General features: G+C 43.7%; 2 protein-coding genes across 4 annotated transcripts; both read left to right on the top strand.

The window, feature by feature from the left end:
• Window positions 1-25520: 25520 nt before the first annotated feature.
• On the top strand, window positions 25521-26716 carry LOC120031423 (RNA-binding protein 42-like). Of its 2 annotated transcripts, none has more exons than XM_038977164.1 (4): window positions 25521-25632; window positions 25896-25956; window positions 26136-26271; window positions 26424-26716. In XM_038977164.1, exons 2-4 carry the CDS (start codon window positions 25901-25903, stop codon window positions 26547-26549), a joined length of 318 nt encoding a protein of 105 aa, XP_038833092.1. In that variant the 5' UTR covers window positions 25521-25632; window positions 25896-25900; the 3' UTR covers window positions 26550-26716. The 2 variants fall into 2 exon arrangements, with proteins under 2 accessions (XP_038833092.1, XP_038833093.1); XM_038977165.1 differs by having other exon boundaries at window positions 25527-25645.
• An 11862-nt stretch (window positions 26717-38578) lies between these two features.
• Window positions 38579-50264, top strand: LOC120031039 (RNA-binding protein 42-like). Of its 2 annotated transcripts, none has more exons than XM_038976578.1 (11): window positions 38579-38690; window positions 38954-39014; window positions 39194-39329; window positions 39482-39551; window positions 41361-41432; window positions 41572-41738; window positions 43323-43502; window positions 43699-43845; window positions 44025-44142; window positions 48960-49154; window positions 49560-50264. In XM_038976578.1, the coding sequence occupies exons 2-11, from the start codon at window positions 38959-38961 to the stop codon at window positions 49670-49672; spliced, it is 1254 nt and encodes a 417-aa protein (XP_038832506.1). In that variant the 5' UTR covers window positions 38579-38690; window positions 38954-38958; the 3' UTR covers window positions 49673-50264. The 2 variants fall into 2 exon arrangements, with proteins under 2 accessions (XP_038832506.1, XP_038832507.1); XM_038976579.1 differs by having other exon boundaries at window positions 38585-38703.
• Window positions 50265-72089: the final 21825 nt, after the last annotated feature.

The raw sequence follows: 72089 nt of genomic DNA, 5'->3' as shown, positions 1-72089 counted from the left end.
TATACACCTCAAGTTTGCTCTTTCAGGCCCACAAAGACAACAAGAAAAATGTTGCCCCATAAATTTCTCCTCTGGGATTTAAACTCTCAAACCCTCCTTTGGAGATCAACCAACATAACCACTACTCTACCAGTCAGACAGATTTAACTTAGAGAATTTGGATGTATTGAGACTCCTTCCCCTTTTCACACGCTATTACCTTACAGCCTTATTCTAAAATAGATTACATTTTAATTTTCCCTCAATCTACACACAATACCCCATAATGACAAAGCGGAAATCAGGTTTATACATTTTAGCTAATTCATTACAAATAAAAACAGAAATACCTAATTTACGTAATGATTCATACCCTTTGCTATGAGACTCAAATTGAGCTCAGGTGCATCCTGTTTCCATTGATCATCCTAGAGATGTTTCTACAACTTGATTGGAGTACAGCTGTGGTAAATTCAATTGATTTGACATGATTTGGAAAGGCACACACCTGTCTATATAAGGCTCCACAGTTGACAGTGCACCCCACAGCAAAAACCAAGCCAAATCAAACAACATTTTATTTGTCACATGCGCTGAATACAACAGCTGTGGACCTTACCGTGAAGTGCTTACTTACAAGCCCCTTAACCAACAATGCAGGTCAAGAAATAGAGTTAAGAAAATATTTCCTAAATAGTCTAAAGTTAAAAAAAAAAAAAGTAAATTCATAAGTAACACAAGAAAATGATGTAACAATAACGAGGCTATACACATGGGGTACCGGTACTGAGTCAATGTGTGGGGGTACAGGTTAGTTGAGGTCATTTGTAAAGTGACTATGCATAGATATTGTCAATAGTGTGGGTTGCCATTTGATTAATTGTTCAGCAGTCTTATGGCTTGGCGGTAGAAGCTGTTAAGGAGCCTTTTGGTCCTAGACTTGGCGCTCCCGTACCACTTGCCGTGCGGTAGCAGAGAGAACAGTCTATGACTTGGGTGACTGGAGTCTTTCCTCTGACACCGCCTATTATAGAGGTCCTGGATGGCAGGAAGCTTGGCCCCAGTGATGTACTGGGCCGTAGGCACTACCCTCTGTAGCGCCTTATGGTCAGATGCCAAGCAGTTGCCATACCAGGCAGTGATACAACCTCTCAGGATGCTCTCGATGGTGCAGCTGTAGAAGCTTTTGAGGATCTGGGGACCCATGCTAAATATTGTCAGTCTCCTGGAGGGCAAAAGATTTTGTCGTGCCCTCTTCAACTGTGTTGGTGTGTTTTGACCATAATAGTTCGTTGGTGATGAGGACACCAAGGAACTTGAAACTCTCGATTTGCTCCACTTCAGCCCCGTTGATGTTAATGGTGGCCTGTTTGGCCCTCCTTTTCTTATAGTCCATGATCACATTTCGTTGTTTGATCTAGTGTGTGTGACTGACTATTTTTTCCCCCAGCACTTGTCCCATGTTGGCTGGCCTTCTATGCAGTTAAATGGAAAGGTGCTACATGACTTAGACATGACATGTGATTTGGGATGAGGGGAAATGTCAATCAATGACAATTGAAATTGCTAATTTATTCTGCACATCGATATATTTGTTCATGTAGACACTTTGAATATGTTTAATATGTGGGTGAAGCATTTCCTTTGTAGTCTTTCTTAATTTGTCGTTTTGAGTGGCCTGCAAATATTTTAACATCATTTGGTGGGATGTCTGTAAGAAATCACTTATGATGATCATTATTTCAATTTAGTGTAATGACATCACTCACTTCTCCTGAAGGGCGCACATATGATTCACTATTCGCCACGAATGTAAAAGCATTAGATTGGCGTATGCATGGGCCAAAAGGAGTTTCCACCATACTTCCTGTTCATGCAGAGAATTGAAAGGGGGCACTTTGGAAGAACTGAGATGTTTGGTACAAATTACTGCACAACTCCTTCCTCCCTTCTTGACGTAAAACCAAGGCCTCAACCACATGGCTTTAACCCGTCTAATCAGTGATTACTTCTAGGGAGGAAGAAAGGAGGGAAAGATGTAAAAGATTGAGCAAGCCACTATTGTCAGCTGCACAACCCAATCCTGTTATTTGCATGTAATATACTTTTGACTTCTGACCTGTATACTGTCTGTAACCATTCCACAGATATCTCGTACAGTGGAAACACTTGAGCCTCTGCCTCGTCCACGTCAGCAATAACTCATCACTCCTACTCCAGGTAAATTCATTAGCATGAAGTTTGATACCCATATAACCCCACTCAACCCCAGGGGCCAAGTGTCAACATTCAATCTAACCTGGGGCCTTACATATCAAGTGTCTCCGAGTAGGAGTGTTCCTCTCGGATCAGTTTTGCAGTTTACAACAAGAACAAGATTAGACACATCCTAGATCAGCACTGACTCTGAGATGATTTGTGGTTGAAGTCCCAGGTCCCCCTCTGTCCATGTTATGTTGTTCATTTGGATCTTAACATGCCTTTTGGGGGCCCTAACCGATATTTGGTTTGGGGGCTCCCCATGTCGCTGGCAAAACATTGTAGTGTAACATTGGAGCTAGAAACCAACATTTTGCTGCCCCTGCGATAACATATGTGTATGTGACAAACTTTTATTTGCTAACCAACTGCTGATGCACAACCAAATCTCTAAATTTCACCTTGTGTATTTTACTATTGTAACACAACAGTAACTGACCGTTGTTAAAAATTAAATAAAAATTATAGTAATGGTCAGCGGCCACCTAGCTACTGCCTATGTGGATTATGCCTGCAGCCCGCTGTGGTTGTGTCATAGCGCAATTCCATCCTCCCTGGAAGTAATCATTGCTTAGACATGATTGGGCAAGTCATGTATTTAGAAATTATCATTGATTACAGGGGGATATGTTTTTTTTTACTAATGTAATTCACTTTCAATCCATGTTCTTTACATTCAATGTCAAATTCTGCACACTGATTATTTCCATTCAAAATTAAGTAACTGATGTAGAATGTAACAGGTCTAATTTAATTCTGAATGGACCCCAATCTGGCTTGGTAAACTATTTGAAGCACTAGGGGACATTTTTCAATGTACTGTAACATTCCATATAGTTAGTCTGGAAAACTTGTCCTCTCCATACTTATCCCAATGTAATTTCCCTTATCAGAATGCCAAAAAGGAAGAGGGCCCCAGCTGTTGATGACATTGCCTCAGTTGTTAAAAGGCTAGGCCTCTCACCAGACGAAGTTACAGCAGCGGGCTACCATCAAGAACATTTATTATTTTCTGTGCTGGTCATTGAACTGGAAAGGTCGAACACCCTCAGCTATTGTCGTCAACTCTACGACGTGTGGAGTAAGGGAAGGGTAGCCAATGCACAACCCCCCCTCCGTCTCCCAGATTGCCACATCTCTACCCCAGGTCCCCCAATCAATACCCCAGCAAGTATACACCACACGCCTGCTGCCTTTAACACCAGCACAAGCAGCTGAAATGTTTGAAACGGTTGATCCTGCTAACGTATCCCACCTTCCACCACTCCACCCCAAGCCTGGAGACATTTTTATGTTTGCGGGTAGTTCCTCGTCATGTGAGTACCGGAAGGCGGACCAAAAGCGATGGATTCAGAAGGGATCCCAAAACCTTCCTCGCCGTTCACCAAAACTAAGGGTGCGGTACTATGCAGGGAAGGAAGCACCAGGGCTTCATAAAGGGAGTACGAGTTGCTGCATCAGTCTCATACTGTGCTCATTCACTACTTTGGTGAGGAGGCACACTCTGCTGTCCCCCACCGCAACAGCCAACAGCAGCAAGCAAGGGATTTCATCTGATCGGCTCCCTCAATTATGAAATGTCCAGGCGAAAGACAGAAACACCTGGCAAAGTACACTCAGACATGACCAATAACCCACCACCACCCCCAAATGCATCATTCATGCCAGAGTACCAACCTCACAACTTGGCACAATTGAAGAACACAATTCGTCGTGCAAGGGACGTCACTGTTTTGGACCGAGGTGAGTTGGTGTCAACACATATGATGGGTGACATTCTCCTCGGATTTGTCACACATATGGAGACTCGACCCGCAACCCTTCTGGTGGTGGCAGCACCAGAAATGGTTGAAGAGGCCAAGGCAGTCATTAAAAGCAAACACCAAGGAGCACACATTTTTCACTATGACACCACATTTTACCTGGGCAATTTATGATTCACCCCTTGTTTTCCATGTACCATTTCAAGAGACACCTGTCCTTCCCCTGGCCTTCCTCATTCACACCACCCGGCACATGGAAAACAACGAACAGTTCTTTCGCACCATCCTTTCACTCCTTCCCCAACTATCAACAGCAAACTTCTGCACAGACCGTGAGGTGGCTAGTAAGGGAGCAATCCAGTCTGTGATGCCGCAAGCCAGGATTGTCAATTGCTGGAACCACATCTCAAACAATGTGAAGCACAAGATGGGGTCAGAGGGTGCCCAAGCTGTGGCCGATTACCAGCAGGCCATCAAAGATCTTGGCCTCGAAATCAATGAGTGACTACAAATGCACACTGGAGAGTGTGTCCACTGGAGCCCTGATCTCAGGGCTTATTTCCATCAGTCGCTGTCTGACGCCTTGGACAAGAGCGCACAATATGTGCTAAACAGCTTGGGCATCCAGTCAGACGGAATTACAAACAACTGCTCAGAGTTAATGCTGTTCTCAAGGCAAAGGTTGGATGGTAAATTGGTTTATCTACTCTACCAACTCCAAACCAATGCCTTGAGGGAGGTTCTGCAGGGCTACTGTAACCTAGGAATTTCCACCTGACCTCTGAGTACCATGAACAATTTTCCAGATGAATGCCCACCACCAGTTTCCCCTACCACATGTCGGAGGACGACATGGTGTCCTTTGCTGAAGGCATCCAGTCCTGTGTGGCACAGGAAGAGTATGACGTGGCAGAAACTGGAGCGGAGGCCTTGGCCAGGATGATTGTGGCAAAGGGACGACTCCTCCTGGTGCCAAGCACCCAATCATTCCTCTACCAGGGCTTCTCAGACAAGCAGCACGGCGTTACTCTGTTACCAATGGAGACGAGCTCCTGCTCTGCATCGGATAGTGCTCAGAGGTGTGTCCACCGACTGGCAGCTGTACTGGCCATTGGCGGAAGTGTGGACAGTCCTATGCCAATAAAGCTAAGGACAAGGCATATGAGCGCAAAACGCTCTGGCCAGCAGTGTGCCACCAAGGAGCATGTTGGCCGTCTAACGCCAGGAAGAACAATCAACAGTTGATCAACAGGTCGGTCTTACTTGTTCCTAGATTTAGTCTTATTTGGGTACGTCGCAAAATGTTGACCATTTTACTAAGCCATGTGGGCCTCATGGGTTTTATGTATATCCATGAACACAAAATGCAGGCTTGTCCCAAACTGAACTGTCACCATTATTCAATAGGGTGACCAATTCCAACAGTCTCTGAAACACCCCAGCAGGGATGACGAATTGGAGAATAGAGTAAGTGGAATGTGACTGTTTTGGTTACATTCTGCATGTTTTCCTATTGCATGTTGATTGCATCTGTACAGTCAGGCAGTTTGGACACCATTTTTATGACCATATTCTGTTTGCCCACAGTTTCTTCACATATACAATGTCGTCGGATGGCGTGGACAGGGCAACCGCAAGGATTTTGTTGGAGGGATCCATTGCATTCCTGCACATCCATGACTTCCTTACGTTGAAGCCCAATGAGTGGCTTAGTGGGGAGGTATGTTCAGGTTTCCCACATGTTATGGTTGAATTGTATGACATTTCCATGGGTGCAGTTGGTATAAAGTACAATTAGACTGTATTGCCTGGGAATCATGTCAACTTTGACCAACCATATGCCATTCTGCTTTAGGTCATTGACTTCTACCCCCAACTGAAGAGGATTGACTTTCAAGTGGAGAGGGATGTTTTTATTGTGGATCACCTTCTGGCAGGGAATATCCTGCATGAGAATAAGGTGGTGATGCGCAAGAACACCTTGTCAAAGGTAAATGCATGTCCGCAGAGTTACTTTTGTGTCATGGTTCTAAATAAGAGGCTAGAGGGGTCAATGTGTGGAGAGGTGCCACCTTCCTGACAAAAAATGGCCTGCCACACCATATAACTGCATCTTCATTCCTCTTCCTGTAGACCAGTCTGGAGCAGCACAGTTGCTTGATTGGAGCTTGCAACGTGGCAAACTACCACTGGATACTCTTGGTAAGCTGCACATGATGGACCATCTACTGTACTGTGAGAGATTGGACAGTACTATACTTGAATATGTTATGATTGAGGCCATTTTGATATACTGACTTGGTATTACTGCTTGCGCTTAGTATGTCAATCACAAGGACCCACTCTGCCATTGTCCTGGACCCTATTGGTTCCCCTAACGCAGAGCGCCATATGAGCGAGAACCTGGTCAAGCACATCAGGTTTGGTAAATCCAGTTGTGTAAAAATACTTGAAAGTAGTTTTTTGGAGTATTTGTACTTTACTTTACTATTTATATTTTTGACTACTTTTACTACATTCCTAAAGAAAATAATGCCGTTTTTACTCCATACATTTTCCTTGACACCCAAAAGTAGTGGTTACACTTTGAATGCTTAGCAGGACAGGAAAATGTTAGCATTCATGCACTTATCAAGAGAATATCCCTGGTCATCGCTACTGCCTCTGACCTGGGGGACTCACTACACACATTGTTTGTAAATCATGTCTGAGTGTTTGAATGTGCTTCTGGCTATCTGTAAATTAAAAAAATAAATAATAATCTTTCCTTCTGGTTTGCTTAATCTAAAGAATTTGAAATTATTTATCCTTTAACTTTTACATTTGTTACTTAAGTATATTTTACCAATTACATTTGCTTTTGATACTTAAGTATATTTAAAACGTTAGACTTTTAATCAAGTAGTATTTTATGCATATTAATGCCTCAATTAGCCTGTGTATTCATGTTAGGAATGTTGTAGGCTATGAAGAGATAATTATGAAGCATTATTGATTTCCGTTCAAGCATGCTGTCTCAATCCTGGGCAGCCATTCATGTGTTATGCGACTCTATGCAGGTGTATGAATGTTGGAACTGTAACAGTGAGAAGAGAATGTCATAGCCTATGTATAAACAAATCATGTTTTCCTCCCCAAACAGATACTGGTTTGACGAATTAACCCACAGAACCGGCACACAATCTGTGTTCAGCAGTGTTCCCTTGCAGGCAACAACAATACCACACACCAAGCAAAGAGACAACTACTTTGTGCTGCTGGTGAGTTCATATGCTTATTAGTTCCAAGGATAATTCAGTAGGCAAATGTGTTATGTTAGAAATCTGTGGGTAACCTTTAAGGGTAGGCCACCCAAAGTGGGTCAAAAGCAAATGCACCCAATGTTCATATGCATAGATCTTTCTGAGGGTTTAGCCAAAGTCATTCCATTGAAAGGATTAGATTAGCATAACAAATTAGTCAAAATTTCACACCTGTCATGTGCACACCTAAGAAAATGGTCTGAAATGGGAAGGGACCCATGTGCACGTGTTCAAGGAGAAAAAAGTAATTATGTTGGTAACCGATGTGCTATGGTGTGCACTAAATAATTTGACCCAGGTCAATGGAGAACCTGGTTGCTATGTGACACTATATGAAATGTTGGTGTAATATCGTCAAATCAGTGGAGCTTCAATATCACCAGTGTGCTGGCTTGTTTTCATGATTACAGCCAGGCAAAAAAGGTTTTCCAAAGTGTTAGACTACCACAATGAATCAGCTGATTACTATTGTTAAGATGACAAGGCAGTTGGAGGCCTTTCACATTATATTATATTTCCCAATGGCTCTATAGATGGTAGACATTATTTATCCCATTGTCTGTTTATGTACTACCTAGATAGCCAGAGTTAATGCAGAGGGAGAAGGCACTAAATGACCCAACTGTCCCAATGCATGTTAACATCGGTGTGGCCAGAATGGAGGTGGCGAAAGAGATCCTGGACAAAGGTGAGATTGTCTATCACTTAAAAAATCTGACAATGTAAAGTTGAAGGATTGTAGCCTAGTCTACATCATACACTGCTCCTTGTGTCATTACCATGGGATATAAGGTGCTACAGCGCAGCAGTCAAGCCCAAGTCACCGCTGGCTTATCTCATTTACTGTTGCTACATTGGCCCCACTTTAATAGACGATTAATAGTGTTCGATAGCACTATTGTTTTACCTACCATTTTTGAGGTTGGCAACGTTTTGTAATTTTAGCCTACATGGAGGTGAAAGTAGCTGACAGACTACATTATAAATCCTAAGTGGCCTATAACCAACATAACATCCCCCATGTTTGATTGTAGGGAGGTTGTTATTTTGTTAGAATTATTCATTTTGTTGTTGGGAAACATAGAAAGACCCCACTGCTGAAAGAGACACAAAGCCCAACTGAACTTCCTACACCCACCTAAACATTTTGAGAAGAAATGGGGAATAATTTTTAAAAAATTGTAAGGGTGATCATATTTGGCCAGAACTGTATATAGTATATCATCCTAAGGCATGAGGTGATATAGCTGACATGTTTCCTTTTTTCTTTCAGAAATTGACCGGAAACTCTACTGCAGATTCTGTGCAACAGATGAGGGGGGAGACTGGGTGAGTATTATTTTACACATTGATGTAAGCTAGGCAAAAGCAAGCCTTAGTGCCCGTCAGTTAGCATGCCAACTTGTCACACAGTTGACATGACAATTCCATAAGAACTTTGACCTTTCAATGTTTGAATGTTCAAACCTTTCAATGCTCTATGAACAATGGCCGGAAGGTAGGCAATTGCTGTTGTCTGTCTATTACTGTGGTCTGATGGGTGTTGAGTTATGTAGTAATTATATGTTTATAACCTTAAAGGGATGGCTCAGTAATATCACTCGTTTAAATATTTTCTTACATTTAAAGCAGGTAGTGACTTCAATCTATAGGTTTTTTTAACTAGCCACTGCCAACAAATGCTAATTGTAATTTCTTCACCAAACTGTCAATCTCCCCTCTTTGCCACATTCATGGCCAAATCATCTCTTGTGTGGATTGTTGGTCAATGATTTCACCTATAATTTAATGGCAATGGCCGTTAAACAAAACTCAATCGTGGATTGTTGCGCTATCCTTTTAACTGTGACATCATATAATGGAATCAGTGGCGTAATTGACAATTACTTTCACAGATGGAGTGCTCCACATGCTCCAGTTGGTATCACACCTCCTGTGCTAGGTTATCATCACCATTTACCATCAACACAGAGATAATCCTGCCTTACAATGGATGTGCCCACCCTGCCACCACTGGAGACCTGCACACCAAGGCTACTATTGCGTTGATACTGTGTCGAATCGTCCGCGGGTATCGTCGGACTGGGCCACAGTGTCTCCCGAACCCTCGTTTCTCAGCCTCCAGTATTTATGCTGCAATAGTTTGTGTCGGGGGGCTAGGGTCAGTCTGTTATATCTGGAGTATTTCTCCTGTCCTATCCGGTGTCCTGTGTGACTAAGTATGCTCCCTCTAATTCTCTCTCTCTCTCCCTCCCCTCCCAGAGGACCTGAGCCCTGGGACCATGCCTCAGGACTACCTGGCCGATGACTCTATGCTGTCCCCAGTCCACCTGGTTGTGCTGCTGCTCCAGCTTCAACTGTTCTGCCTGTGCCTATGGAACCCTGACGTGTTCACCTGTAATGGGTGTGTGTCGGTGGCATGAAGTCAGGCGCAGGAAAACGAACTTGGTATAAACAGAGTCGTTTAATAAGTGCGCATAAAACTCCAAAAACCAAAATATACAAAAAATATTATAAACACCGACACATGACTTGCACATAACATACAATAAAACAATCTCCAACAAGGACATGAGGGGAAACAGAGGGTTAAATACACAACATGTAATTGATGGGATTGGAACCAGGTGTGAAAGAAGACAAGTCAAAAACAATGGAAAATGAAAAATGGATCAGTGATGGCTAGAAGGTCGGTGAAGTCGACCGCCGAACACCGCCCGAACCAGGAGAGGGACTGACTTCGGGGGAAGTCGTGACATCACCGGACGTTCTACCTTGTCCCGGACCTGCTGTTTTTGACTATCTCTCTCTCTAACGCACCTGCTGACTTTAACTCTGAATGCTTGGCTATAAAAGCCGACCTACATTTACTTCTGTGGTGTTGAGCTGTTACACTCTCTACAATCACTGTGATTATTATTTGACCCTGCTGGTCATCTATGAACGTTTGAACATCTTGGCCATGTACTGTTATAATCTTCACCTGGCACAGCCAGAAGAGGACTGGCCACCCCTCAGAGCCTGGTCCTCTCTAGGTTTCTGCCTTTCTAGGGAGTTTTTCCTAGTCACCGTGCTGCTACATCTGCATTGCTTGCTGTTTTGGGTTTTAGGTTGGGTTTCTGTATAGCTCTTTGTGACATTGGCTGATGTAAAAATGGCTTTATAAATACATTTGATTGATGTTTTAGGGCTGTCAACGACAGAAAAAAATCTTTGTCGACTGAGTCCTGTTCTTTTGACCAATCGATTGGTCAAATGTATTTAAATACGCCCTATGTGTTTAAAGAAACCCACTACATATGCTTTGAGCTTGTCTGATGCTTAAGCACACTGTTTGATTAAATAATTTGGCTGTTGCATGAGGCTTGGCGCTCACAGAATCAGTAGGCTATTAAACACTCAGGAGCCGCCCGCCAGTCCGGAGCCGCCCGCCAGTCCGGAGGCGCCCCTCAGTCCAGTGGGGCCCTGTATTAGGGTTCCCAGTCCAAGGTCGGCGGCGAGGGTCGCCGCTCCAAAGAGGTCACTGAAGCGGGCAATGACTATGGTGGAGTGGGGTCCACCATGGACAGATGCCACCGTGGACAGATGCCCACCCAGGCCCTCCCCTATAGGTTTAGGTTTTGCCGCCTGAGTCCGCACCTTGGGGGGGGGGGGGGAACTGTCACGCCCTGACCATAGTTTGCTTTGTATGTTTCTATGTTTTGTTTGGTCAGGGTGTGATCTGAGTGGGCATTCTATGTTGTATGTCTAGTTTGTCTATTTCTATGTGTTTGGCATGATATGATTGAGAACCAGAGGCAGGTGTCAGTTGTTGTCTCTGATTGGGAGCCATATTTAGGTAGCCTGTTTTGTATTGTGGGTGATTGTTCCTGTGTTTTGTGTTCACGTTATGGGACTGTTTTGTCGTCGTTTATTGTTTTGGTTCTTGTTCAAGTATTCTAATTAAAATGAATACTCACCACGCTGCATCTTGGTCCTCCTCTCTTTCTCCTAACAACGGACATTACACCATGTTTGATTTTAAAAAGTAACTATTTTTACTCAGTACTTTGGAAATTAGATACTTGTTGTTTTTTACTACAGTAAAATGTAAATAAAGTAACAGTACAGATAATGTCATATTGCAATACTCCACTGTATAGATGGTTTATGGTTGAGCTGGCCTAAGCGAATGATTTTGGATTTGGTAGTTTATATATGCTTGTTTAATTTGGATTTTAAAAAACTACACTACCGTTCAAAAGTTAGGGGTCACTTAGAAATGTCCTTGTTTTTTAAATATATATATTTTTTCCATTACAATAACATCATTGATCAGAAATACAGTGTAGACATTGTTAATGTTGTAAATGACTATTGTAGCTGGAAACGGCAGATTGTTAATGGAATATCTACATAGGCGGACAGAGGCCCATTATCAGCAACCATCAATCCTGTGTTCCAATGGCACGTTGTGTTAGCTAATCCAAGTTTATCATTTTAAAAGGCTAATTTATCATTAGAAACCCTTTTTGCAATTGTTAGCACAGCTGAGAACTGTTGTCCTGATTAAAGAAGCAATAAAACTGGCCTTTAGACTAGTTGAGTATCTTGAGCATTAGCATTTGTGGTTTCGATTACAGGCTCAAAATGGCCAGAAGCAAAGCACTTTCTTCTGAAATTTGTCAGTCTATACTTGTTCTGAGAAATGAAGGCTATTCCATGTGAGAAATTGCCAAGAAACTGAAGATCTCGTACAATGATGTGTACAGAACAGTGCAAACTGTCTCTAGACAGAATAGAAAGGAGTGGGAGGCCCCGGTGCACAACTGAGCAAGAGGACAAGTACATTAGAGTGTCTAGTTTGAGAAACGGACACCTCAAGTCCTCAACTGGCAGCTTCATTAAATAGTACCCGGAAAACACCAGTCTCAATGTCAACAGTGAAGAGGCGACTCAGGGATGCTGGCCTTCTAGGCAGAGTTGCAAAGAAAAAGCCATATCTCAGACTGGCCAATAAAAATAAAATATTTAGATTGGCAAAAGAACAGACACTTGACAGAGGAAGATTGGGAAAAAGAAAAAAAAACGTTTGAGGTGTTCGGATATGTCTGTTGCCCAAAATAAATTCAATTCAATCACAAAGAAGAACTTTCGTGAGACGCAGAAAAAATGTAAAGATGCTGGAGGAGTGCTTGATGCCATCTGTCAAACATGATGGAGGCAATGTGATGGTAAAGTGGGACATTTGTACAGGCTAAAAGGGATCTTGAAGAAGGAAGGCTATCACTCCATTTTGCAAAGCCATGCCATACCCTGTGGACGGTGCTTAATTGGAGCCAATTTCCTCCTACAACAGGACAATGACCCAAAGCACAGCTCCAAACTATTCAAGAACTATTTAGGGAAGAAGCAGTCAGCTGGTATTCTGTCTATAATGGAGTGGCCAGCACAGTCACCGGATCTCAAACCTATTGAGCTGTGTGGGAGCAGCTTGACCGTACGGTACGTAAGAAGTGCCCATCAAGTCAATCCAACTTGTGATGGGTGCTTCAGGAAGCATTGGGTGAAATTTCTTAAGATTACCTCAACAAATTGACAACTAGAATGCTAAAGGTCTGCAAAGTTGTAATTGCTGCAAATGGAGGATTCTTTGACAAAAGCATAGTTTGAAGGAAACAATTATTATTTCAATTAAAAAACATTATTTAGAACCTTGTCAACATCTTGACTATATTTCCTATCATTTTGCAACTAATTTCATGTATGTTTTCATGGAAAACAAGGACATTTCTAAGTGACCTCAAACTTTTGAACGGAAGTGTACGTATTCTGTTTTTTTCTTTTGAGTGACAATAGATAGCCTGCGTAGCTACAGTAGATATTTTAGTTTCTGCAACTTCTACAGAGAATGTTAACCATTATATTGATGAAAAAGGAATTTGGACACAAAGTTGGTGTTTATCGGTGGCATTAAAAAGCCTTACTTTTCCTGATGGGTAATGGCAGTTTCAATTACCATAATGGTATAAAGTCAATGACTCTTGATTAATCTAATGTATTGGAACAATTTCCTAAATGTCTTAAGTCTTAGGTATGATAGAATATGTTATACTATCCTGACTGTATTAGTCTCAATTTACCATTCCAGAATGGGGAGTTTCTCCCATTCTTCTCTGTCGATCCTCTCAAGCTCTGTCAAGTTCTATGGGGAGTGTGGCTGCACAGCTATTTTCAGGTCTCTCCAGAGATATTTGATCGGCTTCAAGTCCGGGTTCTGGCTGGGACCAGGGGCGGAGCCTGAGGGGTGTCCGGGGTGGCACTGAACACCCCTGACATCTGATTGGCCACCTCGGGTGCCACCCCAAAATTTCATTCACTACTGGCAGTTTGATGCTGATTGACATCTCATTTCACCTCTTTTTGAAAGAAGCATTTATTTTGACCTTCGGCGGCGCATTTTTCAAATTGAGGACGAGGAAGAGAGAATATTAACATTGGAGCTCCACAAGCTCTTTTCGCGATTGGCGAAATCATCATATTTCAAGTAAGTTTTAAGGTAGTATCAGGTTTAGGTTTCCTGAACAACTTTTACGAAAGTTGAGTTGCTGTGTAAGTTAATGTTAGACCTTTGGCTCCATTAACAGACAGTTAATCAGATAAGAGAAATCGGTTCCCAATTTACCCTCACATTATGTTTACATCTGTCCTAGTAATACACGAATATACAGTGCAGTGTCGTAAGTTACAGTATATGAATGTTTAGCTAATGTAGGGTAACTAGTAGGCTACAGCTGTCAGTGTTCAGCAAGTTAACATTCAGAAATTTGAAATCCATTAACTCAGTTAGATTTTCGTACTTGAACTCAAAACGAACAATTGTTATTATCAATCTGTTAATGTTACTCAAAAGATTAACCACAATTTGCAGATAGTCTGTTTGCTATCGTAAAGGTGTAAGAAATAATAGCTAGCTAAGTTACTTACTGCAGAGTAGGGCTAGCCATGATTTAACTAGTAACTTAGGCTGGTAGTTGATTTTAAGGTACAGTTATGATAATGGGGATTTGTAATTAAGATTGAGATTGGACTAAAATGAGGGTAATTGGATGCATAGACTGTCTTATTTTTGCATAGGGTCAATTAAACATGAAAAGAAAGGGAGAGATATCAGACTGCATCACCACCGGACTCCAGAGCAGCTCCCTACATGAGGCTAGTCAGAGTCAGTGTGGTCAGACTTCATGTAACGGATGTGAAATGGCTAGCTAGTTAGCGGTGGTCCGCGCTAATAGCGTTTCAATTGGTTACGTCACTCGCTTTGAGACCTTGAAGTAGTGGTTCCCCTTGCTCTGCAAGGGCCGCGGCTTTTGTGGAGCGATGGGTAACAATGCTTCGTGGGTGACTGTTGTTGATGTGTGCAGAGGGTCCCTGGTTCGCGCCCGGGTCGGGGCGAGGGGACGCAATAAAGTTAAACTGTTACATTGGTGCCGTGACCCGGATCACTGGTTGCTGCGGAAAAGGAGGAGGTCGAAAGGGGGGTGAGTGTAACAGATGTGAAATGGCTAGCTAGTTAGCGGTGGTCCGCGCTAATAGCGTTTCAATCGGTTACGTCACTCGCTTTGAGACCTTGAAGTAGTGGTTCCCCTTGCTCTGCAAGGACTGCGGCTTTTGTGGAGCGATGGGTAACGATGCTTCGTGGGTGACTGTTGTTGATGTGTGCAGAGGGTCCCTGGTTCGCGCCCGGGTCGGGGCGAGGGGACGCAATAAAGTTAAACTGTTACATTCACAAGGACCTAGTCTACCACCATCAGGTCAGAGCATCTATCAGGCAGTCAGTCACATGCCCAGTTCAGAATTTAAGTTTAGCTTCAGCTTGTAATAGATGATTTGTCAGATTAAGCCTCACTTTAAATTGATGAAACCAATGTCTTTAGTTAAGAGGTACTATTACAACGGGGACCTCCACAAAAGCTTTTCCACTTTCAGTCAGCTGGAGCTTAGATGCAGCAGGTCTCACAAAAATTATAATTGATTGCCTTGAAAAACATGGTCTGGACTACAGAAAGAATCTTGTGGGGCAAGGCTATGACGGTGCATCTGTCATGAGTGGAAAGCATTCTGGTGTGTGTGCGCGGATTAAAAGCAATGCAAGATTTGCATTTTATGTGCACAGTAATGCACATTGTTTGAATTTGGTTCTTGTCGATGCTGTAAGTACGTTCATCTCAAGTAGCTTGCAGTTCAGAAAGAGCTGTATCAACAGCAGCAGCTCAGGGAACAACAGAGACTTACGGATGTAAGGTGGGCATGCAGATACAGTTGAAGTCGGAAGTTTACATACACCTTAGCCAAAAACATTTAAACTCAGTTTTTCACAATTCCTGACATTTAATCCTTGTAAAAATTCCCTGTCTTACGTCAGTTAGGATCACCACTTTATTTTAAGAATGTGAAATGTCAGAATAATAGGAGAGAGAATGATTTATATCAGCTTTTATTTCTTTCATCACATTCCCAGTGGATCAGAAGTTTACATACACTCAATTAGTATTTGGTAGCATTGCCTTTAAATTGTTTAACTTGGGTCAAACATTTCTGGTAGCCTTCCACAAGCTTCCCACAATAAGTTGGTTAATTTTGGCCCATTCCTCCAAACAGAGCTGGTGTAACTGAGTCAGATTTGTAGGCCTCCTTGCTCGCACACACTTTTTCAGGTCTACCCACAAATTTTCTATAAGATTTAGGTCAGGGCTTTGTGATGGCCACTCCAGTACCTTGACTTTGTTGTCCTTAAGCCATTTTACCACAACTTTGGAAGTATGCTTGGGGTCATTGTCCATTTGGAAGACCCATTTGCGACCAAGCTTTAACTTCCTGACTTATGTCTTGAGATGTTGCTTCAATATATCCGCATAATTTTCCTGCCTCATGATGTCATCTATTTTGTGAAGTGCACCAGTCCCTCCTGCAGCAAAGCACCCCCACAACATGATGCTGCCACCCCGGTGCTTCACAGTTGGGATGGTGTTCTTCGACTTGCAAGCCTCCCCCTGTCACGCCCTGGCCTTAGTATTCTTTGTTTTCTTTATTATTTTAGTTAGGTCAGGGTGTGACATGGGGAATGTATGTGTTTTTGTATTGTCTAGGGGTTTTGTAGGGTAAATGGGTCAGTGTCTTATCTAGGTGTTTGTATGTCTATGGCTGCCTAGATTGGTTCTCAATTAGAGGCAGCTGTGGTTCATTGTCTCTAGTTGAGAGCCATATTTAAGGCAGTCATAGGCATTGGGGTTTTGTGGGTAATTGTCTATGTTGAACGTTTGTTGCTTGTAATTGCACTTACGTCGTTAGCTTCACGGTCGTTTGTTGTTTTGTTTAGTTTGTATTCAGTGTTCGTTTCGTGTGTTTTCCCTTCTCTGAATAAAAGAGAATGTATTTTGCACACACTGCGCCTTGGTCCTCTCTCTCACCCATAGACGATCGTGACACCCCCTTTTTTGTCCAATCATAACGTTGGTCGTTATGGCCAAACAGTTCTATTTTTGTTTCATCAGACCAGAGGACATTTCTCCAAAAAGTAGGATATTTGTCCCCATGTGCAGTTGCAAGCCGTAGTCTGGCTTTTTTATGGCGGTTTTGGAGCCGTGGCTTCTTCCTTGCTGAGCGGCCTTTCAGGTTATGTTGATATAGGACTCATTTTACTGTGGATATAGATACTTTTGTACCGGTTTCGTCTAGTATCTTCACAAGGTCCTTTGCTGTTGTTCTGGGATTGATTTGCACTTTTTGCACCAAAGTACGTTCATCTTTAGGAGACAGAACGCGTCTCCTTCCTGAACGGTATGACGGCTGCGTGGTCCTATTGTCACGATCGTCGTATTGTGGAAGAGAGGAGGACCAAGGCGCAGCGTGATAACAATACATCTTCTTTTATTGAAGACGAAAACGAAACGAAGAACACTATACAAACTATACAAAACAATAAAACGACGAACGTGACGCTATAGAACAAATAGTGCTGACACTAAACACTACACATAGACAATCACCCACGAACTACCTAATGAATATGGCTGCCTAAATATGGTTCCCAATCAGAGACAACGATAGACAGCAGTCTCTAATTGAGAACCAATCTAGGCAACCATAGACATACATACACCTAGACTAGACACTTTAACCAACTAAACCACAGCACCCATAAACATACAAAAAACCCTAGACAATACAAAACACATACATCCCCCATGTCACACCCTGACCTAACTAAAATAATAAAGAAAACAAAGATAACTAAGGCCAGGGCGTGACACTCATGATGTTTATACTTGCGTACTATTGTTTGTACAGATGAACGTGGTACCTTCAGGTGTTTGGAAATTGCTCCCAAGGATGAACCAGACTTGTGGAGGTCTACCATTTTTTTTCAGAGGTCTTGGCTGATTTCTTTAGATTTTCCCATGATGTCAAGCAAAGAGGCACTGCGTTTAAAGGTAAGCCTTGAAATACATCCACAGGTACAACTCCAATTGACTCAAATTAATTAGCCTAACAGAAGCTTCTAAAGCCATGACATCATTTTCTGGAATTTTCCAAGCTGTTTAAAGGCACAGTCAACATAGTGTATGTAAACTTCTGACCCACTGGAATTGTGATACAGTGAAATAATCTGTCTGTAAACAATTGTTGGAAAAATTGCTTGTGTCATGCACAAAGTAGATGTCCTAACCGACTTGCCAAAACTATAGTTTGTTAACAAGAAATGTGTGGAGTGTTTGAAAACTAGTTTAAATGACTCCAACCTCAGTGTATGTAAACTTCCGACTTCAACTGTACTTGGCATGCTGTAATCTGAAGGACAGGCTTCCAGCAGTTCTGAGAGGGCTACAGGATATCACACTTGAAAATAGTGGTGATATATCAGTGGAGGCAAGGGGCCTTCTTTCTCAGATAGATTTACATTTCCTAGGGCTTTTGGTTACCTTTTGTAAAGTGCTTGGTGATGCCAAATGTCTTTCTGACATGCTCCAATCAAGCTTTCTTGACCTAGCAAGGGCTGTGGACCTAGTAGGTGCCCTTTCAGACACATTACAGGACTACAGAAGAGAGGGTTACTTTGGAGAACTATGGAAAGAGATTGCAGAGCACTGCAAAATAAGTGTACAAACAGTGTGTAAAATAGCCTAAAACAAGCTTAAGATTTCACGACTCATTGATGATGAGCAACGTAGGACAGAAAAATAGTGACCAAAGTGGTAGTGAGAGCTTCCAAAGAGCTATCTTTTATCAGGTGCTTCATGCTTGACAGTCTCACAGCTGAGCTGCAGAGGCGTTTTTCAAAGAAGAATTGTGAGATAATGCAAGGGGTCCAGTCTCTCAACCCAAAGAGTACAACATTCTTGAATGAGGAGCCTCTGTTTGCCTTTGCTCAGACCTTTGAGTTAGATTTAGAGGACCTCAAACATGAGGTTCATCAAACCACGCGGCTTCTTAAAACTTCTTAGGGCTGCAATCCCGGTAACGGGATCGATATGACAACAGCCAGTGAAAGTGCAGGGCGCCAAATTCAAAAAACAGAAATCTCATAATTAAAATTCCTCAGACATACATGTCTTATACCATTTTAAAGGTAATCTTGTTGTTAATCCCACCAAAGTGTCCGATTTCAAATATGCTTTTCAGCGAAAGCACCACAAACGATTATGTTAGGTCACACCAAACCACAATAAGCACAGCCATTTTTCCAGCCAAAGATAGGAGTCACAAAAAGCACGAATAGAGATAAAATTAATCACTAACCTTTGATGATCTTCATCAGATGACACTCATAGGACTTCATGTTACACAATACATGTATGTTTTGTTTGATCAAGTTCATATTTATAGAAAGAAATCTGAGTTTACATTGGCGCGTTACATTCACTGGTTCCAAAAACATCCAGGGATTTTGCATAGCCACATCGTTTCAACAGAAATACTCATCATAAATGTAGATGATAATACACATGATAATACACATAAATGTAGATGATATACACATGGAATTATAGATATACAGTACCTCTCCTTAATGCAACCGCTGTGTCAGATTTCAAAAAAACTTTACGGAAAAAGCAAACCATGCAATAAGTTCTACAGACTGTTGACATCTAGTGGAAGCCGTAGGAAGTGAAAACTCATTCATATCTCGCTGTAATTTCAATGGGATCTTGGTTGAAAATCGACCAGCCTAATAATTTCCACTTCCTGTTTGGATTTTTTCTCAGGTTTTTGCCTGCCATATGAGTTCTGTTATACTCAAAGACATAATTCAAACAGTTTTAGAAACTTCAGAGTGTTTTCTAACCAATACTAATCATAATATGCATATATTAGCAACTATGACTGAGGAGCAGGCCGTTTACTCTGGGCACCTCTGTGCACCTTTCATCCAAGCTACTCAATACTACCCCTGCAGCCACAATAAGTTAATAGGATAGAGAAAAGTGGAAGGGACAGACCGTCTACTCTTCTTGACTTTGTTGTGTTTCTAGAACCTTATAAAGAGGTCTTCCATGAACTATTTCGACTTTGTAAGATTTCTGTAGTTACACCAGTCAGCAGTGCTTCTTGCAAGAGAAGATTCTCAGCTTTAAAACGGATTAAAACCAATTTTTAAACCAATTCCAAAACGTTTCTTTGCTATTAGTTAACATAATAATAAGTCAATTTCTGCTTGATACCTGGTATGTCAAATTGCAGTGTGTTTTTTTTGTAAATGTACTTTTTGGTAAATAAACTATGCAATTTATGTAACACACAAATGCTATCTCATTTCCTTGGTGCTTTAGCTTTATTTTCTGAAAATATTTTGATGTTCAACACTTATAGACCCAGATTATATATTCATGAAAACAAAGTGACCAAAGTCTCTCCAGTGTGTGTGTGTGTGTGTGTGTGTGAGAAAGAAATTGAGCTGCAGTTTCGAGGTAGAGACACTGACTATTCAAAGTATGTTAAAGAATTCTAGTGAAGTAACCCTTTAGGACCAGACTATCTGCCACATTGAAGAACTCCGGGTTAAGTGAATTATCACTTCTGCCTCTAATCAGCAATCATAGGATTCATTCATGCTACTTAGATGCCAGGTTAGGGTTACACACACATTTTCTGTCATGGTCTATGGACCCCCTGAAGTAGCCTTGGCCACCCCCTGGCCACCCCATGTATAAAACTCTAGTTCCTCCACTGTCTGGGACACTCAAGGACATTCAGAAACTTGTCCCGAAGCCACTCCTGCGTTGTCTTGGCTGTGTGCTTAGGGTTATTGTCCTGTTGGAAGGTGAACCTTCGACCCAGTCTGAGGTCCTGAGCGCTCTGGAGCAGATTTTCATCATAAATCTCTGTGTACTTTGCTCCGTTCATCAAATCAAATCAAATTTATTTATATAGCCCTTCTTACATCAGCTGATATCTCAAAGTGCTGTACAGAAACCCAGCCTAAAACCCCAAACAGCAAGCAATGCAGGTGTAAAGGCACGTGTTTCCCTCAATCCTGATTAGTCTCCCAGTCCCTGCTGTTGAAAATCATCCCCACATCATGATGCTGCCACCACCATGCTTCATCGTACGGATGGTGCCAGGTGTCCTCCAGACGTGACGCTTGCCATTCAGGCCAAAGAGTTCAATCTTGGTTTAATCATGTAAATGAGGTATTTCTGTTTTTATTTGTAATGAATTAGCTAAAATGTATAAACCTGATTTTCGCTTTGTCATTATAGGGTATTGTGTGTAGATTGAGGGAAAATGAAAATGTAATCTATTTTAGAATAAGGCTGTAAGGTAATAGCGTGTGAAAAAAAGGGAAGGAGTCTCAATACATCCAAATTCTCTAAGTTAAATCTGTCTGACTGTAACGACTTTCCTCCTCCTCTTCATCCGAAGAGGAGGAGCAGGGATTGAACCAAAATGCAGCGTTTCGATTTGACATAATATTTATTTACAAAACGGAAAAACACGACAACACTTTAAACAACCTACAAAACAATAAACGACGTAGACAGACCTGGACGACGAACTTACATGAAACACGAAGAACGCAATAACAGGAAAACTGACTACATAAAACGAACGAACAAACAAAACCGAAAACAGTCCCGTGTGGCGTAACATACAGACACTGACACAGGAGACAACCACCCACCACAAACAGTGTGAAAACACCTACCTTAATATGACTCTCAATCAGAGGAAATGAAAACCACCTGCCTCTAATTGAGAGCCATATCAGGTCACCCTTTAAACCAACATAGAAACAGAAAACATAGACTGCCCACCCAAACTCACGTCCTGACCAACTAACACATACAAAAACTAACAGAAAACAGGTCAGGAACGTGACACTGAGTGGTAGAGTAGTGGTTATGTTGGTTGATCTCCAAAGGAGGGTTTGAGAGTTTAAATCCCAGAGGAGCAATTTATGGGGCAACATTTTTCTTGTTGTCTTTGTGGGCCTGAAAGAGCAAACTTGAGGTGTATAGGGGGACAGGGGCTAGTTCCCATCAAATAGCACAAATGACGTGACACCTTGTACAGCGTATAACCAGCCAGCTGTATGTTGATAGTGTCGTCGTTCAGCCATGAATCCGTGAAGCTTAATATATTTGTTTTAATATTCTGCGTAAATTAGTTTAATCTTCTGCGTAAAAAAATAAATAATAATTCTCCAAAGATTACAGGTTTGCTAGCAGAATGGAAGGAAGTGGGGGTTTATTCGATCGCCAATGAATTCTCAGAAGGCAGCCCGCCCTTCGGCCCCTTTTTCTCAGGCGCCTCTTCACGCAAATCAAGGGGATCTGGGCCTGTTCCCGAGAAAGCAGTATATCCTTGGCGTCTTGCTCGTCGGACTCGTGAAAGGAAAAAAAGGATTCTACTAGTCTGTGGTGAGTAATCGCAGTCCTGATGTCCAGAAATTATTTTCAGTTATAAGAGACGGTAGCGGCAACATTATGTACAAAATAAGTAAAAACATAAGTTGCAAACAACGCAAATAAATGAACAAAAAACACAATTGGTTTTGCGGGTACTATTTAATGAAGCTGCCAGTTGAGGACTTGTGAGGTATCTGTTTCTCAAACTAGACACTCTAATGTACTTGTCCTCTTGCTCAGTTGTGCACCAGGGCCTCCCACTCCTCTTTCTATTCTGGTTAGAGCCAGTTTCTGCTGTTCTGTGAAGGGAGTAGTACACAGCACTGTTCGAGATCTTCAGTTTCTTGGCAATTTCTCGCATGAAATAGCCTTCATTTCTCAGAACAAGAATAGACTGACAAGTTTCAGAAGAAAGTTATTTAATCTGTAATTGAACCCACAAATGCTGATTCTCCAGATACTCAACTAGTCTAAAGAAGGCCAGTTGTATTGCTTCTTTAATCAGGACAACAGTTTTCAGCTGTGCTAACATAATTGCAAAAGGGTTTTCTAATGATCAATTAGCCTTTTAAAATTATAAACTTGGATTAGCTAACACAACGTGCCATTGAAACACGAGTGATGGTTGCTGATAATGGGCCTCTGTACGTCTATGTAGATATTCCTTTAAAAATCAGCCGTTTCCAGCTACAATAGTCATTTACAACATTAACAATGTCTACACTGTATTTCTGATCAATTTTATGTTATTTTAATGGACAAAAAATGTGCTCTTCTTTCAAAAACAAGGACATTTCTAAGTGACCCCAAACTTTTGAACGGTAGTGTATGTGAAAAATTGGATCAGGTGGTTGGTGCACACCGATTGACCCGCATGGTGGAAGGAGAGAGGAATCCCACTCCATCCATTCTTCCTTCTCACGTGTATTTGGGTTTTATGAGATACCCTGTGAAAGCTTTTGTATCCAAACCCATGCAGTGTGATAAATGCAAAATATTTGTCCATGTGTCAAGTGTATGTAGACAGGAGGACAATCGTATGCCAGCTGAGCCTAAATGCTGCAATTGTGGTGATGATCATGCGCCCAAATTCCTGAAGTACCTTGTTAGTGTGAAGGAGACGGAGGTGGCAAGAATAAGGGCTGTCCAGCATGTCTCCTATCCATAGGCGGTGAGAAAAGTAGAAGAAAGGAGTGCCGTTGAAGAAATAATGGTAGTAGGAGTACTGACACCAGAGAATATTCCTTGTCAATAGAGGGACCCTGACATGTTGCATGTTAAGAAGATGGACGTAGTAACGTTGATTGCATTGGTTATCATCAACTGCACAACTACACAAAGAGAGAGGAAATCTGAGGAAATAGGCATTGTTGTGAGTGTGGCTGAACGTTTTGTGGGACTCAGGGATTTTACAGAAGGAATCGTGGCGATGAATGCTCCATCCTCACAGGCCCCGGAGCCTGTATAGGAATGTATTTAACTTCTGGCTTCCCAAGGACTGTTTTTGTGCAACCCAATACAATAGGGAGCAACCCTAGTGTATGTATACACCCGCAACATTTATTTCAGTTTTATGTTTCATTGATTGCCATGTGGATATCAATACATCTTGAACTTGACAGCTTTCTGTGTGATTATCAGACCCCCTGGAAAAAGTTTTGTCTAGACGTGGACAGCTTGAGGTGGAGTTGGAGCAAGCTAGCTAGTGGACATGCGGCAAGATGGAGGATGGCGAGATGACACGAGGCAGAAAAAATTGCGAGATGACGTGAGGCAGAAAGAAGGGGGCGAGGTTCAAACCCAAGACGACATCTGCTAAATACAAGCCGAGTACTTTCTCCTTTGACTCAAGTACAGGAGAGATAATTACGTTACACTCCTGAAACCGTGAGCAGTCGAATTGAAGAGGAAGAACCTGTACCGTTAGGAGAAGGCTTTTGAGACTCACCCCAATGATCAGGAAAATGCCTAAGATGCTCTGGCCCAGTGGGAGTATGATTCATTTAGAAAGTGGATCTATGCCTTTTGGCCGATCAGTTTGTGGTATCTGGCTCGGTGAAGAAGTCAAAATATCCAGAAGTGGACTTGTGTTGATTTTTTTGTGTGTCTGCTGCCCAGAGGGAGAGGGCGCTGCTCGCTTCGCGACTCGGGATGAGAGCTTTGTCCTGCTTTGCTCTCCGGAACAAAGCACCACTGAAAGGAGCGCTAATAGTGTTTCAATTGGTGACGTCACTCTCTCTGAGACCTTGAAGTAGCAAGGAGGAACAACCCATCGCTTTTGTGGAGCGATGGGTAACGATGCTTCGAGGGTGGCTGTTGTCTATGTGTGCAGAGGATCCCTGGTTTGAGCTCAGGTAGGGGCGAGGAGAGGGATGGAAGCTATACTGTTACATTGGTGCCGGAACCCGGATCACTGGTTGCTGCGGAAAAGGGGGGTGAGTGTAACCGATGTGAAATGGTTAGCGGGGTGCGCGCTAATAGCGTTTCAGTCGGTGATGTCACTCGCTCTGAGACCTTGAAGTAGTTGTTCCCCTTGCTCTGCAAGGGCCGTGGCTTTTGTGGTGCGATGGGTAACAATGCTTTGAGGGTGGCAGTTGTCTATGTGTGCAGAGGGTCCCTGGTTCGAGCCCAGGTAGGGGCGAGGAGAGGGACGGAAGCTATACTGTTACAAGCGCAGTGCAGAAAGCGTCATGCTGAGGCAGTGAGTAAAGTAGAGGATAGTGGACAAAGCGTGAGGGAGAGGATCCCTGTGAGTAGTAGGCCTGTACAGAGTGACTTGAACAGTTCTCTGCACAAGCAGAGAAGTTTTTGGGTGTCAGAGATTTTACTGCAGAAGAACTACAGGGGGTTTTGAGAGAAGGGGACACAGGCTCCCTGGCCAACGGCATGGTGTAGGATCTGTGAGGGCCAAAGTAGTGGGGAGGGGTGGTGGGGTGCGTTGAGGATAGTGGTATATATTTACGCAATAAGGCACGAGGGGCTGTGGTATTTGCTATTATTGCTATTTTAAACTGGTTACTAACATAATTAGAGCAGTAAAAATAAATGTCATACCCGTGGTATACGGTCTGATATACCACGGCTGTCAGTCAATCAGCATTCAGGGCTCGAACCACCCACTTTATAAATAGGGTTAGATGGTGGTGCAATTTCCCTTTTTTTTGTGAACAAATGTGCAATGCACTTTCCGAACTGTGAAAGGCAACAATATTCAACAGTGTCTTGTCTGCCGGAAAACCACACGAAGAAGATCAGACCCCCTGGAACAGACCCAACCACACCGTCGGAATGGAACGCAACCAAGACTCCACGTCATAATAATGCGACTAGCTGTTTTGGACAACGTTGGCCTCGGTTTCCAGGGACGGACAAATACAACAATTCATGCTTTATTTAAATAGCTAGTTAAGATTCAAGAGTTTTGGAACGTCACGATTTAGGGTAATAACGTTTTGTACGTATACGTTCTGTACTAACTTGCTGAATGTTTTATTTTGACATCCTGGTTAACGTTAGCCAGACAACTAGCGATAACTATTAGCAAACAGTTCACGTTACTAGCCAATACAGTAGTTCTAACGTAAACAAGCCAACTATCAATGCATTTGGTGTTAGCCAGACGTTGACTGTACACATTTTCAGTAGCTCTCTAGATGTGTTTAACACCAAAGAATGGACTACCAACAAAACGTTTGTCTTTGCAGTAAGTATGGCGATGAAATCCGGAGAGGAGCGGTTGAAGGAGATGGAGGCTGAAATGGCTCTGTGAGTACAAGAGTTGAGGCGTGACACTTCGGTTACCTTCAATAAGATTGCAATGATGTGTGTGGTGACTATGCCAAAACAACCCCTACGAAATGGTCTTTCTTCTCTATCAGGACAGGCAAACAATAGCTCATGACAATCGTCATCTATTGGTAACTCTTGTGTTGGTTTTGATCCAGGTTTGAGCAGGAGGTCCTGGGGGGTCAAGTGGCAATGACTGCAGGAGACCCTGTAGTGATGGAGGTGCTCCCTATGGGTATTCCTATGGCTGTTCCTATGATCCGGCCCATCATCGGCACCAACACCTACCGACAGGTACTGAGATCTTGAGGAAAGATAGATTGAACATTATATAGGAAAGATCAATCGTAGAATGAACGAACTCAAACCTATCTTCTGCCAAAAGCAAACAGAATGTGGTGTTAGCCGGATGCATCCAACTCCTTCAAATCCCCTTTCTCTCTCAGGTCCAGCAAACCTTGGATGCAAGGGCTGCCACTTTCGTGGGACATCACCGGACGTTCTACCATGTCCCATCACCGGACGTTCTACCTTGTCCCGGACCTGCTGTTTTTGACTATCTCTCTCTCTAACGCACCTGCTGACTTTAACTCTGAATGCTTGGCTATAAAAGCCGACCTACATTTACTTCTGTGGTGTTGAGCTGTTACACTCTCTACAATCACTGTGATTATTATTTGACCCTGCTGGTCATCTATGAACGTTTGAACATCTTGGCCATGTACTGTTATAATCTTCACCTGGCACAGCCAGAAGAGGACTGGCCACCCCTCAGAGCCTGGTCCTCTCTAGGTTTCTGCCTTTCTAGGGAGTTTTTCCTAGTCACCGTGCTGCTACATCTGCATTGCTTGCTGTTTTGGGTTTTAGGTTGGGTTTCTGTATAGCTCTATTTCTGTATAGCTCTAATATTTCAAGTAAGTTTTAAGGTAGTATCAGGTTTAGGTTTCCTGAACAACTTTTACGAAAGTTGAGTTGCTGTGTAAGTTAATGTTAGACCTTTGGCTCCATTAACAGACAGTTAATCAGATAAGAGAAATCGGTTCCCAATTTACCCTCACATTATGTTTACATCTGTCCTAGTAATACACGAATATACAGTGCAGTGTCGTAAGTTACAGTATATGAATGTTTAGCTAATGTAGGGTAACTAGTAGGCTACAGCTGTCAGTGTTCAGCAAGTTAACATTCAGAAATTTGAAATCCATTAACTCAGTTAGATTTTCGTACTTGAACTCAAAACGAACAATTGTTATTATCAATCTGTTAATGTTACTCAAAAGATTAACCACAATTTGCAGATAGTCTGTTTGCTATCGTAAAGGTGTAAGAAATAATAGCTAGCTAAGTTACTTACTGCAGAGTAGGGCTAGCCATGATTTAACTAGTAACTTAGGCTGGTAGTTGATTTTAAGGTACAGTTATGATAATGGGGATTTGTAATTAAGATTGAGATTGGACTAAAATGAGGGTAATTGGATGCATAGACTGTCTTATTTTTGCATAGGGTCAATTAAACATGAAAAGAAAGGGAGAGATATCAGACTGCATCACCACCGGACTCCAGAGCAGCTCCCTACATGAGGCTAGTCAGAGTCAGTGTGGTCAGACTTCATGTAACGGATGTGAAATGGCTAGCTAGTTAGCGGTGGTCCGCGCTAATAGCGTTTCAATTGGTTACGTCACTCGCTTTGAGACCTTGAAGTAGTGGTTCCCCTTGCTCTGCAAGGGCCGCGGCTTTTGTGGAGCGATGGGTAACAATGCTTCGTGGGTGACTGTTGTTGATGTGTGCAGAGGGTCCCTGGTTCGCGCCCGGGTCGGGGCGAGGGGACGCAATAAAGTTAAACTGTTACATTGGTGCCGTGACCCGGATCACTGGTTGCTGCGGAAAAGGAGGAGGTCGAAAGGGGGGTGAGTGTAACAGATGTGAAATGGCTAGCTAGTTAGCGGTGGTCCGCGCTAATAGCGTTTCAATCGGTTACGTCACTCGCTTTGAGACCTTGAAGTAGTGGTTCCCCTTGCTCTGCAAGGACTGCGGCTTTTGTGGAGCGATGGGTAACGATGCTTCGTGGGTGACTGTTGTTGATGTGTGCAGAGGGTCCCTGGTTCGCGCCCGGGTCGGGGCGAGGGGACGCAATAAAGTTAAACTGTTACATTCACAAGGACCTAGTCTACCACCATCAGGTCAGAGCATCTATCAGGCAGTCAGTCACATGCCCAGTTCAGAATTTAAGTTTAGCTTCAGCTTGTAATAGATGATTTGTCAGATTAAGCCTCACTTTAAATTGATGAAACCAATGTCTTTAGTTAAGAGGTACTATTACAACGGGGACCTCCACAAAAGCTTTTCCACTTTCAGTCAGCTGGAGCTTAGATGCAGCAGGTCTCACAAAAATTATAATTGATTGCCTTGAAAAACATGGTCTGGACTACAGAAAGAATCTTGTGGGGCAAGGCTATGACGGTGCATCTGTCATGAGTGGAAAGCATTCTGGTGTGTGTGCGCGGATTAAAAGCAATGCAAGATTTGCATTTTATGTGCACAGTAATGCACATTGTTTGAATTTGGTTCTTGTCGATGCTGTAAGTACGTTCATCTCAAGTAGCTTGCAGTTCAGAAAGAGCTGTATCAACAGCAGCAGCTCAGGGAACAACAGAGACTTACGGATGTAAGGTGGGCATGCAGATACAGTTGAAGTCGGAAGTTTACATACACCTTAGCCAAAAACATTTAAACTCAGTTTTTCACAATTCCTGACATTTAATCCTTGTAAAAATTCCCTGTCTTACGTCAGTTAGGATCACCACTTTATTTTAAGAATGTGAAATGTCAGAATAATAGGAGAGAGAATGATTTATATCAGCTTTTATTTCTTTCATCACATTCCCAGTGGATCAGAAGTTTACATACACTCAATTAGTATTTGGTAGCATTGCCTTTAAATTGTTTAACTTGGGTCAAACATTTCTGGTAGCCTTCCACAAGCTTCCCACAATAAGTTGGTTAATTTTGGCCCATTCCTCCAAACAGAGCTGGTGTAACTGAGTCAGATTTGTAGGCCTCCTTGCTCGCACACACTTTTTCAGGTCTACCCACAAATTTTCTATAAGATTTAGGTCAGGGCTTTGTGATGGCCACTCCAGTACCTTGACTTTGTTGTCCTTAAGCCATTTTACCACAACTTTGGAAGTATGCTTGGGGTCATTGTCCATTTGGAAGACCCATTTGCGACCAAGCTTTAACTTCCTGACTTATGTCTTGAGATGTTGCTTCAATATATCCGCATAATTTTCCTGCCTCATGATGTCATCTATTTTGTGAAGTGCACCAGTCCCTCCTGCAGCAAAGCACCCCCACAACATGATGCTGCCACCCCGGTGCTTCACAGTTGGGATGGTGTTCTTCGACTTGCAAGCCTCCCCCTGTCACGCCCTGGCCTTAGTATTCTTTGTTTTCTTTATTATTTTAGTTAGGTCAGGGTGTGACATGGGGAATGTATGTGTTTTTGTATTGTCTAGGGGTTTTGTAGGGTAAATGGGTCAGTGTCTTATCTAGGTGTTTGTATGTCTATGGCTGCCTAGATTGGTTCTCAATTAGAGGCAGCTGTGGTTCATTGTCTCTAGTTGAGAGCCATATTTAAGGCAGTCATAGGCATTGGGGTTTTGTGGGTAATTGTCTATGTTGAACGTTTGTTGCTTGTAATTGCACTTACGTCGTTAGCTTCACGGTCGTTTGTTGTTTTGTTTAGTTTGTATTCAGTGTTCGTTTCGTGTGTTTTCCCTTCTCTGAATAAAAGAGAATGTATTTTGCACACACTGCGCCTTGGTCCTCTCTCTCACCCATAGACGATCGTGACACCCCCTTTTTTGTCCAATCATAACGTTGGTCGTTATGGCCAAACAGTTCTATTTTTGTTTCATCAGACCAGAGGACATTTCTCCAAAAAGTAGGATATTTGTCCCCATGTGCAGTTGCAAGCCGTAGTCTGGCTTTTTTATGGCGGTTTTGGAGCCGTGGCTTCTTCCTTGCTGAGCGGCCTTTCAGGTTATGTTGATATAGGACTCATTTTACTGTGGATATAGATACTTTTGTACCGGTTTCGTCTAGTATCTTCACAAGGTCCTTTGCTGTTGTTCTGGGATTGATTTGCACTTTTTGCACCAAAGTACGTTCATCTTTAGGAGACAGAACGCGTCTCCTTCCTGAACGGTATGACGGCTGCGTGGTCCTATTGTCACGATCGTCGTATTGTGGAAGAGAGGAGGACCAAGGCGCAGCGTGATAACAATACATCTTCTTTTATTGAAGACGAAAACGAAACGAAGAACACTATACAAACTATACAAAACAATAAAACGACGAACGTGACGCTATAGAACAAATAGTGCTGACACTAAACACTACACATAGACAATCACCCACGAACTACCTAATGAATATGGCTGCCTAAATATGGTTCCCAATCAGAGACAACGATAGACAGCAGTCTCTAATTGAGAACCAATCTAGGCAACCATAGACATACATACACCTAGACAAGACACTTTAACCAACTAAACCACAGCACCCATAAACATACAAAAAACCCTAGACAATACAAAACACATACATCCCCCATGTCACACCCTGACCTAACTAAAATAATAAAGAAAACAAAGATAACTAAGGCCAGGGCGTGACACTCATGATGTTTATACTTGCGTACTATTGTTTGTACAGATGAACGTGGTACCTTCAGGTGTTTGGAAATTGCTCCCAAGGATGAACCAGACTTGTGGAGGTCTACCATTTTTTTTCAGAGGTCTTGGCTGATTTCTTTAGATTTTCCCATGATGTCAAGCAAAGAGGCACTGCGTTTAAAGGTAAGCCTTGAAATACATCCACAGGTACAACTCCAATTGACTCAAATTAATTAGCCTAACAGAAGCTTCTAAAGCCATGACATCATTTTCTGGAATTTTCCAAGCTGTTTAAAGGCACAGTCAACATAGTGTATGTAAACTTCTGACCCACTGGAATTGTGATACAGTGAAATAATCTGTCTGTAAACAATTGTTGGAAAAATTGCTTGTGTCATGCACAAAGTAGATGTCCTAACCGACTTGCCAAAACTATAGTTTGTTAACAAGAAATGTGTGGAGTGTTTGAAAACTAGTTTAAATGACTCCAACCTCAGTGTATGTAAACTTCCGACTTCAACTGTACTTGGCATGCTGTAATCTGAAGGACAGGCTTCCAGCAGTTCTGAGAGGGCTACAGGATATCACACTTGAAAATAGTGGTGATATATCAGTGGAGGCAAGGGGCCTTCTTTCTCAGATAGATTTACATTTCCTAGGGCTTTTGGTTACCTTTTGTAAAGTGCTTGGTGATGCCAAATGTCTTTCTGACATGCTCCAATCAAGCTTTCTTGACCTAGCAAGGGCTGTGGACCTAGTAGGTGCCCTTTCAGACACATTACAGGACTACAGAAGAGAGGGTTACTTTGGAGAACTATGGAAAGAGATTGCAGAGCACTGCAAAATAAGTGTACAAACAGTGTGTAAAATAGCCTAAAACAAGCTTAAGATTTCACGACTCATTGATGATGAGCAACGTAGGACAGAAAAATAGTGACCAAAGTGGTAGTGAGAGCTTCCAAAGAGCTATCTTTTATCAGGTGCTTCATGCTTGACAGTCTCACAGCTGAGCTGCAGAGGCGTTTTTCAAAGAAGAATTGCGAGATAATGCAAGGGGTCCAGTCTCTCAACCCAAAGAGTACAACATTCTTGAATGAGGAGCCTCTGTTTGCCTTTGCTCAGACCTTTGAGTTAGATTTAGAGGACCTCAAACATGAGGTTCATCAAACCACGCGGCTTCTTAAAACTTCTTAGGGCTGCAATCCCGGTAACGGGATCGATATGACAACAGCCAGTGAAAGTGCAGGGCGCCAAATTCAAAAAACAGAAATCTCATAATTAAAATTCCTCAGACATACATGTGTCTTATACCATTTTAAAGGTAATCTTGTTGTTAATCCCACCAAAGTGTCCGATTTCAAATATGCTTTTCAGCGAAAGCACCACAAACGATTATGTTAGGTCACACCAAACCACAATAAGCACAGCCATTTTTCCAGCCAAAGATAGGAGTCACAAAAAGCACGAATAGAGATAAAATTAATCACTAACCTTTGATGATCTTCATCAGATGACACTCATAGGACTTCATGTTACACAATACATGTATGTTTTGTTTGATCAAGTTCATATTTATAGAAAGAAATCTGAGTTTACATTGGCGCGTTACATTCACTGGTTCCAAAAACATCCAGGGATTTTGCATAGCCACATCGTTTCAACAGAAATACTCATCATAAATGTAGATGATAATACACATGATAATACACATAAATGTAGATGATATACACATGGAATTATAGATATACAGTACCTCTCCTTAATGCAACCGCTGTGTCAGATTTCAAAAAAACTTTACGGAAAAAGCAAACCATGCAATAAGTTCTACAGACTGTTGACATCTAGTGGAAGCCGTAGGAAGTGAAAACTCATTCATATCTCGCTGTAATTTCAATGGGATCTTGGTTGAAAATCGACCAGCCTAATAATTTCCACTTCCTGTTTGGATTTTTTCTCAGGTTTTTGCCTGCCATATGAGTTCTGTTATACTCAAAGACATAATTCAAACAGTTTTAGAAACTTCAGAGTGTTTTCTAACCAATACTAATCATAATATGCATATATTAGCAACTATGACTGAGGAGCAGGCCGTTTACTCTGGGCACCTCTGTGCACCTTTCATCCAAGCTACTCAATACTACCCCTGCAGCCACAATAAGTTAATAGGATAGAGAAAAGTGGAAGGGACAGACCGTCTACTCTTCTTGACTTTGTTGTGTTTCTAGAACCTTATAAAGAGGTCTTCCATGAACTATTTCGACTTTGTAAGATTTCTGTAGTTACACCAGTCAGCAGTGCTTCTTGCAAGAGAAGATTCTCAGCTTTAAAACGGATTAAAACCAATTTTTAAACCAATTCCAAAACGTTTCTTTGCTATTAGTTAACATAATAATAAGTCAATTTCTGCTTGATACCTGGTATGTCAAATTGCAGTGTGTTTTTTTTGTAAATGTACTTTTTGGTAAATAAACTATGCAATTTATGTAACACACAAATGCTATCTCATTTCCTTGGTGCTTTAGCTTTATTTTCTGAAAATATTTTGATGTTCAACACTTATAGACCCAGATTATATATTCATGAAAACAAAGTGACCAAAGTCTCTCCAGTGTGTGTGTGTGTGTGTGAGAAAGAAATTGAGCTGCAGTTTCGAGGTAGAGACACTGACTATTCAAAGTATGTTAAAGAATTCTAGTGAAGTAACCCTTTAGGACCAGACTATCTGCCACATTGAAGAACTCCGGGTTAAGTGAATTATCACTTCTGCCTCTAATCAGCAATCATAGGATTCATTCATGCTACTTAGATGCCAGGTTAGGGTTACACACACATTTTCTGTCATGGTCTATGGACCCCCTGAAGTAGCCTTGGCCACCCCCTGGCCACCCCATGTATAAAACTCTAGTTCCTCCACTGTCTGGGACACTCAAGGACATTCAGAAACTTGTCCCGAAGCCACTCCTGCGTTGTCTTGGCTGTGTGCTTAGGGTTATTGTCCTGTTGGAAGGTGAACCTTCGACCCAGTCTGAGGTCCTGAGCGCTCTGGAGCAGATTTTCATCATAAATCTCTGTGTACTTTGCTCCGTTCATCAAATCAAATCAAATTTATTTATATAGCCCTTCTTACATCAGCTGATATCTCAAAGTGCTGTACAGAAACCCAGCCTAAAACCCCAAACAGCAAGCAATGCAGGTGTAAAGGCACGTGTTTCCCTCAATCCTGATTAGTCTCCCAGTCCCTGCTGTTGAAAATCATCCCCACATCATGATGCTGCCACCACCATGCTTCATCGTACGGATGGTGCCAGGTGTCCTCCAGACGTGACGCTTGCCATTCAGGCCAAAGAGTTCAATCTTGGTTTAATCATGTAAATGAGGTATTTCTGTTTTTATTTGTAATGAATTAGCTAAAATGTATAAACCTGATTTTCGCTTTGTCATTATAGGGTATTGTGTGTAGATTGAGGGAAAATGAAAATGTAATCTATTTTAGAATAAGGCTGTAAGGTAATAGCGTGTGAAAAAAAGGGAAGGAGTCTCAATACATCCAAATTCTCTAAGTTAAATCTGTCTGACTGTAACGACTTTCCTCCTCCTCTTCATCCGAAGAGGAGGAGCAGGGATTGAACCAAAATGCAGCGTTTCGATTTGACATAATATTTATTTACAAAACGGAAAAACACGACAACACTTTAAACAACCTACAAAACAATAAACGACGTAGACAGACCTGGACGACGAACTTACATGAAACACGAAGAACGCAATAACAGGAAAACTGACTACATAAAACGAACGAACAAACAAAACCGAAAACAGTCCCGTGTGGCGTAACATACAGACACTGACACAGGAGACAACCACCCACCACAAACAGTGTGAAAACACCTACCTTAATATGACTCTCAATCAGAGGAAATGAAAACCACCTGCCTCTAATTGAGAGCCATATCAGGTCACCCTTTAAACCAACATAGAAACAGAAAACATAGACTGCCCACCCAAACTCACGTCCTGACCAACTAACACATACAAAAACTAACAGAAAACAGGTCAGGAACGTGACACTGACTGGTAGAGTAGTGGTTATGTTGGTTGATCTCCAAAGGAGGGTTTGAGAGTTTAAATCCCAGAGGAGCAATTTATGGGGCAACATTTTTCTTGTTGTCTTTGTGGGCCTGAAAGAGCAAACTTGAGGTGTATAGGGGGACAGGGGCTAGTTCCCATCAAATAGCACAAATGACGTGACACCTTGTACAGCGTATAACCAGCCAGCTGTATGTTGATAGTGTCGTCGTTCAGCCATGAATCCGTGAAGCTTAATATATTTGTTTTAATATTCTGCGTAAATTAGTTTAATCTTCTGCGTAAAAAAATAAATAATAATTCTCCAAAGATTACAGGTTTGCTAGCAGAATGGAAGGAAGTGGGGGTTTATTCGATCGCCAATGAATTCTCAGAAGGCAGCCCGCCCTTCGGCCCCTTTTTCTCAGGCGCCTCTTCACGCAAATCAAGGGGATCTGGGCCTGTTCCCGAGAAAGCAGTATATCCTTGGCGTCTTGCTCGTCGGACTCGTGAAAGGAAAAAAAGGATTCTACTAGTCTGTGGTGAGTAATCGCAGTCCTGATGTCCAGAAATTATTTTCAGTTATAAGAGACGGTAGCGGCAACATTATGTACAAAATAAGTAAAAACATAAGTTGCAAACAACGCAAATAAATGAACAAAAAACACAATTGGTTTTGCGGGTACTATTTAATGAAGCTGCCAGTTGAGGACTTGTGAGGTATCTGTTTCTCAAACTAGACACTCTAATGTACTTGTCCTCTTGCTCAGTTGTGCACCAGGGCCTCCCACTCCTCTTTCTATTCTGGTTAGAGCCAGTTTCTGCTGTTCTGTGAAGGGAGTAGTACACAGCACTGTTCGAGATCTTCAGTTTCTTGGCAATTTCTCGCATGAAATAGCCTTCATTTCTCAGAACAAGAATAGACTGACAAGTTTCAGAAGAAAGTTATTTAATCTGTAATTGAACCCACAAATGCTGATTCTCCAGATACTCAACTAGTCTAAAGAAGGCCAGTTGTATTGCTTCTTTAATCAGGACAACAGTTTTCAGCTGTGCTAACATAATTGCAAAAGGGTTTTCTAATGATCAATTAGCCTTTTAAAATTATAAACTTGGATTAGCTAACACAACGTGCCATTGAAACACGAGTGATGGTTGCTGATAATGGGCCTCTGTACGTCTATGTAGATATTCCTTTAAAAATCAGCCGTTTCAAGCTACAATAGTCATTTACAACATTAACAATGTCTACACTGTATTTCTGATCAATTTTATGTTATTTTAATGGACAAAAAATGTGCTCTTCTTTCAAAAACAAGGACATTTCTAAGTGACCCCAAACTTTTGAACGGTAGTGTATGTGAAAAATTGGATCAGGTGGTTGGTGCACACCGATTGACCCGCATGGTGGAAGGAGAGAGGAATCCCACTCCATCCATTCTTCCTTCTCACGTGTATTTGGGTTTTATGAGATACCCTGTGAAAGCTTTTGTATCCAAACCCATGCAGTGTGATAAATGCAAAATATTTGTCCATGTGTCAAGTGTATGTAGACAGGAGGACAATCGTATGCCAGCTGAGCCTAAATGCTGCAATTGTGGTGATGATCATGCGCCCAAATTCCTGAAGTACCTTGTTAGTGTGAAGGAGACGGAGGTGGCAAGAATAAGGGCTGTCCAGCATGTCTCCTATCCATAGGCGGTGAGAAAAGTAGAAGAAAGGAGTGCCGTTGAAGAAATAATGGTAGTAGGAGTACTGACACCAGAGAATATTCCTTGTCAATAGAGGGACCCTGACATGTTGCATGTTAAGAAGATGGACGTAGTAACGTTGATTGCATTGGTTATCATCAACTGCACAACTACACAAAGAGAGAGGAAATCTGAGGAAATAGGCATTGTTGTGAGTGTGGCTGAACGTTTTGTGGGACTCAGGGATTTTACAGAAGGAATCGTGGCGATGAATGCTCCATCCTCACAGGCCCCGGAGCCTGTATAGGAATGTATTTAACTTCTGGCTTCCCAAGGACTGTTTTTGTGCAACCCAATACAATAGGGAGCAACCCTAGTGTATGTATACACCCGCAACATTTATTTCAGTTTTATGTTTCATTGATTGCCATGTGGATATCAATACATCTTGAACTTGACAGCTTTCTGTGTGATTATCAGACCCCCTGGAAAAAGTTTTGTCTAGACGTGGACAGCTTGAGGTGGAGTTGGAGCAAGCTAGCTAGTGGACATGCGGCAAGATGGAGGATGGCGAGATGACACGAGGCAGAAAAAATTGCGAGATGACGTGAGGCAGAAAGAAGGGGGCGAGGTTCAAACCCAAGACGACATCTGCTAAATACAAGCCGAGTACTTTCTCCTTTGACTCAAGTACAGGAGAGATAATTACGTTACACTCCTGAAACCGTGAGCAGTCGAATTGAAGAGGAAGAACCTGTACCGTTAGGAGAAGGCTTTTGAGACTCACCCCAATGATCAGGAAAATGCCTAAGATGCTCTGGCCCAGTGGGAGTATGATTCATTTAGAAAGTGGATCTATGCCTTTTGGCCGATCAGTTTGTGGTATCTGGCTCGGTGAAGAAGTCAAAATATCCAGAAGTGGACTTGTGTTGATTTTTTTGTGTGTCTGCTGCCCAGAGGGAGAGGGCGCTGCTCGCTTCGCGACTCGGGATGAGAGCTTTGTCCTGCTTTGCTCTCCGGAACAAAGCACCACTGAAAGGAGCGCTAATAGTGTTTCAATTGGTGACGTCACTCTCTCTGAGACCTTGAAGTAGCAAGGAGGAACAACCCATCGCTTTTGTGGAGCGATGGGTAACGATGCTTCGAGGGTGGCTGTTGTCTATGTGTGCAGAGGATCCCTGGTTTGAGCTCAGGTAGGGGCGAGGAGAGGGATGGAAGCTATACTGTTACATTGGTGCCGGAACCCGGATCACTGGTTGCTGCGGAAAAGGGGGGTGAGTGTAACCGATGTGAAATGGTTAGCGGGGTGCGCGCTAATAGCGTTTCAGTCGGTGATGTCACTCGCTCTGAGACCTTGAAGTAGTTGTTCCCCTTGCTCTGCAAGGGCCGTGGCTTTTGTGGTGCGATGGGTAACAATGCTTTGAGGGTGGCAGTTGTCTATGTGTGCAGAGGGTCCCTGGTTCGAGCCCAGGTAGGGGCGAGGAGAGGGACGGAAGCTATACTGTTACAAGCGCAGTGCAGAAAGCGTCATGCTGAGGCAGTGAGTAAAGTAGAGGATAGTGGACAAAGCGTGAGGGAGAGGATCCCTGTGAGTAGTAGGCCTGTACAGAGTGACTTGAACAGTTCTCTGCACAAGCAGAGAAGTTTTTGGGTGTCAGAGATTTTACTGCAGAAGAACTACAGGGGGTTTTGAGAGAAGGGGACACAGGCTCCCTGGCCAACGGCATGGTGTAGGATCTGTGAGGGCCAAAGTAGTGGGGAGGGGTGGTGGGGTGCGTTGAGGATAGTGGTATATATTTACGCAATAAGGCACGAGGGGCTGTGGTATTTGCTATTATTGCTATTTTAAACTGGTTACTAACATAATTAGAGCAGTAAAAATAAATGTCATACCCGTGGTATACGGTCTGATATACCACGGCTGTCAGTCAATCAGCATTCAGGGCTCGAACCACCCACTTTATAAATAGGGTTAGATGGTGGTGCAATTTCCCTTTTTTTTGTGAACAAATGTGCAATGCACTTTCCGAACTGTGAAAGGCAACAATATTCAACAGTGTCTTGTCTGCCGGAAAACCACACGAAGAAGATCAGACCCCCTGGAACAGACCCAACCACACCGTCGGAATGGAACGCAACCAAGACTCCACGTCATAATAATGCGACTAGCTGTTTTGGACAACGTTGGCCTCGGTTTCCAGGGACGGACAAATACAACAATTCATGCTTTATTTAAATAGCTAGTTAAGATTCAAGAGTTTTGGAACGTCACGATTTAGGGTAATAACGTTTTGTACGTATACGTTCTGTACTAACTTGCTGAATGTTTTATTTTGACATCCTGGTTAACGTTAGCCAGACAACTAGCGATAACTATTAGCAAACAGTTCACGTTACTAGCCAATACAGTAGTTCTAACGTAAACAAGCCAACTATCAATGCATTTGGTGTTAGCCAGACGTTGACTGTACACATTTTCAGTAGCTCTCTAGATGTGTTTAACACCAAAGAATGGACTACCAACAAAACGTTTGTCTTTGCAGTAAGTATGGCGATGAAATCCGGAGAGGAGCGGTTGAAGGAGATGGAGGCTGAAATGGCTCTGTGAGTACAAGAGTTGAGGCGTGACACTTCGGTTACCTTCAATAAGATTGCAATGATGTGTGTGGTGACTATGCCAAAACAACCCCTACGAAATGGTCTTTCTTCTCTATCAGGACAGGCAAACAATAGCTCATGACAATCGTCATCTATTGGTAACTCTTGTGTTGGTTTTGATCCAGGTTTGAGCAGGAGGTCCTGGGGGGTCAAGTGGCAATGACTGCAGGAGACCCTGTAGTGATGGAGGTGCTCCCTATGGGTATTCCTATGGCTGTTCCTATGATCCGGCCCATCATCGGCACCAACACCTACCGACAGGTACTGAGATCTTGAGGAAAGATAGATTGAACATTATATAGGAAAGATCAATCGTAGAATGAACGAACTCAAACCTATCTTCTGCCAAAAGCAAACAGAATGTGGTGTTAGCCGGATGCATCCAACTCCTTCAAATCCCCTTTCTCTCTCAGGTCCAGCAAACCTTGGATGCAAGGGCTGCCACTTTCGTGGGACCTCCACCCCCTGCATTTGTAGGCCCAGGTGACATGGTTTGATTCAGGTTTATTAACATAATACTTTGCATTCAGAATGTATTCAGACCCCTTCCCTTTTTCCAAATTTTGTTACAGCCTTATTCTAAAATTGATTTAATACTTTTTGCCCCTCATCAATATACACACAATACCCCATAATGACAAAATGAAAACCGGTTTGTATGTTTTGCAAATTTAAGTAGAAAAAAAAACTGGTACCTTATTTACATAAGCATTCAGACCCTTTGCTATGAGACACGAAATTTAGCTCAGGTGCATCCTGTTTCCATTGATCGTCCTTGATGTTTCTACAACTTTATTGGAGTTCACCTGTGGTAAGTTCAATTGATTGGACATGATTTGGAAAGGCACACACTTGTCTATATAAGGTCCCACAGTTGACAGTGCATGTCATAGCAAAAACCAAGCCGTGAGGTTGACGGAAATGTCCGTAGAGCTCCGAGACAGGATTGTGTCAGGGAACATGTTTGGGGAAGGGTACGAAAACATTTCTGCAGCATTGAAGGTCCAAGAACACAGTGGCCTCCATCATTCTTAAATCAGGGGAGAAGGGCCTTGGTCAGGGAGGTGACAAAGAACCCGATGGTCACTCTGACAGAGCTCCAGTTCCTCTATGGAGATGGGATAACCATCTTTGCAGCACTCCACCCATCAGGCTTTTATGGTAAAGTGGCCAGATGGAAGCCACTCCTCAGTAAAAGGCACATGACAGCCGACTTGGAGTTTGCCAAAAGGCACCCAAAGACTCTCAGACCATGAGAAACAAGATTATCTGGTCTGATAAAACCAAGACTGAACTCTTTGGCCTGAATGCCAAGCATCACTTCTGGAGGAAACCTGGCAACATCTCTACGGAGAAGCATGGTGGTGGCAGCATCATGCTGTGGGTATGCTTTTCAGCGGCAGGGACTGGGAGACTAGTCACACTTGAGGAAAGATGAATGGCGCAAAGTAGAGATCCTTGATGAAAACCTGCTCCAGAGAGCTCAGGACTTCAGACTGGGGTGAAGGTTCACCTTCCAACAGGACAACGATCCTAAGAACACAGCCAAGACAACGCAGGAGTAGCTTCGGGACAAGTCTCTGAATGTCCTTGAGTGGCCCAGCCAGAGCCCGAACTTGAACCCGATCGAACATCTCTGGAGAGACCTGAAAATAGCTGTGCAGCAATGCTCCCCATCCAACCTGACAGAGCTTGAGAGGATCTGCAGAGAAGAACAGGAGAAACTCCCCAAATACAGGTTTGTCAGGCTTGTAGTGTCATACCCAAGAAGACTCAAGGCTGTAATCACTGCCAAAGGTGCTTCAACAAAGCACTGAGTGAACGGTCTGAATACTTATGTAAATGTGATATTTCAGTTTTTATATTTTTTATATACATTTGCAAAAAATGTGTAACCTGTTTTTCCTTTGTCATTATGGGGTATTGTGTGTAGATTGAGTATTTATTTTTAATCCATTTTAGAATAAGGCTGTAACGTAACAAAATGTGGGAAAAGTCAAGGGGTCTGAATACTTAGCGAATGCTCTGTATATGCCATTTAGCAGACGCATTTATCCAAAGCGACTTAGTCATGCGTGAATACATTTTTCATTATGGGTGGTCCCAGGAATCAAACCCACTATCCTGGCAATGCCAGCACCATGCTCTACCAACTGAGCTACAGAGGACCACATAGTACATTACTAGACATACTTAAAATACCAATTTTACCCAAAAACAATGTTGATCATTTACACCACCACGTCTACAGGTCTCTTCAGTTTATGCTGGTCTTTTTTTTCTGCTCTTCAGCTGTAACCCCAGGTGTCAGACCACCGCCAATGATGAGACCAGCGTTTATGCCGCACATCCTGCAGAGACCAGGTCATCTATCTCTTCTGTTGTTGACTTCACCTCAGCGCTAGCTAAATGAAATAAGAAATAGGATCAAATCTCTACAGCGATTTAGTCTTCAAATTAAAGACAATGTATTGGGAAGCTAATTTTGAAATCTCTCTGTCAGGGGGTCCGAGGATGCCTATGATGCGTGGTCCCCCTCCACAGGGTATGATGGCTCCCCCACTGCCACGCCCTCCTCCTCCCCCGCCCATGATGATGGCACCCCCCATGCAAGGACCCCCTCAGCATCCCATGGACCCAATGGGGCATATGAGCTCAGGAGGACCCCCGGTTAGTTGCTACAGTGCCTTTTTCTCTCTCCGAGGCTCCTAGGACAACGGATATCAATGTTCTCCATAAAGGCCCACACAGACTGTACGCTTTTAGCCATCTTATGCCACGATTTGGCCCTCCCAGACAACATTTCCACGTTGTGGGAAAATTCTTAGGTCATAAACGATTTTCTTTGCTCGTTCAGTGTGACATGGTCTAGGTCTGCCGATTTTGAGTACCACTACACGCAGTCATAGGCTCAGACAAAGTTCTGGCAGTGTCAGAAATGTTGAGCCTTTATCGTGTAGTGTGGCTGGTGTCACGAGCCGATCCCGGTGACTTACCAATAGGAACACGGCCGGCACTGAGTACGCACACAACAGTACGATTATTGTGAATAGTCAGATTAATATACAGTGAGTGCCCATAAATGTGGATGCTACCATGATTACAGATAGTCCTGAAATGCTAACCTCCCGTTATTGTAAAGGTGAGAGGTTAGTCTTGGAAGTATGGTATTTGTGCGTCTAACTTTCTCACTCATCATTATTCACGATTCATTCAGGATGATTCGTAATCATGGTAGCATCCACATTAAAGTATGTAGAAACATTCTATTCTTAATTATAATAAACGTGACTCTAAAATGACACAATACATATTTACCATAAATGTTATTGGGCACAACCTAATCTGAAACAACCAAAACAAAGACCAAATGCATCCAACAAATTTTTGTCAGAAGCTTGATGTAGTCATTGCGTGATATGAATATGGGAACAAATACGTAACTTTTGCTACTTTAACACGCAAGCGAATTTGTCCCAATACTTTTGCTCCCCTAAAATGGGGGGACTATGTACAAAAAGTGGTAATTTCTAAATGGTTCACCCAATAACCTCAAATTAAAGCTGTCAGTCTGCACTTTAACCTCCATAGTCATTGTTCGATTTTTTAGAACCAAAAGAAAACATGCTTCACTGTCCATGTAATAGCTTGATTTAAACATTTAAATGCTTTGCAAGAAGAACAATTTCCCTAATCTTGTTTAGGCTACATCTGAAAATGTTGACATCTGAAATCAGGCTACCTGATGGGATTTTGATAAATGCACAATCGGTAATCAAAATAAACGTTCTACCGCTTTTTGGGAAGCGTGTTTGATTCTGAGTTCAGACATATCAAGTTGGTATGTAAAACTATTTCTAAGATGCATACCTTCAGTTTTTTCCGAACTCACACATAAGCAGAGGGAGGCTTGTGCTGGCTCAGGTGCAGATCAAATACACTGCTGCAGTTGACGTAGCATACATCGGCTGACGTAGCCTCGCAAGCCAATCACAGAATGTGTCGACCGTACTGAAGCAAATCATACAATCTGGCCAGGTTGATAAAGATTTCAATTCGGTAAAATCGCAGTGTGACATGTAATAATCGGAGAAGACTGAATCCGACGTACAGTGTGGGAAGGCCTTTAAGGAAATTCAGCGTTAACTGTCTTCAATTAGGAGTGTGAACAAGCTTGGTCAATCTTACCCCGTTCTGTTGTGCTTCATTATCTCCATTTCTCTATATGCTGTTACCATATCTTACCATCTACAGGTGGGATCGACCCATGGTACACCCATGGGACACTCAATGGTGTCTGCACCCTCCAGGTCTGTGACCCAGGCCCCTCCCAAGCTCACCCCCTCGATCATCTCTGCGGCCCCCACTGTCTACACGGCTCCCTCCTCCGGACCCAAGATACCAGACATCCATGCCCAGAGAAAGGCTCGCATGGTAAGCACACTCACTTCTACTCTTTTTAGTTGAATGCCTTTTGCATTAAAAAAAAATTCAGCGACTACTTAAAATTTGCATTCTACGTACTTTCCAAGTCTGCTGCTGTTTGCTGCAAATTCACACTGAATCTCATCTATCATCAAATCTCTGATTTAGTTTTTTTCTCTCTCTGTTCTCCCTCTGACTTCATCAGGAGGAGCTGGCAGCGTCTGTAGCAGAGCAGCAGGCAGCGGTGATGGCCGCCGGACTGCTGGAGGCTAAGAAGGAGGCCAGCCTGGCCGCCTCAGATGACAACGTTATTGGACCCAGCATGCCAGAGCCCGAGCCCGTCCACACTGAGGTACAGAACACTCTGCCTAGTTTATCAGCCCTGGCCCTAGTTAAAGGGTTTAAACTTTTCTGCATTCAAAATGCTTGTACAATTCAGTTGGTATAGACTTGACCCAAACCCTACAAAGGGCCAGTATTGCAGCAATCTCTAGAATATGTCTGACTCTAGAATCTTGGGTTTCTCTGCAGCCAGTGGATAGCACAGCAGAGGAGAAGAAGAAGGGTAAGCAAGAGAAGGCGAAGAAGTGTATCCGTACAGCCGCAGGCACCAGCTGGGAGGACCAGAGTCTACTGGAGTGGGACTCAGGTAAGATGGCTAATGACTTCAGATTACACTGAGACGATTAATTCCTAGTTAAAAAATAAATTTGCAACTCTAGTATTTACACACTAGCGTTGCTGGGAATTAGCGTGCAAAAAAAATGAATAGCCCGCCGGATTCCAGAAGTTCAATCAACTTCAATTTCAACTTACTCTGCCAATTGTCCATAGGGTTGGTCCTTATGCAAGGGGGAAATTGAGAAAAAACATCTAATAGAACAAATTAAAGACTTTCCAAACGTTGGTCTGTTGTAGACCCGCTTACTTCACGTCAAAATAAAAGTCCCGCACGTGCCCCATACCTGCAACCAAAAAAAGCAAGATCTTGTGGGGGACTTATTTTGACATGAGGTAAGCAGAGGAACTGACCTCTTATTTAATTTTTTATTTTGCCTTTATTTAATCAGGTAGGCTAGTTGAGAACAAGTTCTCATTTACAACGGCGACCTGGCCAAGATAAAGCAAAGCAGTTCGACACATACAACAACACAGAGTTACACATGGAATAAACAAACATACAGTCAATAATACAGTAGAAAAAGTATATATACAGTGTGTGCAAATGAGGTAGGATAAGGGAGGTAAGGCAATAAATAGGCCATGGTAGCGAAGTAATTACAATATAGCAATTAAACACTGGAATGGTAGATGTGCAGAAGATGAATGTGCAAGTAGAGATACTGGGGTGCAAAGGAGCAAGATAAATAAATAAATACAGTATGGGGATGAGGTAGTTGGATGGGCTATTTACAGATGGGCTATGTACAGGTGTAGTGATCTGTGAGCTGCTCTGACAGCTGGTGCTTAAAGCTAGTGAGGGAGATATGTCTCCAGCTTCAGTGATTTTTGCAGTTCGTTCCAGTCATTGGCAGCAGAGAACTGGAAGGAAAGGCGGCAAAGGAAGAATTGGCTTTTGGGGGTGACCAGTGAGATATATCTGCTGGAGTGCGTGCTACGGGTGGGTGCTGCTATGGTGACCAGTGAGCTGAGATAAGGCGGGGCTTTACCTAGCAGAGACTTGTAGATGACGTGGAGCCAATGGGTTTGGCGGCGAGTATGAAGCGAGGGCCAGCCAACGAGATCATACAGGTCACAGTGGTGAGTAGTATATGTTTTTTTGGTGAAAAAACGGATGGCACTGTGATAGACTGCATCCAATTTGTTGAGTAGAGTGTTGGAAGCTATTTTGCAAATGACATCGCCAAAGTCGAGGATCGGTAGGATGGTCACTTTTACGAGGGTATGTTTGGCAACACGAGGGAAGGATGCTTTGTTGCGAAATAGGAAGCCGATTCTAGATTTAATTTTTGATTGGAGATGCTTAATGTGAGTCTGGAAGGAGAGTTTACAGTCTAACCAGACACCTAGGTATTTGTAGTTGTCCACATATTGGACAAGTACTGGACAACTACTGATGCTGGACAGGTGGGCAGGTGCGGGCAGCGATCGGTTGAATAGCATGCATTTAGTTCTACTTGCATTTAAGAGCAGTTGGAGGCCACGGAAGGAGAGTTGTATGGCATTGAAGCTCGTCTGGAGGTTAGTTAACACAGTGTCCAAAGAAGGGCCAGAGGTATACAGAATGGTGTCATCTGCGTAGAGGTGGATCAGAGAATCACCAGCAGCAAGAGCGACATCATTGATGTATACAGAGAAGAGGGTCGGCCCGAGAATTGAACCCTGTGGCACCCCCATAGACTGCCAGAGGTCCGGACAACAGGCCCTCCGATTTGACACAGTGAACTCTATCAGAGAAGTAGTTGGTGAACCAGGCGAGGAGAATTATTTGAGAAACCAAGGCTGTTGAGTCTGCCGATAAGAATGTGGTGATTGACAGAGTCGAAAGCCTTGGCCAGGTCGATGAATCCGGCTGCACAGTAATGTCTCTTATCGATGGCGGTTATATCGTTTAGGACCTTGAGCGTGGCTGAGGTGCACCCATGACCAGCTCTGAAACCAGATTGCATAGCGGAGAAGGTACGGTTAGGATTCGAAATGGTCGGTGATCTGTTTGTTAACTTGGCTTTCGAAGACCTTAGAAAGGCAGGGTAGGATATACGTCTATAGCAGTTTGGGTCTAGAGTGTCCCCCCCTTTGAAGAGGGGGATGACCGCGGCAGCTTTCCAATCTTTGGGGATCTCAGACGATACGAAAGAGAGGTTAAACAGGCTAGTAATAGGGGTTGCAACAATTTCGGCAGATCATTTTAGAAAGAGAGGGTCCCGATTGTCTAGCCCGGCTGATTTGTAGGGGTCCAGATTTTGCAGTTCTTTCAGATCATCAGCTATCTGGATTTGGGTGAAGGAGAAATGGGGGAGGCTTGGGCGAGTTGCTGTGGGGCGTGCAGGGCTGTTGATCGGGGTAGGGGTAGCCAGGTGGAAAGCATGGCCAGCTGTAGAAAAATGCTTATTGGAATTCTCAATTATAGTGTATTTATCGGGGGTGACAGTGTTTCCTAGCCTCAGTGCAGTGGGCAGCTGGGAGGAGGTGCTCTTATACTCCATGGACTTTACAGTGTCCCAGAACTTTTTTGAGTTTGTGCTACGGGATGAAAATTTCTGCTTAGGAAAGCTAAGGATAGCTTTTTCAACTGCCTGCGTATATTGGTTCCTAACTTACCTGAAAAGTTGCATGTCACGGGGGCTATTCGATGCTAATGCAGAGCGCCACAGGATGTTTTTGTGCTGGTCAAGGGCAGTTAGGTCTGGAGAGAACCACGGGCTATATCTGTTCCTGGTTCTACATTTTCTGAATGGGGCATGCTTATTTAAGATGGTGAGGAAGGCACTTTTAAAGAATTAACAGGCATCCTCTACTGACGGGATGAGGTCAATATCCTTCTAGGATACCCGGGCCAGGTCGATTAGAAAGGCCTGCTCGCTGAAGTGTTTTAGGGAGCGTTTGACAGTTATGAGGGGTGGTCGTTTGACCACAGACCCATTACGGATGCAGGCAATGAGGCCTCTGAGGAACTGCAGGGTCTACAACAGACCCACGTTTGGAAATCCTGTTTAATTATATCTTCCATTAACATCTAAAGGAATGTATAGTTCGACAGAATTTCAAAAGGTGGATCAGTTAACCTTTCTAGGACACACGTTCCGCTAGCGGAACCCCTGACAACATTCCGCTGAAAAGGCAGCGCGGGAAATTCAAAAATATTTTTTTGAAATATGTAACTTTCACACATTAACAAGTCCAATACAGCAAATTAAAGATAAACATCTTGTTAATCTACCCATCGTGTCTGATTAAAAAAAATAAAAAAAATGTTTTACAGCCAAAACACAACATATGATTGTTAGATCACCGCCAAGTCCAAAAAACACACAGCCATTTTCCCAGCCAAAGATAGGAGTCACAAAAAGCAGAAAGAGATAAAAATTAATCACTAACCTTTGATGATCTTCATCAGATGACACTCATAGGACATCATGTTACACAATACATGTATGTTTTGTTCGATAATGTGCATATTTATATCAAAAAATCTGTTTACATTGGCGCCATGTTCAGAAATGCCTCCAAAATATCCGGAGAAATTGCAGAGAGCCACATCAAATAACAGAAATACTCATCATAAACTTTGATGAAAGATACATGTTTTACATAGAATTAAAGATACACTTGTTCTTAATGCAACCGCTGTGTCAGATTTCAAAAAAACTTTACGGAAAAAGCACACCATGCAATAATCTGAGACGCCGCTCAGATAGAAATAACATTTCTCCGCCATGTTGGAGTCAACAGAAATACGAAATTACATCAATATTCCCTTACCTTTGATGATCTTCATCAGAATGCACTCCCAGGAATCGTAGTTCCACAATAAATTGTTGTTTTGTTCGATAATGTCCATTATATGTCCAAGTATCTACTTTCGTTAGCACGTTTAGTACACATATCCAAACGCTCGCGCAGATCCAGGTGAACGTCGGACGAAAACTTCAAAAAGTTATATTACAGGTCGAATAAACTTGTCAAACTAAGTAGAGAATCAATCTTTAGGATGTTGTTATCATAAATATTCAATAACGTTCCAACCGGAGAATTCCTTTGTGTCTATAGAAGTATTGGAACGCAAGTCGATATCATGTGGAATGCGCGTGACCAGGACCTGGCACTCTGCCAGACCACTGACTCAAACAGCCCCATCCGGCTCAACATCACAGTAGAAGCTTCATTCAACGTTCTACAGACTGTTGACATCTAGTGGAAGGCGTAGGAAGTGCAAACAAATCCATATCCCACTGGGATTTCAATAGGCGATGAGTTGAAAATCGACCAGCCTCAGAATTCTCACTTCCTGTTTGGATTTTTTTCTCAGGTTTTTGCCTGCCATATGAGTTCTGTTATACTCACAGACATCATTCAAACAGTTTTAGAAACTTCAGAGTGTTTTATATCCAATAGTAATAATAATATGCATATATTAGCATCTGGGACAGAGTAGGGGGCAGTTCACTCTGGGCACACTATTCATCCAAAGTGAAAATGCTGCCCCCTATCCCTAAAAAGTGAAATAAGTCCCACACAATTTCTTGCTTTTCTTCAAATTCCCCCCTGCATAAGGACCATAAGGACAATTAACAGAGTACGTTGAATTGTATTTATTTCGCAAGCTAATTCCCAGCAACACTAGTGTGTAAAATACTAGCATTGCTAAAGCAGCTACCTACTTACCTGTATTGAGAATAGTATAATTTTTGTTTTCACTACAAACAGGCGACTGTCCCATTCCCTTTTTGTTCCTCCCTCTTTGCTCAATATCACACCTCATCTGACTTTCCCTCCTCCATCCAGATGATTTCAGAATCTTCTGTGGAGACCTTGGCAATGAGGTGAACGACGACATCCTGGCAAGGGCATTCAGCCGCTACCCCTCCTATCTGAAAGCCAAGGTGGTGCGGGACAAACGCACAGGCAAGACCAAGGGATACGGCTTTGTCAGCTTCAAGGACCCCAATGACTACGTCCGCGCCATGAGGGAGATGAACGGTGAGCAATAGTATGTGTGAAATGGCCCAACAAGTTTTGTATCCATCCCCAAGATGTCATTTTAAAATGGGGAGTAACTCCTGATCTGGATCTTTTAATTCTGAGGCTCCGTAGTAAGTAATATTTCGTGGGAACATGGACTTTTCTTTTTTCATGCAAACACAGGATTAGCTGCATAATTTAGCAAGAAAGCATAGGTAGAAAGCTAAGGAAGGTGACAAATGCACGGCCAAGGGCTGCAGCTTTGTCAGCTTCAAGGACCCTAACGATTACATCCGCACCATGAGAGAGATGAATGGTGAGCAGTTATGTGTGTGTTGAGAATGACTTCTCCTTTCCTAACACCTACCTGTGTGGTGGCGCCAGTCCAATTCTCAACTGATCTTAAACTTTTTTTCTCCACAGGGAAGTATGTGGGCAGCAGACCCATCAAACTGAGAAAGAGCATGTGGAAGGACAGGAACATGGAAGTTGTACGCAAGAAACAGAAGGAGAAAAAGAAACTGGGACTGAGATAGACAATGTTTCCCTTTTGTATGTATGTGCAAGTGTTCTTTTGACTGGGAGTGTGTGAGAATCACACTGATGGCATAATACAGTTGCCATTGCCCAGTTGGAAGGCCACTCATCCAGCTATCTGACATGTTTTCAATTACCACAGAGTAGGGATGTCATTTTACTCATAGAGCATGGTTAAACTAGGCTACAAAACACTGTACATTGCACTGGCCCTGGTTGCAATGGTTAGACATGAACCTTTCCCTTATGAACCATGCCCTTATGAAGTTTAGAATGTACTGATCTCCAGTTTTTTTATTTTAACATTTTAGTTTGTAAAAAGAATTCTGAACATTACTCAGATTTTCTTAGTTGGTATGGCTCCCATGCATCTCAGATGTCTGAAGTGTGAGATTGGTGATCTATTGTGCTATTGTGGAAACTACTTCCAATGGCAATTATGTATTTCCGGATAGCCTGTTATTCATACAGCAAACCATTTTTATTTTTTTTATGGAAAATCTAAATGTTTGTACATTAAAGTGGTTTATTTTGAAGCAGTGGATTCAAACCAATGCAAAGTTTTTAAAATAAACCAAATGGCTTGACATATTTGCCTGGCACTCACCTTTCCTGTCTCCTCCAGCCCAGGCAATGAAAGCGTTTACTGAGGTGAGGGGGGATAGTTCATAAATTGGTCACAAGATGGGGCTCCAATACCATCTTGATTCTTTAATAAACCGACCGTTGAAAGGTAGGGTTGATATACATACCTTGCTTTAAATTGTAACATACAAAATGGATGAGAAGGTCAGGTTTTAAGATAACTGATATTGAATATTTTGTCCAACTACCATTTGGAGTATTCAACGTTACTATAGCCTGAGGGATAAGGCATTCTCAATTGTGCCATACATTGGGGAGAATATTGGATAATACTGTTGGATTCGATTTGAGATTAGAAGTATTGTGGAACTAAAACCTTTTGCCCTCAGTGCACAATTTCTAGGAAATGGCAATGTGTTAAAGCAGATTAGGATGTCTGTCTTGGGAAGTAATTGGATGATAAAGAATGATTGTATTGAGTCTCACCAATCTAAATATAATGCGAGGAAAAAGACAGCTAGCTGAATAGATTTAACTTGAAAGCATAAATAAAGGATAGCCAGTCTGCTTCTTACGCCTTTGTCCGATCAGGGGCATCAACTGGACCTCAGCATTTAAACACAATAGGGGAGCTCTACCTAAACGAGTATTTTTGGCTGATCAATGAAGATACAAAAATTGTTTATCATTGTTGGCGTTAAAATAATGTTATCTTATTTACGATTAACTAGAGCTTTACACTCAATCTTTACGTTTCCATAAAATACACATATCCCTTTGAGTTTTGGTATCGGCGGATAGACACTGCTTATCCACATTTCAACCACACGTGTGTAGAAACATATCATTGCCTGAACTGAGGCAATGAATGCAGCCTACTAACAATGTAGAAAGGACGATTTTGCATGAACCGAGAACTTCTTCAGATTTCTAACGAGCACATTATGTCGTCTATAATATGGAGACAGTTGTCTACATTTTCATCAGGATCTCGCTGAAAATTTGTTTTTTGTCAAGGCAACAAACTAGATTTCGCCACCCCCTCGTGGTTCCAGTCACTCCTCACAGTCCTGTCTTGGAGGGCTGGTTAGGAGGTCCTTTTTCGTGTTAGATTCACAACTAGCAATGATGCTTCGACATTTTCTAAATGTGAGGTAAACTGTTGCTAACGTTACATATCAATGTAAGAAGCGGAGGGCCACTTTAACGAATGCATCAATCAAACATTAATTTAAGCCAGTGAGATTGGAATTTGAAGACGGAGCCCATCCGACCCTTTCCCCTGAACCTGGATATCGGAATGGTGGTAAGTCATCATTTTTGTTTTAGTTCAGGCTGCATATGTCAGTAGACATGAGGCAAGTGAAAAAAAAACGTTTTTTTTTTTAGTTTTGCAACGAAACATGTGCTTGCTAGTTTGTCGTACCATGTCTGTCACATATGGCTAGTCTGTGGCAAACTGAAACGGAAGATGCTGTCCAGTCCGTTGTTGCCATTAGTTACAGGGACATTGCTGAACCCTGGCCTATCACTGCTTCGCTCAAGTCATTTGATATGGTTATTCTCTTTATCTGACCAACTAACTAAATCTTATAGCTAATGCTATAAAGCCAGATCCCGTGTGGCTATGCCGTTTATTAGCTCAATTTAGCTAACTAACGTGAGTTACGTTATTTATTTCATCTAGTTTGCTAGCTAGCTCCAGTTAGCCACATCGCGCGCCCCTCCCTTGAAATGCAAGCATGAATGGCGTTGTTGTCTGTCAGCCAGACAGGGTGATTCGGTTTTACTGGGCATTCATCACTTGCCTTAATTCGAATATTTACGTGCTGTCTACAACGTGTAATCGTGTAACACAATCTAGCAAGGCTAGCTAATATTATTATGATTTCCTTGTTAGTTGCTAGATTGCCAGCTCAAAACAGTTTTGAAAACTGACCATCTTTTGTCTACTCCGGCCGGGGCTTCCATTTCATCAATTGCGCGCAAGTCACAGTGATGAACAGCGTTCAGCTCTTTTCCAACTAACGTTATTCTCATAACAAAGGCACGGGATACTAATGTAGCTAATATGATTTTAAATGAGTTAGTACTAAAGAAACGAATGTTATATGCGCAACATAATACAACTCATCTGTTTCCCATTGTCGGGCTGCAACGTTTTCAGATATAATATTGTTAATGTCCCTCTCAGCGTGTAGATACAATTAGTCCAATGGGAAAACAATCGGTTCCAGGTAACTGTGCGTCAGCGTGATGAAGTAACACTTCAAACCGTTCCAACGCTATGCTGTCGTCTCGCGCTATAACATCACTTCACTGAATTCATGTTTTCCTAAGGTAAACGCGCTTTAGACTTTATGGTTAGTCCCAACTGTGCTGTGCAACTTGAAATTGTATTTTATTGAATGGAGTGATTGGCCTGCCAACTCCATTTTGATATATTGTCTACTCCCCTGGAGTTATGCCGCGTTCAAGTGCTAGTCAGATCTAGGAAACTCGGAAATGTCTGACTTCCTATATCCGACTAGCACGTGAACGTGTCATTATTCTTACATACAGCTGTGTTTGCAGTAGACATGGGTTTTGCATACCAGTGGAACAGGTCGTTCTACCAGAGAATGTGGTGGTTTATGATCAGATACAAATCCTCCTCCATCCATGAGTCTCCTACTCTCAAGACTGACAATTAGTAATCTGGGTTAGGTCCCAAGACTGTCTCTTTGCCACAGCACAGGGTATTTCTGTCATTAATGATCAATCCATCATTACTCTACCCAACCGCAGTGGACCCAGTATGTTACAGTGGAAACAGGCTGAACTGGTGCTTAGCTTCAGATTATGTCACCTATGTTTATTCTCAGACTGTACATTACATTTCCCTTGGAAAACTAGGAAAAGCCAGGCCTATTTTATGCTTCTGTATTCTCTAATGCCTGGCCAAACAAGGCATGTGTGTCATTACTGCTTTTTCCTTTATGGAACTAAATCTTATGGTCTTCATTGTGGCTCTGTTGGATTGACTCACTGGCTTCAGATAGATAGTTGGTTCCATGTTCTAGAGAAGCATTACTGTGTTGTCAGTCCTGAGTCTAAAACTTCGCTCAAGGCTATAGTTTAGCCTCCATCTCACAATCTCAAGACCCATTGGTTACATTGACCTCCCTAGTCTGAACCCTTTCCAGTATCCTTGAATGTTGTCATTCTGATTCCATGTCCAGCTGGTGTAGCTTATCTTGGCCTGCTCTCCCCAATAGTCAGTTTGAGGATTAGCTCTGCCTCCAGTGTGAGCAGCAGTGGGCGATCAAGGTGTTTAATTACAAACCCAGCATCTTCATAACACTGTCTGGCAGGAGCTGTGTGTTTCAGAGATTGAATGAGACTAAGACTGAGGGCCTGAGACCGAGTGTGTGTGTGTCTGTGTGTATACCATACAGAGACTGAGCGACTGAGACCGAGACAGAAAAATACTGTGTGTGTCTTTGTTTCGGACAGACTGTTTATTTACAGCTGTTGGATGGACTCACTGGCTACGTACCTAATTGATTTCCGTTTAATCGTCTCATGGTCACTTGCAATGTTCGGTAAGAGGAAAATCAATGCAGACTGATGGTAATGTTGTGTTAAGAGCCTTTTACGTTTGGACATTACATTTGCTGAACAAGAGTTATTCTGCTTCCTTTGCGTTGTTGGCGCAGTGTGCAGCCGGCTGCAGTTCAATGTGTGTGTGTAGTTTTTCTGTACGCATTTGGATTTGTAGTAAGACTATTATAAAGATTAGGCTTCCGTTGCAGCACAAATTAGCCTATCCCAGCCCCAACTGAACTCAAATGCTAGTTGTTTTCAACACACTTGATTTAATGTAAATGCTCCCCTAGGATGCTCACTTGCCAACAGGAGAATGAAATGCTTGGCCTGTGGCTGCCAACAGCTGAATGATAGGGGGCTCTTACTGTACAGAAAGGAACTCACTAATAATACATCCTTTTTATTTATGCATCCGGTCCCATGTTAGTTGTGTTGCTCTGATGTGCTCTGGCTAATTTAATCCTATTGAAGATTGTTCCCAGCTGTTGTCCCTTCTTGCTACCATTGATGACCTGAGGAGTTGGAGTGGTCAGGGAAGTGCCTCAGTACACAGACACACTCCCTCCCTGTCCTCGGTGCACCAGTGTTATTATCGCAAGAAAACATGAGAGGAATGGTTGATTTTGATGTTTGTCAGAATCAGCACTGCTGTTGTTACATAACGTCACATTCTATTCCACTGTTCCCTTCACCCCCTCTGCCACTTGGGCTGTACAAATTACATTAAGATGTCCTCAATGTACAAATTGGGTAGGGATAGAAAGAGACCCGAGACAGGAAGATGGAGAGAAAGGTAAAAAGCAAAGAGAGTTGGCACAGCAGGGCCACGCCCACCAATAATCCTCTCCATCGCTTCCTGTTTACTGTGAGGCCCTCCTACTCCCTTCCTCTACCCTCATCTCTTGCTTACTCTCTCTCTTCCCTGTGTGACACCTGTGTGGATCTGCCTGTAACTGAGCACAAACACAATACACACACAAATCAATGGCTGCTTACAGACTCTGTAACACTGGCGTTCTGGCCACACCACCTCTGTCATTGGCCACTGGTTTGGTTCTTCACTGACCGCTCATTATTTTATCACATACCGTGTAATGAGAAACGAAACAAGCCTGGCTGCATTAGCAACAACGTTCAGTCACAAAGCAAGCAGTTTATGTTTGAGCTGAAATGAGGATGTGGAGAGAGGCGGGGGGGGCTGGTTTAGGCAGCGCACAGCTCGTTGTCAGGGGTAACGGTCAGACAGTCCTCCTGTGTGCTCAGTGCTTCTACTCTCTGCTCGTCTCTACTTCCCCCTGCATGTGGACTCACCGTGAGGACAGATGTTTAGAAAGATCTAGTTTGACCACCTCGGAGCACTACTACGCCTATTGTTTGTCCTGTGTGCTTTATTCTGTGGGATATTATTCAAGCCGAATGCCAAAATGTGCGTGCTGCATGTAGCCTAGTGTAGGCTACGTTATGGACTCAACCCTAACCGAACCGCGACGCAGATCATCACCTCAACTAGCTGTCTGCTAGTTTTATTTATTAAATGAAAATGATTTTTTCCTACAGTGATAATGGTGAATTGAATTACCGCTAGGCTACAGCCAGGGGGCTGTTTCGCTGAGCATGTTAACATGTTGAGCATCTTTCAAGCTGCTCTCAAAGCAGGCCCTATAGAGAGGTGCTGCGTCTCATGTGAGCCAACACTATGTTATTACCAGGCACTTACTTCTGTACCTCATGCCATGTGAATAGTAAAGGGATCATCGATCCCTGGTAGGTCTAGAGAGGTGAGCTGTAAGCTGAGCTAAAAGGCCTGATTGGGGACACCATCCCTGTCCCTGACCCCTTTCCCAGGGCCTAAAGCCTGAACGGCTGGAGCTAGAGAGCTGGAACTGGGCTCACACGGCTGCTGCTGACAGCTTGGTGCCAAGGGGCGTCACAGAGTCCCGCCTCAGGCCGGAGAAGGGCTGGTCTGGGCGAGGGCACTGCCTCACGCCCTGTCACCCATCATCTCCTCTAACGCCCTCATAGAGGAGAAGCCAGCCAGCACCAGCCACGCCCAACGTGCGCACACACACACTACTCACCCTGGAGATGGAAAAAGACTCTTTTATGGGTGCTTAACATTAGATCTCTGTGCTAATACTGTGTACGATTATATATGGTTTATTTACAGTACATTAACCTGTATACAAACCTACGACTTTCCTCCCTTCCCCCTCTCACTACTCCTCTCTCTGTCTGTTTTGGCCTGGAGGCTGGAATGTGTGCTATGCCAATATCTGTTTGCCTCATGGGTTCACCCTTCTATCCATGACTTGCAGTACAGTCAGTGCCTACTAACCGGTTTTGCATTATGATTCATATCCTGGTTGTCCAAGCCCATATACAGCAGCTTGAAGAGACACTGACTAAACAGACAGCATACCTGCCTATGCAGTACAGACACAAAGTCCCTATCCTGGAGCGTAGCCCTCTGTCTGTCCATATACTATACATGCTAGCTCTATAGTTTAAAATCTTTCATGTTGCCTTGACATCCTCCACATTGCTGAAGCATGTCTTCAGAACCCTTCCCCTTTACCGTGGCTAGTGACCTTATTTCCCCCCACCAGACCTAGGCTCCACGTATAGATCGTTTTTTTCCTGTTAGTGTTTTCATTCAGCCATTCTCTTTTTCCCTAATTCCTTTATGGTTTTTCCTCTCTCACCGCTGCAGTCAGATGCTCTGGGTGCCAGCTGCCTGCCCCTATAGAAACATCTGTTCTGAAGCCATGCCCACATTGTTCCGTACCAACACAAACGGCCCCCTCGTCCACTGTCCCTCATGTCTCGCTACACACACACACACACTTGTTCACAACAGTCAGGCTTCTGACGAATTCTCCCTCTCTTTCTTTTTCTTTCCTCTACTTTTTTCTTCCCCCACCTCTCTTTTTTTCTTTTTAGTCTTTTCTCTCCCTCTTGTGTCTCTCTATCTCACGTGGCTGCAGCTGGGATGAGGGCGGTGTTTGGTGTTTAGTATGCTGCCGGTGGCTCTGTGTCTTTCCTGTCGCGTGGAAGAAAGAGGACGGGGCTCCCAGAGGCGCTTTTTGGGTAACGGGCGGTGGGGGGTGACAGGGGGACTGTCTGTTTCCCAGGGACCCTCTTCTGGAATGTCCATGATAGAGCCCACCTTGCTCCCATCTTACACAGCCTAGATCCTCCCCAGCCTTCCATCTTAGCTAGCCTTCGCTATGGCTTCCCATGCTTACTCTGGGAGATGGGAGAAGATTTGGGGGGCAGTGTTTGCTGCATTAGCCTGAAGGAGTACAGGGAGGGATGGGTGAATGCAGTTCCTTTTTTGGGGTGTCGTTTGGGTGGGATTTATAGGAGGTGAGGGGATGGTGGGGCATGGCTGAATGGGAAGGCCTGTTTTGTTCTATGAAAGGTCAAAGGGCAGTGGGGGGGAACTAACAGAGCTCATGCATTAGAAACACACTCCGAGTAAAGTTGTATTGAGGCTGGGAGACAGAGGAAGCACCCCTCTGGTACACCTCTACAGTGTTACTACATCAATAACCAAGGGGCCTAATGTTGCGTGAAACATGAAAAGTAATCATGTGTAGTCTAGCGTTGTGTTGTAAACACACTCAGTGAGGTACAGTTAGTCACATGTGCCATTGGGCTGTCAACCTGCTGAATGACTTGACCCCTGGCCTCATGTCTGGGTCCAGGCTGATGCTTCTCCCCCATGTCCAGTCCCCAAGCTCCTGTCACCGTAGTAGCCCCTGGATTTGAACAACACAGTCCCTGTCTGTCTCTGTCACCTCCTCCACCCACCTGTGGAGTGTGTCTGGCGTGACAGATCAACACTTGTAGCCACGACTGTACTTGCCCCAAACTGGCCCATTCACGTCACAGTAGCCCAGCCGCGACCACTTACAGATGATGCAAACCCAGCAAACTTCCGGCGCCGACAGAGATGGCCGCCTCGCTTCGCGTTCCTAGGAAACTGCAGTATTTTGTTTTTTTACGTGTTATTTCTTACATTGGTACCCCAGGTAATCTTAGGTTTTATTACATACAGTTGGGAGGAACTACTGAATATAAGAGCAACGTCAACTCACCTTCATTATGACCAGGAATATGACTTTCCCGAAGCGGATCCAGTGTTTTGCCTTCCACCCAGGACAATGGATCTGATCCCAGTAAAAGGGGCAAACGAAGCGGTCTTCTGGTCAGGCTCCGGAGACGGGCACATCGCGCACCACTCCCTAGCATACTACTCGCCAATGTCCAGTCTCTTGACAACAAGGTTGATGAAATCCGAGCAAGGGTTGCCTTCCAGAGAGACATCAGAGACTGTAACGTTCTTTGCTTCACGGAAACATGGCTCACTCGAGAGACGCTATCGGAGTCGGTGCAGCCAGCTGGTTTCTTCACGCATCGCGCCGACAGAAACAAGCATCTTTCTGGTAAGAAGAGGGGCGGGGGGGTATGCCTTATGATTAACGAGACGTGGTGTGATCATAACATACAGGAACTCAAGTCATTCTGTTCACCTGATTTAGAATCCCTCACAATCAAATGTCGACCGCATTATCTACCAAGGGAATTCTCTTCGATTATAATCACAGCCGTATATATTCCCCCCCCCAAGCAGACACATCGATGGCCCTGAATGAACTTTATTTGACTCTATGTAAACTGGAAACCACATATCCTGAGGCTGCATTCATTGTAGCTGGGGATTTTAACAAGGCTAATCTGAAAACAAGACTCCCAAAATTCTATCAGCATATCGATTGCGCAACCAGGGCTGGTAAAACCCTGGATCATTGTTATTCTAACTTCCGCGATGCATATAAGGCCCTCCCCCGCCCTCCTTTCGGAAAAGCTGACCACGACTCCATTTTGTTGCGTCCAGCCTACAGACAGAAACTAAAACAAGAAGCTCCCGCGCTCAGGTCTGTTCAACGCTGTTCCGACCAATCTGATTCCACGCTTCAAGACTGCTTCGATCACGTGGATTGGGATATGTTCCGCATTGCGTCCAACAACAACATTGACGAATACGCTGATTCGGTGAGCGAGTTCATTAGAAAGTGCATCGGCGACGTCGTACCGACAACAACTATTAAAACATTCCCAAACCAGAAACCGTGGATTGATGGCAGCATTCGCGTGAAACTGAAAGCGCGAACCACTGCTTTTAACCAGGGCAAGGTGACCGGAAACATGACCGAATACAAACAGTGTAGCTATTCCCTCCGCAAGGCAATACAGACAAAGTAGAGTTGCAATTCAACGGCTCAGACACAAGAGGTATGTGGCAGGGTCTACAGTCAATCACGGATTACAAAAAGAAAACCAGCCCCGTCGCGGACCAGGATGTCTTGCTCCCAGACAGACTAGATAACTTCTTTTCTCGCTTTGAGGACAATACAGTGCCACTGACACGGCCCGCTACCAAAACCTGCGGACTCTCCTTCACTGCAGCCGACGTGAGTAAAACATTTAAACGTGTTAACCCTCGCAAGGCTGCAGGCCCAGACGGCATCCCCAGCCGCGTCCTCAGAGCATGCGCAGACCAGCTGGCTGGTGTGTTTACGGACATATTCAATCAATCCTTATCCCAGTCTGCTGTTCCCACATGCTTCAAGAGGGCCACCATTGTTCCTGTTCCCAAGAAAGCTAAGGTAACTGAGCTAAACAACTACCGCCCCGTAGCACTCACTTCCGTCATCATGAAGTGCTTTGAGAGACTAGTCAAGGACCATATCACCTCCACCCTACCTGACACCCTAGACCCACTCCAATTTGCTTACCGCCCCAGGTCCACAGATGACGCAATCGCAACCACACTGCACACTGCCCTAACCCATCTGGACAAGAGGAATACCTATGTGAGAATGCTGTTCATCGACTACAGCTCAGCATTTAACACCATAGTACCCTCCAAACTCGTCATCAAGCTCGAGACCCTGGGTCTCGACCCCGCCCTGTGCAACTGGGTACTGGACTTCCTGACGGGCCGCCCCCAGGTGGTGAGGGTAGGTAACAACATCTCCACCCCGCTGATCCTCAACACTGGGGCCCCACAAAGGTGCCTTCTGAGCCCTCTCCTGTACTCCCTGTTCACCCACGACTGCATGGCCATGCACGCCTCCAACTCAATCATCAAGTTTGCGGACGACACTACAGTGGTAGGCTTGATTACCAACAACGACGAGACGGCCTACAGGGAGGAGGGTGTGGTGTCAGGAAAATAACCTCACACTCAATGTCAACAAAACAAAGGAGATGATTGTGGACTTCAGGAAACAGCAGAGGGAGCACCCCCCTATCCACATCGACGGGACAGTAGTGGAGAGGGTAGTAAGTTTTAAGTTCCTCGGCGTACACATCACGGACAAACTGAATTGTTCCACCCACACAGACAGCGTTGTGAAGAAGGCGCAGCAGCGCCTCTTCAACCTCAGGAGGCTGAAGAAATTCGGCTTGTCACCAAAAGCACTCACAAACTTCTACAGTTGCACAATCGAGAGCATCCTGTCGGGCTGTATCACCGCCTGGTACGGCAACTGCTCCGCCCACAACCATAAGGCTCTCCAGAGGGTAGTGAGGTCTGCACAACACCTCACTGGGGGCAAACTACCTGCCCTCCAGGACACCTACACCACCCGATGTCACAGGAAGGCCATAAAGATCATCAAGGACAACAACCACCCGAGCCGAAAGTCCGTGTTGCCCAGCAACAGCCCCAAAACATCACTGCTCTAGAGGAGATCTGCATGGAGGAATGGGCCAAAATACCAGCAACAGTGTGTGAGAACCTTGTGAAGACTTACAGAAAACGTGTGACCTCTGTCATTGCCAACAAAGGGTATATAACAAAGTATTGAGAAACTTTTGTTATTGACCAAATACTTATTTTCCACCATAATTTGCAAATAAATTCATTAAAAATCCTACAGTGTGATTTTCTGTTTTTTTTTTTCTCATTTTGTCTGTCATTGTCTGTCATAGTTGAAGTGTACCTATGATGAAAAATCATCTTTTTAAGTGGGAGAACTTGCACAATTGGTGGCTGACTAAATACTTTTTTGCCCCACTGTATCTTTATGTACATATTCTTTATCCCTTTACACTTGTGTGTATAAGGTAGTAGTTGTGGAATTGTTAGGTTAGATTACTCGTTGGATATTACTGCATTGTTGGAACTAGAAGCACAAGCATTTCGCTACACTCGCATTAACATCTGCTAACCATGTGTATGTGACAAATACATTTGATTTGATGATGATAATAACGAAAAGAGCAAATTTGTGATGCCGTTCCTCCTCACCCCACCCCCCGAATTCTCCCAAGACCCGTCTCCCAACATTACCCACTTATTCAGTCCTCAGAGAAAGAGGGGCTGACACTTCTATTACACTGGGTCAGAGAGGAGGAGGGAGAGAGTGGAGGGAGAGAGTGAGCATGAAAGGACACTCTTTGAACCTATTCTTCCCCCTGGAGAAAGAGGGAAGGAGGGTGTAAAAGGGTAGGGGATACTCATTGTCCTCTTTCATACAGAAAGTGAGTGAAATGGAGGAGTGAGAGAAGCAGAGGATGGGGCATGGAGGAGTAGCAGGGGGAGTTCTAGACAACAAGCAAAACTGTTGGAGCAGCTGGGTTACGCAAACAGACATTCACCCTTTGGGCTGTAGTATTCTCTGTTGGCAAGGTTGCCACTCAGAAGACAGAAGAAGTAAAGTCTTCCTCTTATCTATGTTTGATGGAACATGCGGCCATCTTCTGGGTTTTCCCATTTATCATCATCCCATTCAACCCAAGCCAACCCACTGAACTAAGCCAGACCCACCCCACCCAACCCAAGCCAAACCCACCCACCCAACCAACCCAAGCCGGACCCAAGCCAGACCCAAGCCAGACTCAGCCAACCATCCCAAGCCAACGTTGTGCTGTGACCTGAAGAGGACAGACCAAGACTCCTTGACTGTGAAGACAGCGTCGCTTGGAGTGGGGGGGTTTACTGACCGTGGGAGAAAAGGGACAATAACAAATGGCTCTTCTGCTTGACTGACCCTCTATCCTATTGTCTTCTTTTGGGGTCAAGATCCAGGACACCTGCTGAGTCGCAGAGAGGCAGAGACAAAACGATCATCGTAATAATAGCCAGCCAGGGATTTAGTTATGAGAGATTTGTCAGGATTGATTTATGCAGAGTGGTTTTGAGCTTGTTTTTCAGTCGTCATAAGTATATGGTGCATATGTGTTAAATCTGTGTGTGTGTGAGACCCACTTCACTCTATACACCTACAGGCATGAGAGAGTTGCTGGCCACTGTCGCTACACCAACTTATGTGTCAAGTTCAGAGTCAGAGGAATGAGAGAAACACACACTCATGTTGCTCACACACCCCTGCACACACACTGTCCAGTTCACCCCACATAGTCAAGCACATTTGATCCTACTTAAACCCTCTCAATCGCACAAGGACAGAAGTAGTTGAATCAGGCTCTCACACCATTATTTTTCTTTCCCTGTGACACACTCTAGTATGCACATCCACACACACTCTCTTATCCTACTCTGACATCCTGTCCACCTAAATCTTATCCATGCAGTCCTTTTATAAGCTCGAGAAAGCACACAATCTCCCTCTCACGGCCTGACATGCAAAAACACGCTGCGTTACTATAGTGATGCTGCCCACATGACGGAAGATCTCGGCAACTGTTGTAAGGCTCTGGCTGACTACAAAGCATGGAGCCTCACTCCCACATCATAAACACCAACGTCTGCTCTGCACAGACCAACAGGCTGCCCACTGACTCTAGTCAACATTTTAAACACACTCGATGCCTGTGACTTAGTAAGGTTCATGGAACAGCCTCACTCGTGTGATTCATAGGGTAGAGTAGGCCTAGCCGAACTCCCTACATTTACTAAGCCTAACCATGTGACTTGGGACTGTTGTAGGAGTTGAATGGCAGAGGCTGTAATAGAATGATCATTGGGCAGATTCACTTGCGGAGAATTCCCTCCTACACACACATTCAAATCAATGGCATTGTTTTTGTAAAAAAATTTAGGGGCATTGTTACATAGCAGCAGAATACTCCCCCTCCCAGAGAAAGCTTCACTGATACTCTTTGATACTTTTCTAATGTGCCTTGAACCTCAAGCCCCCCCCCCCCCTGCACACGCAAACACACAGCATAGCCACGCCAAATCTTATATACACACATGACTTAGGCATACTCTAGAAGGAACAAAACTGTCACATTTAACCCATTTCCTCAGCGTGTTGACCCCTGTGTGTGACCCATGTCTCTCTGCTCCTCTCCCACCTCCAACGAACTAGATGAGCCAACTCCCCTGAGACAGACAGACAGTGTGCCAACGCTTCACTCTGCTGTAATACTGGGAAGCCCAAGCACAATGATGCTGTCCGTGCTGACAACCTCACAGGTTAGACTGTTAGAAATGGTATGTGACTGACTTATCAAAATACCAAGGGTTGTTGTCAACAAAGAGGAGTATTCAAAACCAGTATAGGCATTTGAGATACGATTCTCACTGTGGGTTATGGGTTAGATGGCACTATTATAGGGATGGTTCTGTATGGGAATCAAGTGATCTTTTAACTGTGTCAGAGTGGAGAAGGCTTTCAGAGCAGTGGTGTTGATGCATGGCCTTGTTACGTTAGATTAAAGGCTGGTTGGTTAAGGTTTGGCTCTTTCTGATGGAGCGTGAACAGTCAGCCAAGTCCTCTCGCTCCAGCTCTCAACACAGGCCACTTGGTGTTACAGCAAAGCTCAATATAATTGTTTTTATTTATTTATGTTTTTATTTTATTTTTTACCCTCAAACAATTAGGCTAAACAAAAGTCTGACTTTCTCTCCAGAATCAACTTTGAACTCAACTTACTCAAATCCCTCAAGGAAGCAGTCTAGAGTGTATTGTCTCTTGTCTACACACATTAAGACTCTTGTATGAAGGGACGGAAATTAAATGTGCTTCCTTCGTTTTCTTTTTCTGTGTGAAGTGTCGTGACCCCAGTGGGTTGGGAAATGTACCATGTTTATACGCGCTATGAGCCGGACAGTCATGTCTGGTAAGTCTCCGTCTACCCAAACTGTCTGTATGCACCTCTTTATGTTTGTGGGTACTTATTGTGCCTGTCTATGTGTGGTGTGGTGGTCTGTCTGCACGTGTGTGTAAATATACATACTTGTGCATGCGGTCAACAATTATTACAAGTATTGTCTACCTCTGTATGTCGTCAGCACGATAATGTCTGTGTGTGGCTTTACCCAGTGTGGTGTGAGTGATCTGCTATTCTGGGAAGACATTCTATCTATGTTATCTCTGTGGCCTGTATAGTATGCATGCTTGTTTTTGTCTTATTCCCCTGAATGTCTCCATGGTGGTCATGTCTCTGTGTGGCACTGTTTGCCACAGAACAGTGGGACATTTTCATTATGGCACATAGTTATGGACCAGAAACTACCCAGCAATGGATGACTTTGTACCAGTGTTGGGGAAGATCGTCTGAGAATATTGATTACCAAGCTACCAATTCCTTCACACTGGAGGAAGAAAAACTACACGAGTTCATTTGAAAAAGTTGTTCACTAGATCCAAATGACTTTGATAAATTATCATATCAAAATCTCAAATGTCATTGACTACAATTTATTAAAACAGATCTCTCTGAAGTAAGATTACAGAATGTGCATATTAAACACAAAAACGGTCTTTCAAATTAGAATTAGGGGAAGGGCTGATGCCAAAATAGTAAGGAAATTGTCTACTTCAGCCATACCTTCTTTTCTATTTGCAAGAAGAGTAGTGTATAGTTCCAGTAGTTAGCTACACCGCTACATGGCAAAAAAAAGTAATTAACTATGTACTAAAACACTACCAAGATTGGAATTTAGTTAACTACATTTTGAAGTTGGTGGTAGTTTCGGTTACTTGTTGAACTACATGTAGTTCACTACTCCCCAGCACTGGGTAGACACTGGGTAGACACTGGGTAGACTGCTTGGCACTGGGTAGACACTGGGTAGACACTGGGTAGACACTGGGTAGAACTGGGTAGACACTGCTTGGCACTGGGTAGACACTGCTTGGCACTGGGTAGACACTGCTTGGCACTGGGTAGGCACTGGGTAGAGGCTGGGTAGAGGCTGGGTAGAGGCTGGGTAGAGGCTGGGTAGAGGCTGGGTAGACGCTGGGTAGACGCTGGGTAGACGCTGGGTAGACGCTGGGTAGACGCTGGGTAGACGCTGGGTAGACGCTGGGTAGACACTGCTTGGCACTGGGTAGACACTGCTTGGCACTGGGTAGACACTGCTTGGCACTGGGTAGACACTGCTTGGCACTGGGTAGGCACTGGGTAGAGGCTGGGTAGACACTGCTTGGCACTGGGTAGACACTGCTTGGCACTGGGTAGACACTGGGTAGACACTGGGTAGACACTGCTTGGCACTGGGTAGACACTGCTTGGCACTGGGTAGACACTGCTTGGCACTGGGTAGACACTGCTTGGCACTGGGTAGGCACTGGGTAGAGGCTGGGTAGAGGCTGGGTAGAGGCTGGGTAGACGCTGGGTAGACGCTGGGTAGACGCTGGGTAGAGCTGGTGCTGAACCACTGCAGCCGCTCTTCCCAAACAAGAGATCAGAGTTCCTGTTTTCCCGGTCCCTAAAGAGAGGCTGGAATACCAGGCATGCATTATATGGACTGTTGCTGTTGGATCAGGGCACAAACATTCAAACTATGAGGTGAGATCTGATGACAGCGGCCTTACTGAGAGAACCAGGGCTTATCATTTAAAGATGTCTAAACTGAGAGGGGGTTTATATAGCATGCTGGATCCTCTAGACTCAACAGAACACGCTTTCTAGGTCAGTTCTTCTCTGTACCACCAAGACTCCCTCCTCTTGGCCTTGTCGAAGCATTAAACGTGACACCTTTTTATATCCCCCTTATGTGGTTTTGCTATGATGTGGAGGTTGTGTTGCCCTGTATAACTGCCAGTTGTCGCTGGATAGATTAGGAAGGAAACCAAGCTTTTATATAAAGCGACCGACCGCCCTTCAGTCCGTCTCCTGCCCCTCTCATAGAACAGCTGAGAAGCCTGAGCTCTGGCAATGGCCCAGGGTTCAGATCGCTGTGTGTGTTCACACCATGAAATATTCAACAGTCAAGTATGTGTCTGTGCACACGCACACAGACGTAACCGCCAGGTATGCTAGGTCCACTTACCTGTCCCTCTGAGCAGAATGCACTGAGAAGGGACAGTGATGGCTGGGCGGAGGTAATCATGGGAGACCGATGGTGACAGACAGATGGATGGACAGAGGAGATACGTAGCACTGGAGATGGACTACACCAACATCTAAAAAGAACCCCCGCCCCCCTTGAAAGGGGTCCTCAATATGTTCAAGAAGAGGAGGATGCAGAAGGTAGAGAACAGGAGGTGGAGAGAAAGAGGGCTGCTGTGGAATCAATGAGGGGGTGTGAGAGTGAATGACTGCAGGGGTTATTACCCTGCCTGAATGCCATTAGGATTGTCATGTCTTTGGTTTTGGTCTAAAGAAGACCTCTCTGTGTTGTTGCTGTACAACAATACCTACTGGAGCCTAGTCTCTTAGGATTAACGGCTGGTATTGTCCCGGAAGGTTGTGTGTGGATACTGCCCTGCTCTGACCGCCTGCCTGTGTCTCTGACCGTCTAGCTAACTGTTGTTTGGAAGCGGTGGCTTCCATGGCAGATCCAGTTCCAGGTGCCTGTTGTTCCATACCGGCTGCCCGTGACACTCTAGCCTGGTGTAGAGTGAAGAGGGGTGTGGAGTTACTGGAAGAGCAACGACATGACGTGGTCCGCTAATAACCTTTAGCATCCATTTAATGTACCAGTCGGGTGGTGAACTAAGGTTTTAGAATGTTGGAGATGGAATGAATGCATGTTGCAGACAGTCAGTGCAGACTGGATACAGGCCAGGGTTCTTGTCTATAAATACCTTATCCCCTGCTTTGTAATGATGGACTCTCAGCTCGTTGAGTTTCTCTGCTGTTGCCACGTTGTCAGCCTCGACTCAGTCACTCTAAGGGGCCGGGCTGTACTGAGGGCTGAACAGACACATCTTGGTGTGTGATACGCTCAATGCTGAAGTGATGCAGCGCTGATGTATTCTGATGAAGCTTTGCCCAGTTTAGCCCCAGTGCCTTCAGCCTCTAAGGGCCCCGCTGAGTGCGTACACACACACACACCAGGTGGAGGCAGGGCTGTCCAGGCTTACTGTTAACAGTCAATTTACCACAGCAGCCTATGCCAGGTGCTCACTCTCCCACTCACTCACCCAGGAACGGTGAGGGTGTCAGTTGTCCCTAACTGATTGACCAGGACCAGTTTGGGTTTGTGTGGGAAAGGTCAATGCCGGTAGGAGTACTACTGATCCTAGGCCAATACTCTGAGGAGTAATGTTTTTCCCTGGAGCTGCAGTACTCTATCCAGCTCTGCATCCTCTGCTTCTGCTGAGGAATAACCTGTGAACAGACACGCTGTCCCCAATCACAGTGATTCACAACTGGGAAGGTTTTAAAAGCCCAGGAGTTTTCACTGCTGTATCCTTTAAAGGTGTTGCAGGAGCCCATGACAGGCCGAGTAGTGGAGAATCTGATCTTGAACCTGGCTTGCACCCTTCCAAACTGTATCCAGTCTGTTATTGTCACAGTTGCTGTTGGCATGTGAGAGTGAGACATTGTAAGATAGGCCAACTCTCTGAGGAAGCGGTAGATTCTCTTACACTTGTTCAGGTAGAGGCCTTTAGCTTCTGAACATGGGGTTTTGATATTTGATCCCATTTTGAGTATTTGAAGGAGAATCGGGAGTCACTCATCCACATACTTTTAGCCTAATTCCCATCTCATCCTCCCCCCATCTGGGCAAAACCATTTCTCACTGTCTATGTTGTGAATGGAGATGGTTGTCACCAATTCATCTCATGGGGGTGACAACCCTGCCCATTTTATTTATTTATTTTTATTTAACTAGGCAAGTCAGTTTTAAGAACAAATTCTTATTTACAATGACGGCCTACCAGGGAACAGTGGGTTAACTGCCTTGTCCAGGGGCAGAATGACAGATTTTTACCTTGTCAGCTCGGGGATTCGATCCAGCAACCTTTTGGTTACAACACTCTAACCACTAGACTACCTGCTGTCTATTTGGGACATATTTCCCTGACAACAGACAAATGACTTCAGTTAACCTCTACCAAAGCCTTATGGGTGTAATATACACTGGTCGTGTGTGAAAAATGGCTTGTTTACAAACACACACACACAGTGAGCGATTGATGTTCGTTCCCTCTGGTGGTTGACAGCTCATCTGTGCTGCTACCTGTTTGTGTAGGAGTGGGTGTGTTGGTTTGCATTCATCAGCTGGATAATATGGAAAGGAGGTGGATATTGACATTGAGAGAGGGAGAGCAAGAGAGAGGTATGAATGGAAAGAGGGACAAATATTTGTCATTCGTTCATTTGTGATGACGATTACATGGCTGTATGCTGGTTTTAGAGATGAGTGAAGGTAGACCCAAAGCCAGAGGGAGAGGAGGGGTGTGTGTCTGGCTTGCCGTAGGGCCTGTGAAGGTGTGAACCGTGTGATGGTTAGCTGTGTTTCCACCTGCTGTTGAGTCAGTATGAGTCAGTGCGCATTCAGCTCCGCTGTGTGACGGCTGCTGCATCGTCATGCAGATCCTGACAGGAAGGACTGGATACGCGCAGGGGGACAGGGATTTACTAACTAACAGCTTATATAGGCTACAGCATGTGAAGTAGAATCAGACACAGCTACCACTACTACAGTTTGCTCTGTCCTCTGCAGTGGTGTTAGTTGTGCTGTGTTTGTGTAAGTATCTTCTGCATGTTATGTACTGTAGTCAGGAGTGACATCATGGGGCTGAGGAAGTTGCTTTGACCAAGTCAAATCACCGTCAAGAAGGAAGAGATTTTGTAGATGGTGTAGCCTATATACCATACTTTGACTATAGTAGATATCTAGATATCTCCTGGTTGATGTCTTAAGACTGGTGTCCTCCCTATCTCCCTTTGAGGTACAGTCTTGACCACCACCCCTGGAGACAGACTGACACCATGTAACGTGGCCTGTTGACTGTCGTGTTTTACTAACTGTGTCTTTTTCCTCTTTCCTCATCTCCCTCCCTAAGGCTTGGAGCACCGATAATCTGGACACTTCCGGGGAGCCCACTACCCGCTCCGTGGGCACCACTGCCAACTTGAAGGGGAAGATGAGTAAGAGGTGATACTGCCACTAAGACTGGCACACTGCCCTCTGGGTCTTAATCATTTCACTGAGGGTGGATTGGAACAGTTAAAGATCATTTTAAAGAGGGTGGAACAAGTACACTGCTGACCTGCACGAGGGAAATGTGGCTGCAGTGTAGTTACAGGACGCAGAAGTGGTGTGAAATGTGAACCATTAGGCACCGATGGAACTTTGGTGCCAGACAAGGGATGCCAAGCATAGACTGAGAGGAAGGGTGTATATTTTATATACTGTAGTATTTCAGGTTCACTATACTTTTTAGCTGTGCTCTGTGATGAATGCCCTTGTATGGACATCCCTGTCAGGTCTTAAACCACTTCTGTGGAGACACGGGTCGGAGAGAAGTTTATACACAAACACATACAGGGAACCTCAGAACTCCCCTTACGGCCCACGCAGTGCTGTGAAACAGGAAGTTCCCCAGTTTCATTTCCCCCTGGCTGTGGTGAGGTTATGTGGTAGTTGACAGTGGGAGGTTGATGTGGTGTGAAGCTTAGAGGAGTGAGTGGTGTCACTGATAAAGTCTGGCCCTGGTCACCGCAGGTTGGCATGAAACCTAACCTTAACCACACCGCTAAACCTAATGTCTAACCTTAAATTTAAGACCAAAAGCACATTTTTGTTTTCATACATTTTTACAATCTAGCCAAATTTGACTTTGCAGCTGGCCCATCTAGCAGAAATCGCTCACTTCTGCCTGCAGGGCAAGATTCATGATAAACATCGAGCTGCAAAAATCACCATGCAATGGAACTGCCACAGTCAGTGTGTGCATTTTGAGAGTAGGGACATGCAAAGCAGTCTGCTCAGGGTGGTTTCTGTTCATACGAGAACCACGGTCACTGTCAAGCTCCCATAGCTACAGCTTTGTTTGTCCTGGAGCTTCACTCCTAACCTAAGTGTAGGCCTACTAATTCACCCAAACATAGACACTGTATACAGGGCTTCTACTACTGCACTAACTGTTAGAACAGTGTTGGTCTGCTGCTGTTCAAGACAAATAGATTCTCTGTATTGTGACTCTCACACTCTGTGACTGTATAATGCTGTTATTTAATCTAATCTGACTGCTGTTTGTTTCTATCTCAGGCTGTCTGTTGTGAAAGGCCACTTCCCTAAGCTCGTTGACTGTGCCCACTTCCACTATGACAATGTGGAGTTTGGCTCCATCCAGGTAGGTTTCGACGCAATCAATCAATCAAATGTATTTATAAAGCCCTTCTTACATCAGCTGATGTCACAAAGTGCTGTACAGAAACTCAGCCTAAAACCCCAAACAACAAGCAATGCAGGTGTAGAAGCACGGTGGCTAGGAAAAACTCCCTAGAAAGGCCAGAACCTAGGAAGAAACCTAGAGAGGAACCAGGCTATGAGGAGTGGCCTGTCCTCTTCTGGCTGTGCCGGGTGGAGATTATAACAGAACATGGCCAAGATGTTCAAATGTTCATAGATGACCAGCAGGGTCAAATAATAATAATCACAGTGGTTATTGAGGGTGCAACAGGCCAGCACCTCAGGAGATTAATGTCAGTTGGCTTTTCATAGCCGGTCATTCAGAGTATCTCTACTGCTCCTGCTGTCTCTAGAGAGTTGAAAACAGCAGGTCGGGGACCGGTAGCTAGACTGGACACAAGACTGTGCGTGCAGGCTAAAATGCCCATTTTAGAAATGTAACTACAAAGATGTCCTGCTTGGCTGACTGTAAATGAAGTGTGTTTTAGCCATGTCTATTACTAACGTCATAGGTCCTTATGGATGTTCCAGTGGCCTGCATTAGAACCCCAACCTCATGTTGTAATGTTACTGTAGTGACGACAACCCCAGCCTCATGTTGTAATGTTACTGTAGTGACGACAACCCCAGCCTCGTTGTAATGTTACTGTAGTGACGATAACCCCAGCCTCATGTTGTAATGTTACTGTAGTGACGACAACCCCAGCCTCATGTTGTAATGTTACTGTAGTGACGACAACCCCAGCCTCGTTGTAATGTTACTGTAGTGACGACAACCCCAGCCTCATGTTGTAATGTTACTGTAGTGACGACAACCCCAGCCTCATGTTGTAATGTTACTGTAGTGACGACAACCCCAGCCTCATGTTGTAATGTTACTGTAGTGACGACAACCCCAGCCTCATGTTGTAGTTTTACTGTAGTGATGTTGACCCCAGCCTCATGTTGTAATGTTACTGTAGTGACGACAACCCCAGCCTCATGTTGTAATGTTACTGTAGTGACGACAACCCCAGCCTCATGTTGTAATTTTACTGTAGTGACGACAACCCCAGCCTCATGTTGTAGTTTTACTGTAGTAATTATCACATGTGAACAGGACTGACAGACTCTCCTAATGACCTCACAATACAGGTCACACTGTGGGTTACTGTGGGTGTGTCTGTGTGTGTTACTGCATGTCTGTACTAGAAGTCGACCGATTATGATTTTTCAACGCCGATACCGATTATTGGAGGACCAAAAAAAGCCTATACCGATTAATCGGCCAATTTTAAAAATATATATATTTGTAATAATGACAATTACAACAATACTGAATGAACACTTATTTTAACTTAATATAATACATCAATAAAATCAATTTATCCTCAAATAAATAATAAAACATGTTCAATTTGGTTGAAATAATGCAAAAACAAAGTGTTGGAGAAGAAAGTAAAAGTGCAATATGTGCCATGTAAGAAAGCTAACGTTTAAGTTCCTTGCTCAGAACATATGAAAGCTGGTGGTTCCTTTTAACATGAGTCTTCAATATTCCCAGGTAAGAAGTTTTAGGTTGTATTTATAGGAATTATAGGACTATTTCTCTCTATATGATTTGTATTTCATATACCTTTGACTATTGGATGTTCTTATAGGCACTTTAGTATTGCCAGTGTAAC

The sequence above is a fragment of the Salvelinus namaycush genome, chromosome 37 (assembly GCF_016432855.1).
Source record: "Salvelinus namaycush isolate Seneca chromosome 37, SaNama_1.0, whole genome shotgun sequence".
Classification (NCBI taxonomy): Eukaryota; Metazoa; Chordata; class Actinopteri; order Salmoniformes; family Salmonidae; genus Salvelinus; species Salvelinus namaycush.
This window is presented reverse-complemented; position numbering and strand designations above follow the sequence as displayed.

Coding starts and splice junctions, on each gene's coding strand:
- LOC120031423 (XM_038977164.1), top strand. CDS start 25,901: ATGGCGATGAAATCCGGAGAGGAGCGGTTGAAGGAGATGGAGGCTGAA. Junction 25,957..26,135: donor ATGGAGGCTGAAATGGCTCT/GTGAGTACAAGA, acceptor GTTTTGATCCAG/GTTTGAGCAGGAGGTCCTGG. Junction 26,272..26,423: donor GCACCAACACCTACCGACAG/GTACTGAGATCT, acceptor TTTCTCTCTCAG/GTCCAGCAAACCTTGGATGC.
- LOC120031039 (XM_038976578.1), top strand. CDS start 38,959: ATGGCGATGAAATCCGGAGAGGAGCGGTTGAAGGAGATGGAGGCTGAA. Junction 41,433..41,571: donor GCACATCCTGCAGAGACCAG/GTCATCTATCTC, acceptor TCTCTCTGTCAG/GGGGTCCGAGGATGCCTATG. Junction 49,155..49,559: donor CGCCATGAGGGAGATGAACG/GTGAGCAATAGT, acceptor TTTTCTCCACAG/GGAAGTATGTGGGCAGCAGA.